The 60,948-nt window shown below is 35.8% G+C and overlaps 1 pseudogene; it reads right to left on the bottom strand.

Moving 5' to 3' along the window:
- Positions 1-287: 287 nt before the first annotated feature.
- Positions 288-28,856, bottom strand: LOC119522084 (annotated as a pseudogene).
- Positions 28,857-60,948: the final 32,092 nt, after the last annotated feature.

Genomic DNA, 60,948 nt, shown 5'->3' with positions numbered 1-60,948 from the left:
TTGTTAAAGAAAGACAGTCATCAGCAAAGACTGAGAGATCCTCAGACAGCAAAGAAAGACTGAAAGGGCCAAGTTATACTTGCATTAGTAAAAACAGCTGTAATAAAAGTACCTGGCATTTATTGATCACTAAATATTTGTCAGACACATATTTTAAATAAGAAATATATCTGTTATCTCCATTTTATAGATGATGGAGTTGAGGCTCAGTGAGAGTGTATAACATCTCTGTTTGCAACTGCAAAGTACAGAAAGAATGTTTGAATCTAACCAGTCTGACTGAGATTTTAAGAATTTAACCATCCTGTCACATCATCTCTCTCCAAACTCTGTATTGCTGCTTGTAAAGAGCTTTGGATTAATGCAAAGTGGTCCTCATGCATCTTTTCAGCCTAAAGGTTTATACACCAATGCAAAAATGACTTAAAAACACAGTGTAATCAGCAATTTCACTCTAGTTATATCCTCAATGGAAAGGCAAATATAGATGGATCAAAAAAGACATTTTGAGAATGTTCATAGCAGCACTGTTTATATTTGTCAAAAGCTAGAAATAATCCAAATTATCAACAATAGAATGGATAAATCAATTGTATATTTACACAATGGAATGCCATGCAATGATGAGTATGAATGAATGATAGCAATATTCAACAGTATGGATGAATCTCACACTCAAAATGCTGAGAAGAAGAAGACGCCATATAGGAAAGACTACCTCCTGTATGACTCAATCTTACATAGAGTTCAAAAACAGACAAAATAATCCATAGTAGAAATTAATACAGTGGTTACCTTTGTGATAAGTACTGATTGGAAAGGAGAACCCAGATGATTCTGGGTTTCTGGTAATCTTCAATTTCTTGATCTTGATGCTGGTTACAAGGCATATTCAATTGCAGAAAAGTCATCAACTGGATACATAGTTTATTTCAACAAAATGTTGAAAGAAAATAAAAAGCCACAGCACACTGTCAAAGAAAAAAGTATGGGTATACATAAATTGTTAGTAACATTAACAGATATTTTATTTGACATTGGTCCCCCCTCACAACTAACTAGTAACAAGCTATCTTTAATCACATTCCCAAATTCAAACTTAAAAATATATGTGTTTCAGCATCCATTCTTTCATCTTTTTTTAAAGAAAGAAGAAACCCTTCCTGGAGCTCTGCTTCTATAGCAAAAAAACTGGAAACAAGCTAAGTGTTCATTATTGTGGGAATGGGCAATAAAATAAAAAGCAGCCGTAATTAAAAATGATATATATGCATACTCACCTGGGAAGTTATCAATGATATGATTTTTAGTGTAAATTGAAAACAATTATGTAAATATAATGATTCATTTTGAAAATTTTTGTAAAAACAAAATGTACATATGTTATATGCAGTATGTGAGCATGTGTGCTATCAAACCATACAAAATAAATCAGTGAATATTGTTTTAGTTTCTCAGCTGTTAAAGCAAATATCATATAATGGGTTGGCTTAAACAGTGGGGATTTATTGGCTCATGATTTTGAGACTGGAATTCCAAAATCAAAGTGTCAGCGAGACAATACTTTCTCCCCAAAGAATATGGCATTCTGGGGCTGCCTTCTGGTTATCCTTGGTCCCCGTCTTTTCCAACATAAGGCAAGGCACATAGCAGTTTCTTCTCTTTTCTTTTCCAGGTTCCATTGACTTCCAGCTTTTATAGTTCCTTATAGATTCTTCTATGTGTCCACTTTCCTTTGCTTATACGGTCTTCAGCCTTTTGACATTAAGGCTCACCCTCATTCATTTTGGGCTCATTTTAACTAATAACATCTTCAAAGGCCCTGCTTACAAATGGGTTCATACCCACAGGACCAGGGGTTGGGACATGAACATGCCTTTTTTTGGGAGCATGATTCAGTCCCCAATATGTATATAACAAACTGTTTACAGTATGTGTGAGGGGATGGTAGGTTTGTGGGATTTGGTTTGGGTTTGGAGATTGAATCTGGAGAATTGAAGGTCTAGAAATGGGAACACACTATTTCAACTTTAAAGATTTTTAAATAATTTGGCTACTTGTAGTTTTTTGTGTTGTTCAGTAGTTTAAAAACTTTTTTAAAAAGAACTATATTTGACTTTTTAATGATCTCCTAATTTTTCAAGGGATTTCCTCTGTTACTGTTTTCTATCCTGCTACCCCCATATTTTTAACTTCTTGCCTCCTAATTTCTTTCTCACAGTTTAGAAACATATTCAAGATTTCTCACAAATGGAAAGAAGGAAAGAAAAAAAAAGACTCATCAATTTTGAATCACCTTCTAACAAACTATCTCTTATATCTTGTTCTTCCCTTTAAAGCCAGTTTAATGAGAAAGCTACAATCTTTTTCCTCTCTCTCTCTCTCTCTCTGTTTTGACCCTCTGAAATCAGGCATGTCCATTAAAGCATCTCTGACAAAGTGCCTCAATGACCTCTTAATTAATTAATCTAGTGAATCACTTCTGTCCTCACTTTACTTAAATTCTGTGGCCTTCATCAGTAACGCTCTTTTCTTCCTCTGGAAAACCTCCCTCAGCTTTTGAATTAACAGTTCACACCCATCATCCCCACACTTGTCCAATGATTCCTTCTAAGTCAACTTTGTGGACTCTCTTTCTTTGGCTCTTTCTTGAATGATGGTAGACCTAAAGATCCTCCTCTTTACCTATTTCACCCTCATTTTGCACAATCTTAGATGATGGCAACACTTTGAAGAGCAGAGCCTCTGTGGGAGAACTACTCCTAGGACATTGTCATCTGGATGTCCTCTAGGCAAGTCAGAAAGGACATGTCTCAAACTAGCCTGCTTCTCTTTTGGTGCCTAGTTCAGTGACTACCACAGACTCACCCATGTTTTTAAGCTGGAAACCCAGGCATCTATCCTGAATTTACCTTCTTACTCATTCTACTTCCACATGTCATTCACTGCCAAGTCCTATAGATTCTAACTTCATAACATGTTTTGTGAATGGATCCTCCCTCTTCATCTCAGCTATTAGTATGTTGGTTTAAGCTTAAATCTCTCTCTAAGACTATTGCTCTGGATTCCTAAATCACCTCTATTTCCTTATTCCCTACCCCTCTTCTGCTCACTGCTGCTGATATTCTTGATAATGCACATTTGATCTATTGACTCCTATGACTGAATATTAACAATAGTTCCCACTGTCTGAAGAACATCTCACCAAGAATTCTTGTTGCCATGATTTTCCTCTTCATATGTTCATAACTGGCAGCAAGCCTAGCTAATTACTATTACTTTAATGTACCATGCTTTTTCAGACCCCTGTGCATTTGTCCTCTGGTCCTAGAATGCCCACCCTTTCTACAACTTATTTCTCTGTCATCTCTTGCATATGGTTCCAAAGGATCTACTGGGAAAAATTATATAATTGCTTTGTGTATCACTGCTATCCTAAGACTTAACTCCAGAATTCTAAATTCCCAACCAAGCAAATATCAGCATCTAAGCACACCAGTTTGCATTTTACACAATCTGCTTCCAAGGCAGCTAAATGCTTAAGATGGCAAATCTAATTTCTGCTATGTGGTTGGCTATCTTTGCTCATTTATATGCTAATTCAAATGGAAAGCAATATGATGTAATGATGATGGTTATTCCAGAAGACTGTGAGCCTAATACCTTTTTAACACATAATTTAATATTGTAATTCAGAGACCAGCAGTGAAACTTGATGCCTTCTGTTGTTTTGCAAATCTGTTGATTATTTCCTTAAGGAAACAGTGTCAAACATTGACTTCTCAGTTGAAGGGGCAGTAAGGTCTTAAAATCTGTTCTGGCTTGTTGGGCTTCTTAGTTATGCATACAAATGTTGGAGAAAGTTAAATGATTGTGTAAAACAACAAGAAGAAAAAAGAATGATGGGATTTATTTTGGAACTCTGCCTACTCACCATAGAGCATAGTATTCATAAATGAAAGGCTCACTCTTTAATTATAAGACTCACTGGAAGAATGATTATTTTGACTATAAAGAATGTTTAATATAAATCTGTAATCAAAGCATTTAACTAGTAATTCTTTACAGCACTAATGGACCAATATTTTTGATTAAATTACTTTATAAACATTAAATTGATTTTAAAACCTGCTATGCAGATAGTGAATTTCATTATCTCCATTTTACTAAATAGAGACTAGATGCCAAAAATTTAAAGTTCCTAGAAGTATCTGTTACTTATTTGTGCATGAAGATTTCTTTCTTGTTTTTTGAGTCAAGCTGTGTTTCTCAGGGTAGAAATAATTTTTAAAAAGTGTCTTTGTGTTTTTTTCTCAGTTTCAGGATTGCCAAAATTCCAGATGGTTGGAAAGAGCAGCCGTCTACATTTAAATGATTCCCTGCTCTACACTACACACTAAATAGCAACATGGCTGGAGAAATGATCTTGGAAGTGGATGGAACATCATCCATATAGACAAGTTATCCCATTCATGTAGTACCTTGTACTTGTGCTGTACACTACCTTATTCTATAATTATTAACTGCAATTTGTCTTTGCCACTTAAGGGCAAAAACTATTTTCATATATCTTGTCTCCATGCAACTAGCATAAATTCCTTCACATAGTAGGCACAGACTAAATGTTTCTTGATTTACTGCCTGAGATACAAAAATAATTAGAGTAATACGGCTTTGTTCTGAAAGAGCTGAGCTTTAATCCAAGCATTTAAGGAGAGGAATATGTTTAAAATGAGGGGTTTTGGGTGGGAACAGAAAAGAAGCAAGAACTATGATCTAGAGTGCCGGGCATGCAATCAGATTGCTTTAAGTGAAAGAAACTTGAGTATGCATGTAAAAAAAAGACAAAGTCTGATATATATTTCAGTGCTAATTATAGTCACAGTGTGCTATCATCACCACACTCCATTACCAAAATCTAAATATGGTTAAAAGGGGAAATGTTAGGTTGTATATATGGTAACAATAAAAATTAAAAAAATAATCCATGGAACCACAGTACACAAAAAGTGAACACTAAGTTAAACCATGAATTATAAATAATAGTATAATTTTAGATATGTGCTTTCATCAATTGTAACCAATGTTCCATACCAATGCAAGTTGTTAACAATAGGGTGGTTGTTCTGGTTTGAATGTTATGTACCCCATGAAAGACTATGTTCTCTTAATCCACTCTTGTGGGTGGGATCTTTTGGTTAGGTTGTTTCCATGAAGATGTGGCTCCAGCCATTCAAGGTGGGTCTTAATTAGTTTACTGGAGTCCTTAAGAGAGCTCGGGGAGAGAGAGAGAGAGAGAGAGCCCAGAGCCTACACAGACACAGATGCTTGGAGATGAAGACAGAAAGACATTTGGAGATGCTAAGCTGAGAGATGAAGTCCAGAGTTTTCCCCAGAGAAGCTAAGTGAGAACCCACAGTTGCTTAAAGAGCAAGCCACTGGAATCAGAAGCTGAAAGCAATGCAACCCAGGAGCAAAGGACAAGCAGATGCCAGCCACGTGCCTTCCCGGTTGACAGAGTTGTTCCAGATGCCATTGGCCTTTCTTCGGTGAAGATATCCTCTTGTTGATGCCTTACTTTGGAACTTTTATAGCCTTAGAACTTTAAGTTTATAACCGAATAAACCCCCATTGTAAAAGCCAGTCCATTTCTAGTATATTGTATTTTAGCAGCTTTAGCAAACCAGAAGAGTGGTATATAGGAATCCTGTATTTTATACATGATTGTTCTGTAAACACAAAACTTTTCTAATAAAGAAAGGAAAAAAATACAAAGTTGAAAGATGCAAGAAACTCCTCAATGGAGGCTCCTAACTTACCTTTGAAAATTTATGTGTTGATTTAAAGAAGTCCTGTAAAGAAGAATCACCAGGAATAAATGATTGTTTGGATGTGGAGTGAAGGCAAAAGTACTCAAAAGCTGTATCCAGGTTTAAATCTGAAAAGCCTGAGGCTCTGGGCCAGTGAGATGTGGGACACCTGAGACCATCCTGACCTGGTATTCAGGGGTTGGTTGCTGCCCGGAAGATGGCTGAGCACAGGCATCTTAGTGAACTGGAGGACCAGGGCTTCTTCCATCTTTTGAGAATCCTGATCTATCAATCATCTATGTAAGTACCAGTCAGGGACACATACAAAAAAGGAGGCATTTATTGCTGATAGGTCTGTGGGGCAGCTAGGATGACTCTGCTTCATATTGCAGATTAGGATAGCAGCTCTGCTTCAGACTGCAGGCATGTGAGTCTGTGGACATATGAGTCTGTCCCTGTGTCTCATTAAGGAGCTCAGACTGCAGGGTCAGTGCCCACCCAGGATTTAATCGCCTTTTGGCAATGGTTGAAGAACAAGGGAAGTCCAATTGCACAAACATATTTCCAGTTTCTGCTCACCACCAGTAACACTGCATTGGTCAAAGAAAGTCACATGACCAAACCCAAAGACAAGGTGTGGGGAAATACCTGCTCACCAGGAAGCTATGTCAAGCATGCAGAAGTATAATATACAAGGGAGTGAGGAATCAGTACCAACAATTCAGTCTCCCATGCTTAGTATATTAGAAATGACAGAAATTCTGGAAGACTTTTACAACATTTTAACATATTATAATGTGTACATTCACTAAGTGAACACTTTTAATACATACACAAATATATTATTACCTTGCACCAATCATTTGAAGATAATATTACAATTTCAAATGTGGAAGCTTGCTTGATTATATGATTTGGATCAAATGAGCTTCCATCTACCACTTCCCACTTCTGAGCTTGCTTTCCAAATATAATAACTCTGAAATTTCAAAAACCTTAATGGCTAGCCTGGTATTGTTAAGAAAAAAATTAAGTTAATGGTATCAAATATGGCTATTTTCTTTGCACCAAGAATGCATCACTCTATCCATGATGTGGTAGATGTAGTTAATAGATTTGAATTTCTTAGAGTTTATGCACTAATCTTCCAGGTTTGATGGTGATGCAATTGATATGGAAGTCATAGAGACCATAAGAAAGGTAAGTAATGTAAGACCAAGGATTACTTGCAAGGAAGAACAGGCCTGTGAGAACAGTGCCTGTGAGGCTTCCCTTAACTTTACAGCAAATTATGTTTGCATGAAGAATGAATGAATAAACAGAGTTTTGTTTTTATAAAAGCAAATTGGACAAAGACATTATAAATAGGACAATTTTCCTATTGGGCCAGCTCTTTGTTACCAAGGGCAGAGATGACCTAGGTCAGTTGCCAATTTTTAATTCTAGCACCTTTAAAATGTTGTTGTAGGATACCTGGGTGGGGGTGCTGCTAATGAAATGTATGTTTTCTTATAATGAAATACAAATATTTCAAGTCTCATTAATTTGTTAATTTATTAAAAAATAATTATTAAGCATCTGGTTTGTTCCAGGCAGAGTTTAGCCACTTGGATACTGTGGGGAAGAGGTCAGAAGAGATCCTTCCTCTTAGGAAGCTCTCGTTCTCCAGGAGAAAAACAAGAAATTTTTTTTTAAAGGAAAACAATATAACAAATAGTAAACATTTTAAAGGCATGAATTCTATAATGAAAATTATGATAGGTTAATGTGATTGAATGTGGCTGTATAATTACTCTTGATTGCATGATTAGAGACATCTTCTTAGAAGCTAATATTTCATTTGAAACCCACTGATAAGAGGGAGAGAGTCAATGTAAAAATTAGAAGAAAAGCATTTCCTCTACAAGGCATTCTTAATGTGAAGGCCTGGAGATGGAGATGATCTTAGCATGTTTAAGGAATAAAGAGAAGGCCAGGTTGGGTAGAACATGTTGGGAGAGAGGAAGAGTGGAACAAGATATGATAGGAGATAAAGACGGAACACTTTCTCATGTAGCAATTAGAATACTTTGTCGTGTAGTACTTTATAAACAAGGATATAGAGTTTCAGTTTTATTGTAAATGTGATGAAATGATATTTTAACAGGGGAGTGACTTAATTTGACCTCTATTTATAAAAGATAATTAAGGCTGTTATTTATAGAATCTATTTTGAAAGTGCATGAGCAGTTAGAAGGTTATTACAGTAGTCCAGATGAGATTTGATCATGACTTTGACTAGAGTGGTTAGTGGCAAGTACAGAGAGAAGTGTATAGATTCAGCATATGCTGTTAGAACCAATATGGGAGATGAGTGAAAGAAAGAAATCAAGATTAACTCTTAGGTATTTGATTTTAGGAGCTGGGATCATGGTGGTGTGTTTACTAAGATCAAGAAAACTGGAGAATGAGAAGTTTTGACAAGGTTCTGTTTATTTATTTTGAGATGTCTATCAGAAAACCATGTGGAGAAATCACATGGTGAATGCTTTAATATATATTCAGGATCTGCATTTCAGGAAGAGGTTAGGGCTAGAGAGAGAATATCATTAACATACAGATGTTATTAAAAGTTACAAGTCTGGATGAGATCACCTAGGCAAACTTTTTACTAAGAGAAGACTTAGGGTCAAGAATGAACCATAATAAACTTCAAAATTTAAAGTTGAACAGAAGAGAAGGAGGACCCAATAGAGGTGACTAAGACAACATCAGTGAATTAGGAGGAAAACAAGGAAAGTCTGGAGTCACAATAGCCAGGAGAAAAAAAGGTTACAAGAGAGAATAATGATCAAATATTGTCAAGATGTCAAGGGAGAAAAGACTAGAGAAGTGACTGTATTAGTTAGGGTCCCAGCAGAAAACAGATGGCAAATGCAAATTAGAGTAAATCGAGAGGGTTTAATTAAAGGACTCTTTTTAAAGGTGTGTGCCAGGATACCACAAGCAATAGTAACAGCAAAAGTTTTCTTAACCATCGTTAGGCCAAAGCAACCAGAGGATAAATGATTCTATTAACCTGGGAGTAGTTTCATATAGAGAGGACTACTTTAAGAGAAGCAGTGAACAATGGTCAAAAAACACAGTTAGCTCACAGAACTCTGCAAAGGGGAAGCTTGAGAATTAAATATCCCCATCTAACTCTTATTCTGTCCTCTGATTTTCTGCTGGTGTTCCCAATTGCGTGAACCTAACTGGAGACCAGAAGGCAAGAAATCAGTTTATAATCCCCACAGGTTAGCCTCCCAGAACACAGAGCAGGCTGGAAACAGTGGGGACAGAATCTGGAGGGTGATCAAATGGAAGCTATTTGGCACGGTGACCACTAGATTTGGAAACATGCATATCGTGGCTAACTTACATTGGAGAAATTCTAGTTGATTGGTTGGGACAGAAACCTAACTGAAGTGAGTTTGAGGGAAGACTGAGAGGTTAGACTATGGAGAAAAAGGACTCAACTACCCTTGAACAATACATATGGCTGTAAATAAGATCTGAGATATGGCAGGGATGATGGATTACTAAAGTCATATGTTGGGTCTGCTGAGAGTTCTTTCTTTTTGTTGTTTTAGACAGGATATTTTAGAGAATGTTTGAATGCTGAGAGGAATGATCTAGCAGAAAAGGACAAATAATTGAGAGTGCAGGAATAGTTACAGAAGGGAAGACCTGAAGAAGACCAGCAGAAAGGGGACCAGGAGAAGAAACTGAGAAGAAGGAAGCGGTTTGGTGTTTGATAGGAACAAGGACAACTGATGCACAGTTTGAGAAGGAAAGACAGTGAGTTTGTGAATAGATATGGGTGGGCTGGTTCTTTGGTTCTTTGGAAAATGAGAAAATTATAGAAGTCTTATGTGTTTACATCCATTTTCTCAGTCTTTACCTGAGAGTGGGGGATGCAGTGGAAGAGTGAAGAGGAGAAAGGAGAAGATGGGGACTTCTTTTGGGCAATGGGGAAATGAATGTAATAGGAGAATGCGATCAGATTACCTGGAAGCTGTGAGTGACTATTTGAGGTATTTGGCCATTTAAATTCAAGTGAGACAGTCAACAGCTATGTATGTTTCTTGCTAGAAACATTCAGCTTCTTGGACTCAGGCATAAAGGAGGTAGGAAGTTATGTTTAGCAAAGGCTGAAATTTTGCCATTCATATTCAATAAATGGAGAATCAAAGGCATTGTAGGGAGAATAAAATAAGCCATATATTCTAAACTTATAAGGGGGAAAAGAGAACATAAAGCTGATTATTGAATATAGGAAAGTGATAACTCAATGTGTTTGAGGCCTCTATGAAGTCAAAGAAACATGATAGAGGTTATACCAAAGTATATGAGCTAGTAGGTTAGGAGGTACTGGTAAGAAAGGAGGAGAGTGGAAGCTTAGGGTTTTTTTTTTTTCCCTTTTTTTAATTAAGAAAATTATATTTACTTAGAAGCATTCAGAATGTTAACAAAACAGCTTCAACTTTTTTTTTTCTGCAATTACAGAGTGGTATTCAGTTAACAGAATGACAGTTATTTCAGATAAGCTGCATCAGAGACAACTGAAGATGAAAAAACTACCATCACCATATATAATTTATCTGTGCTGTGCACCAACAAAAACCTGCTTTAAATTTCCATGCCAACTTACAACACCCATACCATACCAGGCAATGTTACTGACAATTGAAGAGACCACCAGAATAGAGCTATCTAAAGACACATTCAGTAGTGTGTTAACAATGTAAAAAAAAGACACTGTACAATTTAAAAATAAATCTTATACAGCTTTACATTTCATTTTTTTCTTTAGAAGGAATGAGTTATATACAGAGGAGGGGCTAAATGCTTTATTGGCAAGGAAGAAAACTGTGTTAGAACCAACTTTTTCATCATTATCTTCTTCATCTTTATCTTCATCTTCCTCCTCCTCCTTTTTCTTGCTTTTTTCAGCTTTGACGACTCCCCCCCTGCCCACCTTTTTTTTCTTTTTTTTTTTTCTTTTCTTTTTTTTTTTGCCACATCAGGCTTTCTTTTAGCCTGGTATGCAGTGATATCCTTTTTGTATTTCTCCTTCTTTTCATAAGGCTCTTGTCATCTGCAGCAGTATTATTCCACTTCTCTCTCGGTATCTTTGAGACAGTACAAAAGCATAGGCCAAGATGTTCTCCTTTGATTTTGGGGCAATACTCAGAACAAGACACTTGAAAGGCTGAAGGAGATTTTCTGGGTGCATTGAGATCCTTGAGCTTCTTTTTGTTTCCCGTTTAAGAGGGATACAAGTTTTCATTTCTCTTTCATAACGGGCCTTGTCCGCCTTGGCCACGTATTCAAATTTTCCTTTCTCTTTAGCAGATATGGTCTTCCACCTCTCTGAGCACTTTTTAGAAACCTCTGAAAAGTTGACTGAAGCATCTGGGTGCTTCTTCTTGTGCTCCTCCCAGCAAGTTTGAGCGAAGAATGCATATGATGACATTTTGCTTCTCAGCTTCTTAGGTCTCCTCTGCCTGTGTCTAGTTATTTTTCATCTGTGAGGCACAGAGTCGCCCAGCACCTGCAGGGCTCCAGCTTACCCTGGTGCTGTCTCTATGGAGCCCAACGTACTGCAGTGGCTGTGAGAGCTGGAGACAGATGTGACCTTAGGCTTTATATTTGATGAAATTAGTGTAGATATCCGTAGGACGGTGACTAAAGTGATATGGAGGAGAAAAGATGGAGAAACCAAGAGACCAAGGTTCTAGAATAATCATCCATAAGTGGAAAAGTTACCAAGAATACTGATAATATATAGTGGTGGAAAGGCAGGAAATGAAAAAGGAGAGGCGGTAAATGGTCAAGTCGAAAGCAATGGCTGTTAAAGGCTCTAGAGCTTTGGAGAAGAAGCAGAGAAAAACTGAAAGAAACAATAGAGAGCAAAGAGGACCCATAGCCCAATGTCAGAGCCCATGATGTGTAGGATGTGAGAGGTCAAAAAGAAAACAGCTTTCATTTGAGAGGGCTTCAAAGGAAGTAGTGTCATCAGGTACTGAGTGGATTTCATGTTGAGCAGAAGGGAAAATGCTGAGATATATTTGAGGATATAGGGGTCTTTATTGTTGATAGAGATATCAGCAAGTAGAGGGAAAACTCAGGAGAGAAAGAAGGGGGTTGAAATTGGATCAGATAAAGGTATATACAGAATGTTAAGGTAGTATAGGAAGGTCTCTGGGCCAGGGTTTATCAAAACACTAAGAAAGGTAAATAGGCATGTGAGCTTTGAAAGGATTAATCCTGACAATCTCTTGGGGGAAAGTTGCATCACCAGATTAAGTTAAAAGTAAGGGATCATGGGAAATTTATATAATTCCCTTGACTATAAATGAGTTAACATTAACATATGTGGATTTAGAAACAAGTACAATACCTGGCATAAAGTGATGCTCAATAAATATCTGTTGAATGAATGGCATTTATTTATGATCTTCTGCTTTGGCCTCTTATTTGAAATCTGCTGCCTCTAAATGATTTGAAGGGGGCACTTTGCCCCAGCTCTGCTTCTGTCAAAGCATTGCCTGGTGCCACCCTGCCAGCCAGGGTGCCTTCAGTCTACTGTGGCTGACAGCCCCACACCTGCATGTGGGAATGGAGAAAATGACCTGTCTACACCTCTCCTTTCCAAAAGAGACCCCACCCCTCATCTTCTTGTGCATGCTCTCTCTAGTACTCTCCTTGCCTTTAATATCAAATCATGTAAATATATATCTGGAAATCAAAACAAGAGACTTGTTATTTGATCAGGATACCTAAAAAATAATCTGCCTCAATTGTCTAAAATTTTCTCCTATTTTATTGTACATGATGGGGAACAGAAATAAGTTATTCTTTATTTATTGAGGTAACTGCATAGCAAAGATTTTATTAGGGTTTGGAATATATTCATTCATTTTTCCTAAAGTTACCTTTTTTTTCTCTTCTTTTAATGATGACTACCAATAGGAGTTGAGGGGAAGAGAACAGTGATAAATGAGCCCAGTGGAAGCAAACATATTTGTTAACTAAAAACCACATGTAGGTAGATTGATTTGGTGGGAATTTTTAACTCATTAGTAATTTAACTTTTACATAATTCATAGAGAAATTTATACAATAAGCTACACAAATAAATATAATTTGTAAATTAAATAAAGCAGTATCTTATGAAAACTTATCCTCAGGTATCAACAAAATGTATTTTAAAAATTAAAATACTGATATAAGTAATTTAGGCTATGATTTGAGAAGAAAATTTTGCTCCTCATTTTTCCCAGACTGTAATCATTATTCAATTCACTAAAATCCATAATAATAAATAGGGTATATACAAGAAGGTAAGTCACATTATTTTAATCTAAAATTCAGTGAAGCTATGAGGAATATGAAATGCCATATATCTGGTAAAGTCATTTAATTTGCTATATCTAAGATATTTTTTCTGATTTCCATTTTGAGTTCATACTGTTGACAAAGTCACAAGGTTGTTGAAAGGTATGAGAGTAATATAAAAATTGTAAAGCACTTTAGAAATATAAAGTGCTACATAAATGCTTGAAGATGACTATCTTTCTGTAAAGAAAGCCTGAATTTCTATTTACTTCATAAACATAAAATGAAACACTCTTATATTGCTTGAATGTTATGAGACAGAAATAAAATCTAAATTTCTTCACATAATGAAGAAATACTTGACATAAAATAAATAGTGACACAAAATTTACATATTTCAGCTCTTACCTGACCTTTTCATATTATCTAAAATCTTTGCCTGCAGTAAATGGCTACTTAGTCATCTGGAAAATCAAATTTAGTTGGGTGAAATATTTTGTAATAGAACTGTCCTATAAATTAAACTTTTCTCTGAGGAAACTATTCATGAAAAGAAATATAAGTATCAGTTGAAATATTGTCCCTGGGGGAAAATTTAAACCTATCCAGAGAATTATTTTATCGATTTTTGCAAAAACTCTTCAGTCAGTTGACCCAGTGTGTGACCCTAGATGAGTCCTTTTAACTCTGAGCCTCAGCTTCTGTAACTATAAAAACAAGTAGGATAATAACACCTGTCTGTTTTATGACCTCACAATCGTAATGAGATGCGTGAGGTTTGTTAACTGTATTTCTTACACGTTCACATGTGAGGAATAAGGATGCCAAAAAACTGTGGTTCTCACCTTTTTTTTTTTGACTCTCACTCTCTTAAGGATAGCAAAATATCCATTAGATATTTTATAGTATTTTTTTTTAATTCAGTTTTATTGAAATATATTCACAAACCATACAGTCATCCATGGTATACAATCAACTGTTCACAGTATGATCATATAGTTATGCGTTCATCACCACAGTCTATTTCTGAACATTTTCCTTACATCAGAAAGAATCAGAATAAGAATAAAAAATAAAAGTGAAAAAAGAATACCCAAACCATCCCCCCATCCCACCCTATTTGTCATTTAGTTTTTACTTCCATTTTTCTACTGATTTTTTTTCAATTTTTTAACTTTGTTTATCAAAAAATTAAAAACAAACAGGCAAACAACCAAAAAAACCCCACAACATTTCAAACAAAGCAATGGATTAAGGAAAACAAATAACCTAAAATAACTACTTTGCTTCCAATATGTTCCTACCATACCCCAAGAAAATTAATAAACCATGTCCAAACAGAGGAGTAAGAAAAACAAATAATCTAAAATAACTACATTGCTTCCAACATGTTCCTTCCATACCCCAAGAAAATTAACAACCCCTAAGAAAACAAAGGAATAAGAGAAAAAAAAACCTAAAATAACTCTATTGCTTCCAACTTGATCTTACTATATCCAAGAAAGTTAACAAACCATAATCATTCCTGAGCATTCCCATAACATTGAGATTACCCTCCATAGTTTATCTGTTCTTATTAGATTATCATTCCCCCTCCACTAATTGGTATCTCTAGGTCCCCTACATTCTACAGTATAAAACATTGTACATTTTTCACAGAATTCACATTAGTGGTAACATACAATATCTCTCTTTTTGTGCCTGGCTTATTTTGCTCAGCATTATGTCTTTTTTTTTTTTTTTTTTTTTTTTTTTTTTTACTCTTCATTTTATTGAGATATATTCGTATACCAGGCAGTCATACAAAACAAATAGCACTTTCGATTGTTCACAGTACCATTACATAGTTGTACATTCATCACCCAAATCAATCCCTGACACCTTCATTAGCACACACACAAGAATAACAAGAATAATAATTAGAGTGAAAAAGAGCAATTGAAGTAAAAAAGAACACTGGGTACCTTTGTCTGTTTGTTTCCTTCCCCTATTTTTCTACTCATCCATCCATAAACTAGACAAAGTGGAGTGTGGTCCTTATGGCTTTCCCAATCCCCTTGTCACCCCTCATAAGCTACATTTTTATACAACTGTCTTCGAGATTCATGGGTTCTGGGTTGTAGTTTGATAGTTTCAGGTATCCACCACCAGCTACCCCAATTCTTTAGAACCTAAAAAGGGTTGTCTAAAGTGTGCGTAAGAGTGCCCACCAGAGTGACCTCTCGGCTCCTTTTGGATTCTCTCTGCCACTGAAGCTTATTTCATTTCCTTTCATATCCCCCTTTTGGTCAAGAAGATGTTCTCCGTCCCACGATGCCGGGTCTACATTCCTCCCCGGGAGTCATATTCCACATTGCCAGGGAGATTCACTCCCCTGGGTGTCTGATCCCACGTAGGGGGGAGGGCAGTGATTTCACCTTTCAAGTTGGCTTAGCTAGAGAGACAGGGCCACATCTGAGCAACAAAGAGGCATTCGGGAGGAGGCTCTTAGGCACAACCATAGGGAGGCCTAGCCTCTCCTTTGCAGCAACCGTCTTCCCAATGGTAAAACCTGTGGTAGAGGGCTGAACCCATCAAACCACCAGTCCCCTATGTCTGTGGTCATGTTAGCAACCATGGAGGTGGGGTAGGCGAATACCCCTGCATTCTCCACAGGCTCCTCAAGGGGGCACTACATCTTTTTTTTTTTTTTTTTTTAACTTTCCCTTCTTTTTTAAATCAACTGTATGAAAAAAAAGTTAAAAAGAAAACAAACATACAATAAAAGAACATTTCAAAGAGACCATAACAAGGGAGTAAGAAAAAGACAACTAACCTAAGATAACTGCTTAACTTCCAACATGTTCCTACTTTACCCCAAGAAAGTTACCTAATATAGCAACATTTCTGTGAACTTGCTCCTGCTATATTCATCAGAAATTCACAGACCATAGTCATTCCTTGGCATCCCCAGAACGTTAAATAGCTTATCTGTTCTTCTTGGATTATTGTTCCCCCTTCCTTAATTGCTCTCTATTGCTAGTTCCCCTACATTCTACATTATAAGCCATTTGTTTTACATTATTCAAAGTTCACATTAGTGGTAGCATATAATATTTCTCTTTTTGTGCCTGGCTTATTTCGCTTAGCATTATGTCTTCAAGGTTCATCCATGTTGTCATATGTTTCACGAGATCGTTCCTTCTTACTGCTGCGTAGTATTCCATCGTGTGTATATACCACATTTTATTTATCCACTCATCTGTTGAAGGACATTTGGGTTGTTTCCATCTTTTGGCAATTGTGAATAATGCTGCTATGAACATTGGTGTGCAGATATCTGTTCGTGTCACTGCTTTCCGATCTTCCGGGTATATACCGAGAAGTGCAATCGCTGGATCGAATGGTAACTCTATATCTAGTTTTCTAAGGAACTGCCAGACTGACTTCCAGAGTGGCTGAACCATTATACAGTCCCACCAACAGTGAATAAGAGTCCCAATTTCTCCACATCCCCTCCAGCATTTGTAGTTTCCTGTTTGTTTAATGGCAGCCATTCTAACCGGTGTTAGGTGGTATCTCATTGTGGTCTTAATTTGCATCTCTCTAATAGCTAGTGAAGCTGAACATTTTTTCATGTGTTTCTTGGCCATTTGTATTTCCTCTTCAGAGAACTGTCTTTTCATATCTTTTGCCCATTTTATAATTGGGCCGACTGTACTACTATCATTGAGTTGTAGGATTTCTTTATATATGCAAGATATCAGTCTTTTGTCAGATACATGGTTTCCAAAAATTTTTTCCCATTGAGTTGGCTGCCTCTTTACCTTTTTGAGAAATTCCTTTGAGGTGCAGAAACTTCTAAGCTTGAGGAGTTCCCATTTATCTATTTTCTCTTTTGTTGCTTGTGCTTTGGGTGTAAAGTCTAGGAAGTGGCCGCCTAATACAAGGTCTTGAAGATGTTTTCCTACATTATCTTCTAGGAGTTTTATGGTACTTTCTTTTATATTGAGATCTTTGGTCCATTTTGAGTTAATTTTTGTGTAGGGGGTGAGGTAGGGGTCCTCTTTCATTCTTTTGGATATGGATATCCAACTCTCCCAGCCACATTTGTTGAAAAGACCATTATGACTCAGTTCAGTGACTTTGGGGGCCTTATCAAAGATCAGTCGGCCATAGATCTGAGGGTCTATCTCCGAATTCTCAATTCGATTCCATTGATCTATATGTCTATCTTTGTGCCAGTACCATGCTGTTTTAGCAACTGTGGCTTTATAATAAGCTTCAAAGTCAGGGAGGGTAAGTCCTCCCACTTCGTTTTTCTTTTTTAGAGTGTCTTTAGCAATTCGAGGCATCTTCCCTTTCCAAATAAATTTGATAACTAGCTTTTCCAAGTCTGCAAAGTAGGTTGTTGGAATTTTGATTGGGATTGCATTGAATCTGTAGATGAGTTTGGGTAGAATTGACATCTTAATGACATTTAGTCTTCCTATCCATGAACATGGAATATTTTTCCATCTTTTAAGGTCCCCTTCTATTTCTTTTAGTAGAGTTATGTAGTTTTCTTTGTATAGGTCTTTTACATCTTTGGTTAAGTTTATTCCTAGGTACTTGATTTTTTTAGTTGCTATTGAAAATGGTATCTTTTTCCTGAGTGTCTCTTCAGTTTGTTCATTTCTAGCATATAGAAACATTACGGACTTATGTGCATTAACCTTGTATCCCGCTACTTTGCTAAATTTGTTTATTAGCTCTAGTAGCTGTATCGTCGATTTCTCAGGGTTTTCTAGATATAAGATCATATCATCTGCAAACAATGACAGTTTTACTTCTTCTTTTCCAATTTGGATGCCTTTTATTTCTTTGTCTTGCCGGATTGCCCTGGCTAGCACTTCCAGCACAATGTTGAATAACAGTGGTGACAGTGGTCATCCTTGTCTTGTTCCTGATCTTAGAGGGAAGGCTTTCAGTCTCTCACCATTGAGTACTATGCTGGCTGTGGGTTTTTCATATATGCTCTTTATCATGTTGAGGAAGTTTCCCTCAATTCCTACCTTTTGAAGTGTTTTTATCAAAAAGGGATGTTGGATTTTGTCAAATGCTTTCTCAGCATCTATTGAGATGATCAATTGATTTTTCCCTTTTGACTTGTTAATGTGTTGTAATACATTGATTGATTTTCTTATGTTGAACCATCCTTGCATGCCTGGAATAAACCCCACTTGGTCATGGTGTATGATTTTTTTAATGTGTCTTTGGATTCGATTTGCAAGTTTTTTGTTGAGGAGTTTTGCATCTATATTCATTAGGGAGATTGGCCGGTAGTTTTCCTTTTTTGTAGCATCTTTGCCTGGTTTTGGTATTAGATTGATGTTAGCTTCATAAAGTGAGTTAGGTAGAGTTCCATTTTCTTCAATGTTTTGAAAGAGTTTGAGTAAGATTGGTGTCAGTTCTTTCTGGAAAGTTTGGTAGAAATCCCCTGTGAAGCCATCTGGCCCTTGGCATTTATTTGTGGGAAGATTTTTGATGACTGATTGGATCTCTTTGCTTGTGATGGGTTGGTTGAGGTCTTCTATTTCTTCTCTGGTCAGTCTAGGTTGTTCATATGTTTCCAGGAAATTGTCCATTTCCTCTACATTATCCAGTTTGTTGCCATACAGTTGTTCATAGTATCCTCTTATAATTTTTTTAATTTCTTCAGGATCTGCAGTCATGTCACCTTTTTCATTGATTATTTTGTTTATATGGGTCTTCTCTCTTTTTGATTTTGTCAGTCTAGCTAGGGGCTTGTCAATCTTGTTGATCTTCTCAAAGAACCAACTTTTGGTGATATTTATCCTCTCTATTGTTTTTTTGTTCTCTATGTCATTTATTTCTACTTTAATCCTTGTTATTTCTTTTCTTCTACTTGCTTTAGGATTGGTTTGCTGTTCATTTTCTAGCTTCTTCAGTTGATCCATTAGTTCTTTGATTTTGGCTCTTTCTTCCTTTTTAATATATGCGTTTAGTGCTATAAATTTCCCCCTTAGCACTGCTTTTGCTGCATCCCATAGGTTTTGGTATGTTGTGTTCTCATTTTCATTCGTCTCTATATATTTAGCAATTTCTCTTGCTATTTCTTCTTTAACCCACTGATTGTTTAGGAGTGTGTTGTTTAACCTCCAGGTATTTGTGAATTTTCTAAGTCTCTGATGGTTATTGACTTCTAATTGTATTCCATTGTGGTCAGAGAATGTGCTTTGAATAATTTCAATCTTTTTAAATTTATTGAGGCTTGTTTTATGACCCAGCATATGATCTATTCTGGAGAAAGTTCCATGAGCACTAGAAAAGTATGTGTATCCTGGTGATTTGGGATGTAATGTCCTGTATATGTCTGTTAAATCTAATTCATTTATCAGATTGTTTAGGTTTTCAATTTCCTTATTGGTCTTCTGTCTGGTTGATCTATCTGTAGGAGAGAGTGATGTGTTGAAGTCTCCCACAATTATTGTGGAAACATCAATTGCTTCCTTTAGTTTTGCCAGTGTTTCTCTCATGTATTTTGTGGCACCTTGGTTGGGTGCATAGACATTTACGATTGTTATTTCTTCTTGCTGAATTGCCCCTTTTATTAGTACGTAGTGGCCTTCTTTGTCTCTCAAAACATCCTTGCATTTGAAGTCTATTTTATCTAAGATTAATATTGCTACACCTGCTTTCTTTTGGCTGTAGCTTGCATGAAATATTTTTTTCCATCCTTTCACTTTCAGTTTCTTTGTGTCCCTGTGTCTAAGATGAGTCTCTTGTATGCAACATATTGATGGTTCATTTTTTTTGATCCATTCTGCGAATCTATATCTTTTAATTGGGGAGTTTAATCCATTTACATTCAACGTTATAACCGTGAAGGCATTTCTTGAATCAGCCATCTTATCCTTTGGTTTATGTTTGTCATAATTTTTCCCCTCTGTCTATTAATATCCTTTATTGTACCCATACCGAATCTCTTTAGTACTGAACCTTTCTCCAAGTCTCTCTGTCCTTTCTTTGTTTCTCTGTCTGTAGGGCTCCCTTGTGTATCTCCAGTAGGGCAGGTCTCTTGTTAGCAAATTCTCTCAGCATTTGTTTGTCTGTGAAAAATTTAAGCTCTCCCTCAAATTTGAAGGAGAGCTTTGCTGGATAAAGTATTCTTGGCTGGAAATTTTTCTCACTCAGGATTTTAAATATATCGTGCCACTGCCTTCTTGCCTCCATGGTGGCTGCTGAGTAGTCACTACTTAGTCTTATGCTGTTTCCTTTGTATGTGGTGAATTGCTTTTCTCTTGCTGCTTTCAGAACTTGCTCCTTCTCTTCTGTGTTTGATAGTGTGATCAGTATATGTCTCGGAGTGTGTTTATTTGGATTTATTCTATTTGGAGTTCGCTGAGCATTTATGATTTGTGTATTTATGTTGTTTATAAGATTTGGGAAGTTTTCCCCAACAATTTCTTTGAATACTCTTCCTAGACCTTTACCCTTTTCTTCCCCTTCTGGGACACCAATGAGTCTTATATTTGGACGTTTCATATTATCTATCATATCCCTGAGGTCCATTTCGATTTTTTCAATTTTTTTCCCCATTCTTTCTTTTATGTTTTCATTTTCCATTCTGTCATCTTCGAGGTCACTGATTCGTTGTTCAACTTCCTCTAGTCTTGTACTATGAGTGTCCAGAATCTTTTTAATTTGGTCAACAGTTTCTTTAATTTCCATAAGATCATCCATTTTTTTATTTAGTCTTGCAATGTCTTCTTTATGTTCTTCTAGGGTCTTCTTGATTTCCTTTATCTCCCATACTATGGTCTCATTGTTCATCTTTAGTTCTTTGAGTAGCTGCTCTAGGTGCTGTGTCTCTTCTGGTCTTTTGGTTTGGGTGCTTGGGCTTGGGTTATCCATATCGTCTGTTTTTTTCATATGCTTTATAATTTTCTGTTGTTTTTGGCCTCGTGGCATTTGCTGAACTTGATAGGGTTCTTTTAGGATTTGTAGACCAATTGAAGTCCTTATCTCTAATTTATCAGATCTACAGCTTCGTGGAGTACACTTTCTCTAACTAACCAGCAGGTGGCATCCACGAGCCACTTGTTCTCCACAAGCCAGTTCTCCCCTGCTTAGCCTTTTTGGTGAGTGGGGGAGTGAGTCTTGTGGGGTCCAATTGGTGTACCAAGCTTGCCTGGTAGTTGGTGTTGCCTGCCCTGTATATGGGGCGTGTTTCTGGGCAGTCAGGGAGGGGGGGGTGGCTCTAACAATCAAATCTCCCTGGTGATCCTAGAGTTTTAAAGCTGCTGCAGTAGTCTAATCCTTCAGTTCAGTCCTGCCACAGTTTGTCTCTGCCACTGACCCACAAGTCCTTGGTATTGGCGTATGGCTCCTGAGACTTGCAAGTGGGCCCCTCTTCCAGGCCGTGCACCCCGGGTCCTCTGTTGAGGGATGACTGTGCTATGTCACAGGTGAGTGCCGTCCCCCCAGGGAAGTTCTGGGCTGCTGGGCTGTGTAGGGAGGCTCCCAGTCTGCTGAAATGATGGCTGAATGGGGCTTTGTTAATTCACACTGCTCTACCTTCCCAACTCTGGGACTATCAGCTGAGGTTGCAGGGAAGGCTAATGTCCACACCCAGTTTTGTGGTGTGTGCCTGTTATTTGAAGCACTTCCGTCACACTGGGTTGTCTGGGGCAGTTCTGGGCTATGGGGCTGGCGATGGGCAGGAGTGTTTCCTGTCCACCAGGATGATGGCTGTTGGCGGACACCCCCCTTTTCTTGGGAAGTTGTGGTGTTTAGTGAATTTTCTCAGCCACTGGATTATTGCGTTTTGTCTCAGAGCTCTCCTAGTTCTGCTCTTGACTTGACCTGCCCAAATAGTAAGTCTTTGAAGCTTTCTGTATTGGGCTTCTTAGAGTAATTGTTTTAGAAAAAGAAAAAAGGATTAAAAAAAAAAAAAAAAAAAAACAGGCCCTCCTCGGAGATCTAATGGGTTATTGAAATGCTAAGAGACAAGAAACCAGGGCCATTAAGGAAAGGTCCACAGGGCAGAGAGGTCAGCTTTTCTTCTTGATTTGCATATGCGCCTCAGGGCCCTTCCCCTTTCTATGTTCACCAGAACTCCAAAAATCCTCCGCTTTTATTTTGGAGTTTTTCGTGTTGTTTTTTTCTATACCTGTCTCCTTTCTGCTGGGCTGGCTGCTCTCAGATTCTCTGGTGTCTGGTCTCAGTCTATCTATGGTTGGAGTCTGTATCAGTAGAATGAGTTTCCGATAAGAGCAGCCACTGCAGTTCTCCCTTCTCCTTCCCGGAGCTGACAGCCCCTCCTCCCCCGGGACTGAGCCTGGCAGGGATGGGCGGGGGTCCCCTGGCCGCAAAAACTTACAGATTTCGCTGATCTCAGCAGTTCCACATTTTCATGAGTGTTGTATGAAGTATGCCCAAAGTCAGATTGCTCTGTGGTGTCCAGTCCACACAGTTCCTGGCTTTCTACCTACTTTCCTGGAGGAGTAACTAAAACATACAGCTCACCAGTCTGCCATCTTGCCCCGCCTCTCATTATCTTTAAAATCTTATAGTATTTTTAATAGATAGAACTACCCTATAAGCTCCCTCAGTCCAGGGGCAAAAACTGCAGTTAAAACAACATTTAGTAAAGGAACATAATTTAATTATTCCTTATTTACATTTTTTAATAAAAAAGAGTTAACTTGTAGACATAGATCTATATACAAAAAAGTATAACCCAGTAAGATTTTTAGTTCCATTGTTGCTTTGCTGCAATAGCATATGCAGATTTTACCTAATTCATTTCTTTAGTGGTTTACACACATACATTGGCATCCTAAAGCACTTCAAATCATGGCCTTTATACATATATTTAAGTGCCATACATAGACTTTTATTAACTTACCAAACTAAATGTTACTTTTTGATATGCATGTTAGTATCCAAATTAACACATATTTCCTGTGTGAGTCTTGTTTAAAGAGTTAATTAAATATATTCAAGCAATATGGGTTTAGATAAAATTATTTATATAATGATAAAGAATAATCCTGAGACTGTGGAAGCAGAAGTTACCACTATTTGTGAGTGTGTGTGTATGTGTGTGTACAATGTAATATAATATTTAGTTTTTATGAAAATGAGATCATTTTGTAGATATTACTCTATCATTTGTTTTTCTTGTAATTTAACCACATCTATCTATCTATCTATCTATCTCTATTCTATTCATCCATACATACATCTATCCGCATGATTATCTTTCACAATTACATTTCCCATTCAAAAATCTACAGTGCAGTGTAATAAGCAGCAGCCGAGCTGGGAATCTAGGAAGGCCAATTCTCAAAGCCTAGGTCAAGCAATAGTCATCAGAAAAGTTTGTCAGATAACAAGACCCTAACTAGCAAGCTCAGAGTCAGGGGAACAGTTTAGTCCATTGGAAAGAGTATGACAAGAATAAGACCACTCCGGTTCTAGAGCAACTGAATGTTTTATTAGAAAAATGCATAAAATAAGGTAGAAGATAATTTTCAAAACTCTAGCTAGGTTTTTATACAGGGCAGAATGAGGAAGCAGACATTTGGATTGTGGAACAAGGAAGAATTCTAACAAAGAAAATTTGCGTTTTTCATTTCCTCAAATGTGTCAAGCTCTTCCTCACTTCAGGACCTTCTCATATGCTTTTACCTCTGTCTGAATTTACTCCTCCTGATAGTTTTAGGGATGACTCTTTCACTCTCATATTCATCCTTTAGATGCTTTTCTCAGAGAAGCATTCAATGACTCCACAAGCTAAACTAAGTTCCTCGAACATTCTCTATGTCACATAGCATTTGTTGCATACAAAAATTCCCAAAACTTGGTAGTTTTACCACAGCCATCATTTAACTCACAATGCGATGAGCTGGTATTGAGGCTGTGTTCAGCTGAGTGGTTCTTCTGCTAGTCTCAGTGAGGCTCACCCATGTCTCAGCAGTCAGCTACTGTTCTGGGATCAGCTGGTGGTTGGCCTGGGAGCTGGCTGGTGCCAAATGACCTCATTCACTTATTTGGGAGTTGACTGGCTGTGGTCTATGATATCTCAGTTTTCCTCTATGGCAGTTTATTCTTTAGTAAGCAAAAGTGGGCATTCACATCATGGTCTCAAATTCAAGAGCAGCCAAAGAGCAAGCCTCAGTGTGCCTGGACTTCTCAAGCCTTTGCTTGCATCATATTTGCTAAAGTTCTATGGGTCAAAATAGGTTACCTGATATATTTAGATGGAAACTAGACTCCATTTCTTGATGGGAGAGTCTGCAAAGCCACATTACAAGAGCATAAATACAGGAAGAGAAAGTAGTTGTGGTCATTATTATACTCTACCATGCACTCTTTCATGGTATAATTTTTTTCATAGCACTAATATTTATACGTATATGTTTATTTACTTAATTTTATGTAGTCATCTGTCTCCATTACTAGACAGTAAGTCTATAAATATAATATGGATGGAGAGCATGTTTATTTTCTGCATCACTCTATTTTGAGTGCCAACAAAGGATCTGTCTGGAACATGTTCTTCATAATCAGTTATAGAATTGGTGCACAAATGAATCAGAACTAGGGCATAAAATTAGGGTTTGAATTTAGTAATGGTGACCAAGTAATGAACATGAACATTGAATTAGAGCTGCATAAGTTTACTTTCTTATGATGACTTAGATTACATGACAGAAAAATTAAAATATTTCTTATTTAAGCCAATTTGTTGGGGTTACAAGTGAATACAAATCCCAATTGATACAGTTAAGGAAATACTTAATGTTTATAAATCTACATGCATCAAGGGTTGAAGGAATTAGAACATAGGTATAGGCATCTTGAACAATGCCAACGATGTAAAATTGATGTAGGATCAACTAGTTAAAAGAAGTCTTTGTTATAAAACTTTGGAATATTCAGCACATCTTCTGTCTTTAGTTTTAGTTCCTAGCCTGGATAGCTATAGGAATTTTAGTTATCCTTTTAATATAATACCTACATCCCCCAGAATATATCTAATTGTTCACCTTATAAAATTAATTTAAGCAAACACATGCCATCCTCAAATCTGTATACTCAAACTTTTATTTTTAAAATTAAAATATTGTCCTCAATTTTTTCTTTGGTCATTGGTTTTGTTCCAATTTTGGCTTTGTGCTTCTAGTATAGAGATCATGTCCTCTTTGTGCATGCCAAATGATGTTCTAAAAAATTTAATATGAATTCTGAAGTGGATTCTCTTAAGAGACCTATTTCGGATACTCTTTTCCTGCTTTGCAATGTTTCATATGTCCCGAATCTTTTTTTTTTCTTTTATAAACTCTTTACACATTCTTGACTATGTTCCAAAGAGGCAGGCCCTTTCCATTGTTGAATGTTTCATTCCTGATACAAAGAACAGTTACTATTACCTGTTAGCTGTGATGTTGTAACTATATCTTTAAATCTATATTAATATCCATATCAATATATACAGAGAGAGCAGGTGGAGGTGAGATCAGACTGATTATAAAGAAGGAATGGAAATGAGATCCCTTTCAAGCTTTTATGCTTGAAAGGAGTGTGGTAGTTTGGAACTATATAACCCAGGAAAACATATTAAACTTGGTCCTTTTCTGTGGGTGGGAACTCTTGTAATTGGGACCTTGTGATGAGGTTTACATCAGTTAAGGTTTGGCCCGGCTGAATTCTGATGGGAAATCACAGAGCGAAGGCAAGAGGGAGCAGCCAGAAGCTGAACGGGAGAGGCTGCCACGTGCTCTGCCATGTGACAGAAAAGCCAAGGACCAAAAATTGCCTGTGGCCAGCCCAGAACACCACAGTCTTCTGGGGAGCAGGCATCGCCTTGATGATGCCTTTACTGTGGACTGCTCCAAGCCTCAAAACCGTCAGCCAATAAATCTCTGTTGTTTAAGCCAGCCTACTGCCTGGTATTTGCTTTAACAATGAGGGAACTGAAACAAGGAGTTAGACTTCTCTGTGAGCTGGGAAGCCATTGGAAAGTGCTTGGCAGAGGAGTGAGGGGAGACATACACATTTTTAAAAGGAAAACTCTAGCTGCTGGGTTAAGAATTTGTTGTATAAAAGATAAAATATGTGGAGTTGAGTCAAGAAAGAGAGCAAGATACAGATTAATACCAGATCAGCTCCCCTCCTTAAAATTTTAGTGTTTAGACCCAATTTTTTTATTAAATATAGCTAACAAATTCCCACTTATTCTTTAAAAAGGAAAAAAAACACAAGTCAGATGATATTTGCTTAGATTAGGTAATTTTGTCAAGTATACAAATCCTATGAGAGAGGACTATAAAACAGAAAGTAGAAATTTAGAAATAGTCCCCAACTTTTTAATACATGAATTTATATTGTTTGAAATATTGAAAGAAATAATCCATTCCAAATCTTATGATTGATTAATAGTGCAAAGGCATTTAAAATTGATTGGTGAATTAAGCTGCTTCATAGAGCAAGAATGGCTATAAAAAGAGGACAAATTAAAAGTTTTAAAGAAGCTGAAATATATTTCCTGTGACCAGGCAATATTTTTACTAGAAATTACTTCTCTGAAAAGAGAAAGCAGTAAATGGAAAACAAAGTAGATCATTTATGTCACATTCAGAGAAGCATCAATATCTTCAAAGAATTTTCTGGGAATAATGAAAAATCTATTTGCAACTGCTGTACAAATTCCAATTGCACTTTTAAATCAGAAGATGTAAGACATATGCACATATAATAAATTATGTAGCTCATGACAAAATGCCTTCAGCTGCCATATAAACACAGCACAAAACTTCATATGTACACTTTCATTCTTCAGCAGTGGAAAACCAAAACAGAAGAAAAAAAAAAAAACAATTGATATTTTGGCCATTAACTTTTCCTTCCAGGATTAGAAGTCAGCTTCTTTAAAAAATCACATGCTTTGGAATAAAAAAAAGTCAGGTCCAAATCCCAATTCTTTTATTTACCAGCTATATGACTTTGAGCAGATTATTTTAGCTCTCTAAGCCTCAGTGTTCCCATCTAAACAAAGGAGACAAAAATAATGATATCTACCTAATAGGTTTATTATGATGATTAACTGATATGATGCTTTTAAAGTTCTAGAACAATGAAAATATTAATTGGTAGACTTTCAAGTTGTTGCTTTTTATTATAAATATTAAAAGAAGAACTACAGAACAAAATAATGATTCAAAATGCAAACCACAGACATATGGTTTCTAAAACATTTCTTTAAGCTTCTGTAATGTCTAAGCATTTTATCTTATGTTCTCTAACTTAAAAATATTTTTCATCAGTAGTCTATGTCTTTGCCATAAAAATCCACATATTTTAAGGAGCTATGATTTAATGTTGTCATAAAACCCAAAGTTCACATTATATATTTAAATATTTAAAAAGTTAGGAATTTACTATCTTTTATATGTTTTTCAATTTAAAATACTGTGCTTTCTCTGTATGTAATTTGCTTAGAAATGTCATTGAAAATCTTTAAAACCACAAAACTTACAGGAAAATAGTAGCTCTTCAAGCCTATCATTTTAAATATATTAATTAAGAAAGCGCATTTGACAGGGCAGAAATCTGACATAACTTTGTCCATTCCTTGACTTTTTGTATTGTTTCCTTAGAGAAAAGACAATTAACCGTTTGGTCTCATGGAAGCCATCTTTGGACACTGTGACATTGGCACTTTTGAACATTGGCTGTGTTCTCAGTTATGTTCCTCTCTTTCTTCTAATTAATGTCTCCTCAAACAATGGCCTATGGATACCCAAGCCAGCCCATAAGCTAGTTGTTACCAGTTCACAACAAAATAAATACAGAAACTGAGAGGAAGTGTTTAGAAACATGTATGGCAATCTGACATTATAACACACCAGCACATCATCAGTGGGATCGTTTTTTTTGAACAGGACGTAGACCAGTTCATCAATGTTCAGTCAAGCTGCATTTTCATAATGGGCTGTAGAACTGAGTAACAAATTTGTGTTTTTAATACTTTCATTTTGAAACAAATTAAAACTTATATAAAATTACATATGTATATGAGTAATGTATATATAGTTTTATACACACACACACACACACACACACACACACACAAGCAGAATAATATAAAAATATAAAGAACTCTCTTAGACTCTTGGCCCAGAAACCCTATTCATGTTTCATCAACGGTTCCAATGATGCTCTTTATAGCATCCAGGTTCTCATGTTGTACCCTGGTGTTTTGCTGTAAGAATTCCAGTCTGTCCTCAAGTTTCTTGCCCTTGACACTTTTCCTTTTTTTAAGATTACAGAGCAATTATATTGTAGAATGTGTCTCAATTTGACTTAGTCTGATGGCCTCTCCTGATTAGATGCTGTTGATTCATTTGGGGATGTTGAGTACATATTTGGGGATGCATTATTCTTGTTGCATCTTATTGGGTAACACTTGACATTGTATCATCCCATTATTGGTGATGAAAATTTGATCATCTGATAAGGTAGTATCAGCAAGGTTTATTCATTTTAAGGTTATATATTTTTTTCTGTTTTAATTAGGAAGTATTTTGTATAGAGATATTTAGAGACTATGCTTCTCATTCCACTTGTTTCAACATTCTTACCTGCATTAATGAATATTATGACTGCCGAAAGATGATTCTCTAATTCCGTCATTGTACCCTACTGTAAGAAAGAGTTTTATCTTATCCCTTTTTATTTCTATATTTGTTTATCAGTTTGGAATTGTGAATTTACATTTCATTCAATAGGTTATGATCTGTTATCATTATTCTCTTAGATGCTAAAATTGTTTCAGGTTTTGCCAGTACAGAGCCCCTCAGATTGCCTCCTGCGTCTTTGCTACATGCCTCGTTCATTAAGTACTTTCTTACTGTTAGGCATAGCAAGATTGTTCAGGCTTATCCTATACTTTCCCTGCTCCAGCCCTGGAATCAACCATTTTTTCAAGGAGCCCTGATTTTGAGGGGAGTATATTCAGAAGAAAAGGAGGGAGGGAAAGATGATGAAAGGAAAGTATTAGATTATCAGAAAATGATACAAAAGTATGAGAATATTTAAGCATTATTTAATTTTATAACTTATTTACAAGAGTTTAAAATCATTTAAATTTTCTTTTAATTCACAGCTTAATATTAATAGCAAATTAGAGAATAAAATTGGTTTTGTTCTTTTTAAATCTAATCTACAGATGGTCAAAAACTATTCATTTAATTATTAGTCAACAAAAGATACACCTTTTATGAATGTATCAGCAATAGTGGTGGTGGTAGTAATGGTATAAGTTGACAATGGAAGTGATTTTAGAGAAATGAAGAACAAAAGGGTTAGTACGAATTTCACTCAGAAGTATGATTGCTCATATATTGAATTTGGTTTAGTAGCTGTAATTGATGATGATTTATTAAAACCAGAGTGTATTATTTCTGTAGATTCCAGAACAACGAAGGATTGAAACCACCAACACTTACACAACATGTAGAACTACTTGAAGGATAGCTTAACTGGATATAATACATGATTTTTTGTCTCTTGAAAATGCTGCTCCACTGTGACATTGCTTTGTATGTTGATTTTGAGAAGTCTTCTGTCAGTCTAATTTTCTTGCCTTTGTAAATTATTTCAACATTTTTGTCTGGAGACTCTGGAATTTTTTCTTCAATTTAAAGTCCAATAGTTTTACCAGGATATTTCTTGGAGTTGACCATTCTGTTCAGATTCCCAGGCCACTTGATGGGATGCCTTAATGTACACATTCAGAGATTCTTAAATTTATGAAAATTGTCTTGGAGTATAATTTTAAATATTAGTTTTGTTCCATTGATTAGTTATGGTTCTTCTGAGACTTCGGTGTAGGAATGTTAGATCTTTGTTGCCTTTCTCCAATTTTAACTATTTTTCTCTGTCTCTGAGTCTTCTTACTTCATTCTTGATCCCATTCTCATTCTCTTGGCAATTTTCTGGTTTTCCTCAAATCCCTTTATTAAATTTTAATTTGAATAATTTCTTCATTGGCAGTTTGCAAATTAGGCTTCATTTCTAATGTGATTGTTTTCTTTTTCTTCCAGTTCTTTCCTGATTTAAAAAACCATTCATTTTCTTATTTTTGTCCATTATGTTCTTCTTTTTGTATTTCTGATTCAAAATATTTTTTGATAGCTTCATATCCTTGTTTGAGGATATGCAATTTTGCTTGCAGCATTGTATTAAGTTTCCTCCACCTTGTTTGGTGAAGACAGAATTTTCATTAGCAAAAGCTACATTTTTTATGTTCCCACATACTTATTTCAGAATTTTAAATTCAGTTTGGCATATGTTAATAGTTCTCTTCAGTTTCATAAGTTTACAGCTCACCTACCTACTTTCTACAATTATTCATTTATTGATGAATTTCATGCCAGAAAGAAGCATCAACTTTCACATTAAAATATTATAGTCAAAACATATATCAATGATACTTAGGTGACTAAAAAAATTCATAAAAATACACACTACCTGGTTTGTGTATACATCTTTGAACTTATCATACTCCTTCCGTCAGTCACTATAATGATTTTTTTTTCATTCAACATATTCACATTCAAGCAAAACCTTCATACTCACAAAACAGTATTTATTACTTATGAAAGAGTATAATCACTATTCTTAATCATCTTAGTTTCCAACTTAAAATAACCAAATAATATCTAGTATCGTAAGTTTGGAAAAAGGATTGGAACAAAAGAAATCTAAAGAACAAGACCAGCTAAGAGCAGGTGGGTGAAAGAAACAAGTTTTCTCTTTGGTCATTTGTTGACACTTCCACTTTGCTGAGGTGCAGAAAGTAAGCCTGGAGGACAATGAACAATGAGGAAGAGACAAAATGCTAATAAAAAGCAAAAATACCCCAAACATAAGCAGTTGTAAATAAACCATTTTCCATGACCAAAATAAATAGATACTGGGCAAATTTAATTTCAGAATGGAAACCAAGTTCATTTTGTAGTAGCCCAACCCTTCTTATTCTGGAACTTTCCTCAAAAGTCAAGTTTGTTGTGGCTATGATCTCTTACCTGACTCAAAGGGCCTGAAATATCACTTGATTTTATAAACTTATTGGCTGATAGAATGATATACAAGTGTCTTTTGTTAATGTGGCTTTTTAAAAGTACTGAACCTGTTTTAATGGTGAGAATATCATCTAGGCAAAAGATAATTAAAGATTAACAATGCTCTTTATCCACATTTTCAGTTCAAGTCTTTTTGCCATGCTAGTTTCTACCCATTAGGAATTTTCTATTTGTCCCTCTTAAAACATGGCATGCAGAACCAAGCAGTAATACCTGCCTCCAAATTTTAGTGAGAATGGGTGAGTGTGAGTATTGAAAAGAAAGAAAAGAAGAAATGGAAGAAGGGTACAGGAAAGGAGGTAGAAGATAATTTAAAGAGAAATTTGAATATTGATAATACATTTTGGTGAAAATGTTATATATTATATATATATTCTGAAATGTATTTCATATTTATTTTATATATGTTAGAATGTATATAAAACTATATTTCTTATCCTGCTACTTAGAAACAAACAAAATTTTTTTTAAAAAGATGCCTGATTAATATATCTTAGATTAGCCAAATTATTTCCAGCTACCAGTGATTGGCTTATATGTATTCTGAAATGTGTATATATGTTTTTGAATCTGTTGATGAATACTTCAGTAAAAGACTTCAGAAATCCAGGTGTATGAGCCATTCAACTAAATCTGTAGTTCTGAAAGGGCTTTTGGGTTTTCTAATGTTTCCTTCTATTATTCCTTAAAATACTTGTAATTTTTCCATGGACTATTTCACCATTTATCTGTTTTGTAGCAGCGAAATGCTTTGCAGACTAAAAGCATTTAGTAAACAGTAGGGAAAATCTCACTGCAGCTTTGTACTCTTGAGGTAGACCTGAACAGGCTTACTCTCAAAGTTTCAGTTGGAAACCCACAATCGCGAATTCCATTCATTTTAGGCAATCAGTGTGTCCGTTCTTGCCACCACGCCTGGTCTGCTCAGTCGGAGCTTTGGCTGATAGCAGTAGGCAGCAAAGCTGTCCAGGCCTAGGTTGTTATCAAGAAAATGAAATTAAGTGTTTGTGGCAATAACCAGAACAACCCGGGATTAGAGAAAATACTGTCCAGATGAAAAGAAAAATATTGCCTTGATTTGAAATACCCAGGCAATTAAGGCTAAAAATGAATGTGGTTTTTTACTTATTTGACTCTTTGTTTTGTTTTTGCTATGAAATATTTAGAATATTTCTTTAATACTCAAGTCCACTATAATAGAGAAACTGTGTACCTGAATAGAGAATTGATAGGAATAAAATTTTGTGCTACATTTGAGTTTGTAGAAAGCTTAAAATGCAATATAAAAAGGCAGTGTTTAATAGTCCACTAAAACATGGAGTAGTAGAAGGTGTTCAAAAGTTGAAGGAAGAAGACTAGGATTCTCGTTCCAGGTCTGCCAATTACTAAACTTGCATGACCACTAACAGAAGATCCCTTTCAGCTTCAGTTTCTACATTTTTGAAAATAGGAATTAAAAATAATTATTGCCCTATCGACCTAACACAGTGCTGTGCAGATCAGATCATAAAATGTGGTTGAAAGAGATTAATAAGGTCAAAGTTTCATACATTATTGCAGTTTATCTATGGTAAATTCTAATGTGTTCAAAACTGGGATAGTCAAACTACCAGGCACACTTCCATTTTTATGCCATCTTTACTATCCTTAAATGAAATTCATTGAACAAATAACTTTATTACATACATAATTTTGAACAAAAATCATTGTAATTACTTATCTTATAAAGTTGAAATAAAAGTAAAACAATTTTTAATTAAATAATACATATTGCAATATGTAAATGCTAGGACATAACTTTCTAGAAGATATAACAAGTGAGCCATTTGGTGCAACGATATGTAGGATTACTGAAAAAATCATATCTACAAATGTAGATTGATATAGGGAGGCTGTGCAGGTAATTCAAACACCTCAGACAGTGCTGTGTTCATTGATATAACTTCCAGAAATTATAAACAATTACTGTAAATTTACAAACTAAGAAAATATACCCATCCTTCCATTTGCAAATTAGCAGCATTTCTGGAAAATTCTCTAAGCATTAAAATCATGCAAAAATATGTTAGATTTATTTGAAAAATAGCCTTTTTTTAACAGGCTTTTTAATTACATGAATGTCTGGTGGAGCGTGCAAAGTTTTTGCAGGATGTGAGATAATTCAGTATTGTACAAGACTATTGTAAATATTGCAGATTGTCTTATATCTCTGGCTACCACCTGTTCAAGGCCAAAGGCATGCTTAGAATCATTTTGATAACAAAAAACATATACATTTTTCAAAATATTTTCTCAGAATAACATTACCACCAATGAATCTTTAGACTAAAAGGTCCAAGTTATTTTTTCCACAACAGTGAGCTTAATGTACAGAAAACTACTATGTTTTGATAATGATGATTTGGTCCATATTTGATTGTAATGCCAGTCAAATACATGTGGAGGCTTTCTTCAATCTTATTTTTATTTGGGTCTGTCAATTTTCTTTAAGCCCCAATTTCAGTAAACTCATCCAACTTCTTAGTACTCTAAACTTTTAAGATTCAAACTGACCTATGTACAACTCATTATCTTTCACAAACTCAGCTTTTGTTATTACCATATGGTCTATACCAGTGATTAGGTCTCTGACTCTCGAGTGTGTTGAATCCCTGTATCTAATCAATACCTGCTAATTCAAGATCTTCACTACTGCTCATATTAGAAACATCCTACCCATGTCCATTTAGGCTGCTCATGTTCAGGTTCTCAGTGTTCCTCAAATTATTTTGCAAATAATTTCCTAAATGGTGTTATTTACTTGTCTAAACCTTTCAGATTACAAGATAAAGCCCATTTTCATTGCCTGTTCCATTCAAGCCCATAAAGAACACTCAGACTCTTTAAGATCAAATATTTTACCCATGATACCAGTCTTATCCCTTTCAGGTTTTCTTCAGGGTTTTTCTTGCATCCTTATTCTTTTGATATTAAAGTAATAATAATAATAAATATTTGTGGTTCTTGATACATCCTGGGCTGATTTATGTATCTGTGCCTTTGCTCATAATGCTCATTCTGCTTGAAAATATTTATTCCCAATCATTCCCACTGTACTCCTGTTTTGCCTCCATTTAAAATCAAATCTTTCATTGTTGGCTCAATAAGCATAGTCACTTTCTTTAGGAATTGTTTTCTGATCTTCTAATTTACTCAAGTAGATGCCTGTATTATAAGCATACTATTATCAAGCAATTTAATATCACAACACTTACGACAATTAATTGTAGTAGTTTTTAAAATTCTGCCTTCTCCTTCTTGATAATAAGTTGCTAATAGACATTTAATGATTATTTCTTATTCATCTGAACCAAGTATTGAGTCTAATATTATAGGCAATTAATAAATATTTCTTGAATGTATACTTGATTTAAAACTGGAATTGGGTAAATTGATAGGCCTTGGGACTAACGATCAATCTAACGAAAACAAAACAAAAACAATTAGATCTTTTCCCCTTTTTCTTTTTTCTAGAAATATCAAGTGAGCCAGAAATCAGACTGTTTTACAGAATACGTGTAACATCTTCACTGTTTAGAGTTTGGCTCGTATTATTTGAAAAATCTTAAGATTTTTTAAGAGTAATCTGAGAACACTAAAATCTCTATACGTGACAGTATGAAGTGTGCAAAATGGCACACTTTTTGCCTTTTAAGTAGCTGTCTCTCATTTTTGTTTTTGTTTTTGTTTTGTTTTGTTTTTGCTTAATTAAATTGAGTCATGCTTTGGTAGTTTTAATGAACATTTTTTTTTAGTGTTTTTAAAACTCCAGATTATTATTATTCTGCGTGTATACAGCCTAAAGAAAGATAGGCCAATGTATTTCTAAGAGGAAACATTAACTTAATATTATAGCTGCTTGGAGAAAAAGTGGACTGCCAGGATTTGCTGAGAGCACTGCCAAAGGGCAATGAGTCCAACAAGCCAAGATTTCTTTAATTCTCAGTGAATTAAAATCAGATTTCAACTTATTGTAAAATTCATGATGGCACTTTGTGGACATCAAAAAACTATTTTAGCTGCAGTACGTAACTGATGTCAGGCACGTTTCCATTAAAAGTAATTACATTTTTTATAAATTTTAAATTAATTCAGTATACTGTCATCACCTCACAGTGAGAGAATAATGTGATCAGTCTTTATAATAAGCTTAAGAATTTTAATTCAGACTGATTTTTAAATTCCCATTATGGAATTAGGTCTTTAGATGGGCAAGAGCACATCAAATTCTTATTTGCCCTGACATTAATGTTTAATTACAACCCAGATTTTGAATTTAATATATATTTAATCTTTTTATATCATTATATGTATTATATATGATAAAATACATTATACACAAATATTTGCAAAATATAGCTATAAAATTATATATATTTATGTGCTATCTATTTGCCTATCAATCTATCTATCCTTTTGGGGAATGCTTTGGAGCTGTCAAGTACTGTTTCTAGAAATGTTACCTATCATAATAAAAACATTTTAATCTTTGCATGTGCTCAAATTTAAAACCCTGTTTGGCTGGAGAACTTTTCTACCCTGTTCACCTCTGAATTCCCAGTACCTTTAACACAATATATGCCTAAAAAATATTTAGTGAATTAAAGATGAATCAACAATGGATATCTCTGTGACACATCAGAGGGAAGGGTATTATTTTAATATTTACTTTAGTCCAAACTCTGCTATTTGAATTCTTTTAAAAACTTGGTGCATGTACTAATTTAATAGAAATAATATTAATTATGAACAGGAGGACAAAAAAATAAGAAAAGAAGAAAGGACAGAAAAGATCAAGGGAAAGAAAAGGAGAAGGTGTGGGGATGGCATGAACCTTAAAGGAAAAGGAAATATAAAAGAGAAGGGAAAAAAGGAGCAAATTTGGAAAAGATGATATGTCAATAAATGGTCTTTTAATAATTAGCTAACAATATAAAAAATAAAAATAGACTGCTTTATCACACTAAGTATACAAAGAATAAATTCCAGATGGATTAAATTTCTAAATAATTTTAAAAGAAATGTTAAAATCTTTTTAAAATATAAAAGAATATTTAATGGCCTCAGGATAGGAAAAATTCTTAAAAAAACAAACAAACATATCCACTCATAAACAAAATGAAAGTCATGCCATCAAAGTCAAGTAAAAACTAAAAACCTTTGTGCGACAAAACATCATGAGAAAATTTAAAATACAAGTGACAGACTATGAAGGCATGTGTGCCACATATGTTATAGACCTAAAAATTAGATTCTTGATTAGCTCTAATATGTACACATCAATATGATAAAGACAAGCAATTAAAGAATATGGACAGAGGGCAACAGAAAAGTCACAGAAGAGAATAAAAGACTGGCAAATAAAGATATAAAAAAATTGCCCTACCAGTACTCAGAAAAAAAATGTAAATTTAAAGCACAGTGAGGTACTATCTCACAGCCCTCAAGTTTGAAAAAAAAATAGAAGACTGACAATACCCAGTATAATACAGAGTAACTGGGACTCTTATTCACTGCTGCTTAAAGTATTGATTGGAGGGCAATCTTTTAATGTGTAGTAAAGCTTAAAATGCATGCACCTTGCCACATAATTTTGCTTCATTGAAATTCTTCTGTATATGTGTTTGTGCACAAGTACACATATACAAGATATTTAATAAAGCCTTGTTCTTAAATAAAAACTGACCTAAATACTTATTAATAAATCCATGGATAAGTGAAATGTGATAGAGCCCTTTGTCAGTTAAAATATATGAAACAGATATGTGTAACACATGGAGAAATCTCAGAAATAGCAGCCCTCAGAGGCTTGAAAGGAATGAATATGAATTTCAGTTTTATTTCTACTTTAATATTTTCAAGAGGGTTGATAAGATCAAATTTAAATAGAACAAGACTGTTGTTCTTAGTGGTAGGTGTATGGGTGTTTAATGTGTAGGACTATGTATTTTTTTTAACAAAAAATTAATGCTCTCTTTAAGGAAAAAAAAAAAAAAAAAACTTGCCACAAGACTACTCTCGTACTAATGATTGAACTAGATTCCAAAACAATTTCTTTTTAATTCTAAAACTCATGGTCATAATACTATGCAATTTGGTTTCCCACTAGATTTTTTTGCTACTTTGCAACCAAAAAAACTTAAAATCTCCAAAGAAAGTGTCTCCTGTCCCTATGTCTTTGTTAAGAGTGAAAGCTGACATTTTCCAAGTGCCTTCATTTAGGCATGTGTTTTAGTAGATAGAAATAAACACCTGGCTGTATTTTTTGAAAACTTCAATAAAGAAACCCTAGTTCAAGAGCTTCTATTTATATAAGAAAGAGTTAAATAATTATTTTATTGATGAAAATGCCTGGCATTTACTGAGCCATTTCTCTGTGCCTTGTACCCAATCTGTGTTTGGACATTGCTTTCTGTAATCCTCTCAGTGAGTGCATATTATGATGGCAGAGTCTGTTCGTTGTTCCCCAATATACTTTCTCTACCTTTATTCTTTTGGAAAGATATCCCTCCAAGTTTTAGCTGGGTACGTTACCTCCAAGCTGGAGACTATCTCAGGCTCCAATGCTGCCATGTCCACCTGCATCCAAGCCCCAGCCAATGTGAAGAAAGCTGGAGTGTTGACTGTATGTTCCGTGAGACATCCTTCACAGGGAAACTACTTGGGCTCTTTTCTTCCTTTCTTCTTCCACTGGCTGAGAAACAATGAAACCAGCCTTGATCCCAGAGAGAATAGCCATGTGTTGAGGATTTACAAAGCCACCTTGTCAGCCCGGGACAGCTTAACCCTGTGCTGTGTTCATGAGAGAGAAATACAGATGTATTTTTGCATCTGTTTGTGATAACAGGCTAAATTTAGCTAGTTCTCTGCCAAAAATATGTAGTTTTAACACTTGTGTGTAACAGAAAAGCAAACTGATACTCAGAGAAATTAAGGAGCTTGCCCACGATCCCATATATAGGAAATGACAAAGCGGATGTGTGGTGTGGTGTTTCCGACTCCAAAACCCAAGCTCTTTAAACCTCACTCCCAGACAGGGAAGTCTGACCCACATGCTTACATTCTCAAATGTAACTGTAAAGGCCATCCTCAAAGTGACTGCTAACTAAAGCCTGGGCACGTGGAAACACTAATTAGGAAATATTTGGCTTTTTAGTATTCTTTAAAAGGTTTCAAACATTGTGATAATAACGACTCTAGAAGCGCGATGGGGGATTTAATCTGGCTCTTACGTGAAAAGATTACAAAATAGGCTTCTCAGTCATTCACCCCATCCACCCTGACAGAAAGCATAATTTTGTTTCCCTAATGGGACACAGTTAAATTTCCTCATTCTTATCCTATAGCACATAAAGTATCACCAGTGTATTAGGAAAGAGACTGATAGAATCAGTTTAATTTTCTCAGTGGCTTAATGAGGAAAGTGTCAAACAGTGAAAGAGTTCACCAGATAATGCCCCAAAACAACAATGACTGCAAAATTTCCCCACATGGAAGTACAAATAGAATAAATCTAGGCCAAGAAGAGCTATTTGGTTACCAAGCAGTGACTTGGAACTGCGGCAGCAATTTTCAATCTAAAGAGGGAAAGTATTTTGTTCTTACAGCCGATTCAATTCAAACACAAGAAAACATAAAACTCCCTTTTCCTTGGTGCCAGAGTTCCAGGAAGACTAAAGAGGTACTTCACACGGGCAATATTTCAGTCATAAAAAACAAATTTGTTAGTGATGTGTTCGAGGGAAAATTCAAACCCATCCAGTACATTAGAGGCCCAAATGCACAAATCCACGGCAGATTCAAGAAGCACAGTGGGAACAGGAGCTTTCATTAGAAACAAATATCCTTACTGTCAGATAAAATCTTTGAGGGGAAACTGGAGAGGCAAGAAGGAAAAGTGAACATTTCTGTTTAACAAGAAATACATTCACAAGCAAAGGTCCTTCAGCAAAATGAAAACTAAATGAAAATTAGAATTAAAACTGTAATTCGTTTTTGAAAATTAGACCTGAATAGTAGAATACACGCCTACACACATGATCACATTTAAGGACACTGGAAGTTAAAGGAAACCAGGTTTTTCTTCTTTAATTGTTATGTTGAGGAGTTGTTATGGTCACCTGCAGAGGCAGACAGACTCCCACCCTAAATGTGGTTTGGGTGTTGAGACTGATGACATAAATCAAAAGGGTATAAGAAGTTTTCTTACTTAAATAGTTGAGGTCTTACCCAGGGGAGTGAATCTCCCTGGCAACGTGGAATATGACTCCTGGGGAGGAATGTAGACCTGGTATCGTGGGACGGAGAACATCTTCTTGACCAAAAGGGCAATGTGAAAGGAAATGAAATAAGCTTCAGTGGCAGAGAGATTCCAAAAGGAGCCGAGAGGTCACTCTGGTGGGCACTCTTACGCACACTTTAGACAACCCTTTTTAGGTTCTAAAGAATTGGGGTAGCTGGTGATGGATACCTGAAACTATCAAACTACAACCCAGAACCCATGAATCTCGAAGACAATTGTATAAAAATGTAGCTTATGAGGGGTGACAATGGGATTGGGAAAGCCATAAGGACCACACTCCACTTTGTCTAGTTTATGGATGATGAGTAGAAAAATAGGGGAGGGAAACAAACAAACAAACAGACAAAGGTACCCAGTGTTCTTTTTTACTTCAATTGCTCTTTTTCACTTTAATTATTATTCTTGTTATTTTTGTGTGTGTGCTAATGAAGGTGTCAGGGATTGATTTAGGTGATGAATGTACAACTATGTAATGGTACTGTGAACAATCGAATGTATGATTTGTTTTGTATGACTGTGTGGTATATGAATATATCTCAATAAAATGAGTAAAAAAAACAAAAACAAACAAACAAACAAACAAACAAAAAATAGTTGAGGTCTTTGGAGAGAGCAGGGTAGGTCTCTCAAGCAGGTTCCAAATGGCTTGAAAGATCCAGGAATGAGACTGGCCTTGGAGTTTCCTTGTGGTTACAGGGTGGGGCAGGGGTGAACTGTCCAATGTGCTGGCAGGAGCATGCATGGTTTGAATCACTTGCTGGCAACAAAGGAAGGTGCACTCAGGCTTTCTTATCAGCTGTCCGGATGTGGGCCACAAGGGAAAGGGGGGCAGGTGAGGCTTAAAAGCTGACAGCAGCTAAACCTCCAAAACAAAACAATACAAAACAAAAATGGAGTCAGACTCCTTATCTCAGAGATATTTCCCAGATTCTTATATCAGATAGAACAATAAACTCTTGCTCTGATATTTTTCCATATTAAGTCTTTGAATCCCAGTAGACCATAGAACAACCTGAATATAGCTAATATAGGAACTCTATATTAGAGAACAAATTCATAAAATGGGATTTAGTAGAACTCTAAATATTTCTATAAGATATAGTTTTTTGGTTGAGGTTCCAAAGAACTAATGGAAATAAAGACAACTATTTTAACAGCTATATTGAGGAATAATTAACATATAACAAACTGCATATATTTAAAATCCACAATTTTATAAAATATGATGTATGTATGGAACTGTGAAACCTCAACACAATCTAGCTATTGAACATATCCATAAATCCCAAAGTCTTCTTGTGCCACTTTGGAATCTCTCCTTCCTGCCTAGTCTTTAGATAAGCACTCATCTGCTTTCTGTCAATATAAATTAATTTACATTTTTAGAATTTTATATAAACAGAATTATAGTTTTTTGGATCAGGCTTGTTTTACTTAGCTTAATTATTTTTGAGATAAATCCATAACACTGTATGTATAAAAAGTTTATTATTTCTCTTTTTTTCCTACTTACTTTGAATTTTATTTGCTGTGTTTTTTCTTAAGATGGAAGCTGAAGTAATAGAGATTTTCTTCTTGTCTAATACAGGCATTTAGTGTTATAAATTTCCCTTAAATACTGCATTATGTGCATTCCACAAATCTTCTTATACTTTATTTTTATGCCAATTCAATTCAATGCACTTTATAATATTCCTGTAGATGTATGCTATTTAGTTTACAAATATTTGGAGATTTTTCAGATATTACTGATTTCTTTCTGTTGTTGATTTCTAGTTTAATCCAATTTTATTGGAGAAAATACACTATAAATCTTGAATCCTTCTAAATTTATTGTACTGCTTCTGTTGCCAAGAATATGGTTTACATTGGTAAATGTTCCCTGTGTACTTAAAAAGAATGTCTATTGTTTATTCTGCCATTCTTGTATGAAGTGTTCAAGTCTTCTACATCCATAGTAACATTTTGTCTGCTGTTTCTATCAATTTATGATAGAGAAGTTTGAAAATCTCCAATCAAATTTGTAGTTTTGTCTATTTTTCCTTGTAGTTCTTTCAGTTGTTACTTCATATGTTTTGAAGCTGTTTTATTAGGTGTACAAATGTTTAACATTATTTTTCCTGTTTGCTGAACTGACCACTTTATCCTTAGGAAATGATCCTCTTTATTCCTTGTAAGATTTTCTTGCGCTGAAATCTATTTTTACTAATATTAATATAGCCAGTACAACTTTTTTGATTGGTGTCCTATCCTTTTATAATTAACCTATTTTTTTTAAATTCAAAGCATGTTTCTGTGGACACCATATAGTTAGATCTTGCTCTTTATCCAGTCTGACATCTTGGACTTTTAATTGATATGTTTAGACCATCAATTTGATTACTGATATGCTGAGCTCAAATATATCATCTTGCTATTTATTTTTTATTTGTCTCAATTCTTCTTTGGTTCTTTTGTTTTATTATTTTTTGTCATCTCTTCAATTAATTGAGTATATTTTATGATTTTAATTTATCTCCTTGTTGGTTCATTAACTGTAAATCTTTGTTGTGTTTTTTAGTGGTTGTGTTTTAGTTTCCTCATTGCTAAAGAAAATACCATGCAATTCTTAAAAAATGGGGACATATTGTCTCACGATTTTGAGGCTAGAAAAAGCCTAAATCAACTCATCATCAAGGCAATGCCTTGTTCCCAAAGATTTGCATTCTGGGTTGGCTGCCAGTGATCCTTGGTCCTGGGTTCCTCTGTCACATGCCAATGCACATGGTGGCCTCTCCTGGCCTCTCCATCTCTTCCAGTTTCCACTGACTTTCAACCTTTTGCTTACCGTGGCTTTCTATCTGTCTTAATTTCATTCATCTTATAAAGGACTCCAGTAATAGGATTAAGACACATCCTGATTGAGGTGGACCACACCTTAACTGAAGTAACCTCATCAAAAGGTCCTACCTACAATGGGTTCACACCCACAGGAATGGATTAAGAACATGTGTTTTCCTGAAGTACATAGCTCCAAACCACCTCAGGATTTTTAGGGTTTATAGTAGACATATTTATACATAATCTAAGAACATTCCAATAATACACTACTATTTTCTCCTTCTGAACTTTGCTATTGGTGTCATACATTTTACTTCTACATATATTATAAACCCCATGATACACTGTAATTATTTTTCTTTTAGACAATTATCTTTTAAGGAGATTTAGATAATAAGGAATCATTTCTTTCATCTTTACTCACAAGCATACAATTTCTGGTGCTCTTCTTTCCTTTTCATTGTATATTATTTGCTTTCTTTCTGAAGAATTTCTTTCACATTTCTTATACATCTGCTAGTAATGAATCTTCTGCTTCTTGTGTATAAATAGCTTTTATTTTGTCTTTGTTTTTTAAGTGATGATTTTGCTGAGTATAAAATTTGGGATTGATATATTATTTCTTTCAGTACTTTAAAGATATTCCTTCACTACCTTCTCATTTACAGTGAAGTTAGTCATTCTCATTTTTGTTCCTCTGTGCTCAATTTGTCTTTTATCCCTCAGGCTGTTTTTAAGATGCTCTCTTTATCACTGGTTTTAAGAATTTGATAATACTATACCTTAATGTAGTTTTCTTTATTTTTCTTGTGCCTTGGGTTTATTGATGTTTTTGGATCTATGGATTTATAGTTTTCATCAAATTGGAACAACTTTTAATGTTTTTTAAAATATATATATGTACGTATGTATGTATGTATATACCATCACCCACCTTCAGAGTCTCCAATTACATTTATGGGCTGCTTAAAGTTTCCTACAGTTAACATGTGCACATTTCATTTCCTTGTCATTCTTTTTTCCAGTCTGTGTTTCATTTTGAACAGTTCCTGTTGCTATGTCTTCGAGTTTGATAATCTTTTCTTCTACAAAGTCTAATCTTCCACTAATCTGATTCGGTATATTTTCATTTTAGACATTGTAAATTTCATTTCTAGTTTACACTGAATTTTTTAATAACTTCCATTTCTTATCTTTTGAACTTATGTAGTATATTTATATATACATATACAATTTAATGTCCTTGTCTGCTAATTCTAACAACTGTGTGAGTTCTTATTCAGTTTCAATTACCTCTTTCTGAATTCTGTTTTCTGCTTCTTTGCATGCCATGGAATGCTTAATTAGGTGTCAGGCATTATGAATTTTACCTTGTTGGGTGGTAGACATTCTTTTGTACTTTAAATATTCTTTAACTTTGTTTTGGCCTCTGGTTAAGTTACTTGGATACAGTTTTATACTTTGGAATCTGGTTTTTGTTTGGCCAGTTAGTAAAAGTGTTCAGTCTAGAGCTAATTACTCCCCACAACTGAGGCCACGCATTCCTGAGTACTCTGCTTAAACCTCTGTGAAATATTAGATTTTTCAGTCTGTCTGGTTGGAACAAGCATTGCTCTTGGCACTGTGTGTGCACTGGGAGCTAGATGGTCATTTTCCTATCCTTAGGTAGTTTTCTATTATATATGCACTGATCAGTACTCTGCTGAATGCTTTAGGGAGAACCTCTATAGATTGCCTCGGTTTTCTTTCTTTGCAGCTCTCTCCTTTTTGGTACTTTCCCCTGCAAAATCTAAATACTTTGTTTTTCTTGAACTTTCAGCTCTGTCTCCTCAACTCATGGAGTCCACTGGGATCTGTAAGGGCTTTTCTTCCCTGCACAGCAGCCTGGAAATTCTCTCAAGCCATTAAGCTAGGGCTATCATGACACTTGTCTCATTTGTTTCCTATAGCTCAGTTATCTATATCCTTCTTGCCCAATGTCCAGTGTCATGAAAACCTTTATTTCATATATCTGTCCAATTTTTAAGTTATTTCAGATGGGCAAGTAAATTCATTTCTTCTTATTCTATTTTGGTCAGAAGGCCGTGTATGTTTCAACATTTAAACACAGTTGTTAGAGTATTGGAAGAATATGGCCAAGAAAGATCTCACTTCAACTTAAGTACTTAAAGTTCAGAGAAATAATTTAATTGTTTTTATGGTCCTCAGTGTCTAAAAGTTCACTGAGGATCAAAAAATGTGTGTTAAATGAATGAGCAAGATGAAAATGGAGAATGTTGGGAAAGGAGCACTTCTGTTGGAATATCTACTTCAGGATGAGAGAGAAACAGATGTCACTAGGTATAATAAGTAAGTCAAGAACTGAAATGAGTTGGAAGACCTCCGTTCTAGTCCAAGGTCTGCATTTTACCTACTGTATGAGTTCACAAAATCACTTTTCCTTTCTGGTGCCTCACTTTCATCATCTGATAATGAGCTCTCTAGGTCAATTATCCTATTACATTCCTCAATTTCCCACAATGTTAAGAAAGGTTAAAAAAAACAACTATTCTAATCACTCATCTGATACCAGCACTGAAAACAAAAACCAAAAAACTGGCATTCTGGTAGAACTGGCAAAAATAAGATACATGGGTGCTCAGTAACTTTTCTTCAGGCTTTCACTACTTCTTGGTTGGTCTCCTATTTCTCTGTCTTCAGAGAAACTCATTCTTGTGACTCATTCCTAAAACCTCTTCCCAAATTGTGGACTTTTAGTATTAATGTACAGAACTTTAGTCAGTAGCTTAGGCCTCATTACTGTCGATATGAGAGCCAAAAAAGCAAAATACTTAGCCCAGGACTTGACCTTCATTGACAGAATGTTTAATCCTTCTTCCAGAAGACAACACTTGGAATATCTGAAGGTAGGTGACAAGTTCCTAAAGATTTCATTTATTAAATCTTTGTATTCCCAGTTTTCTCAAATGCAACTCATAAGAGAGTTTCCAAATAATTTAGCATTCTTGTCCCTCTTTTCTAGTTTACTAAAGTTTGGCAAAGTTTTTGTTGATGTTGATGTTTGTTATTGTTGGTTTTTTAATTGTTGTTTGTTTAACATAAATCTGATAATTTAATGCAATGCATCCTATTGGTAAAGTGATCTAAGTAAAAATACCAAAGCAAAATAAATAGATTTAGTCATGAATCACTCTATATTTGTTAAGAATGTCAACATCAGTCATGGATTAGCTGATTTTTCCAATTATATAAACTCATATATAATATATTATAGGAATAATTTTCCTCTTCTGTAACATTTTATCATTTCTGCTCTCCAAAAATAGATACTCCTTGATATGTGAAAGAAAAAGTGTGATACTTTTTTTTTATTAATTGCCACAGTACATGCTAAATTTTTTCCATAGATTTCTGCAGAACTGCAATTAGAGCTTCTGTGGGTAGACAGAAACAGGTCTATACATTGAGTCTTACTTTGTTGTCTAAAAAGAAGTATCTCAATCCAGGAGGTTTTCAAATTATTTTCAATCTTGCTAATGGCATATTGGTGAAAGATCGATCTGTAGTAGTTCTGGTTAAGAATAAAGAAATGTAATATTGAACCCATTTGAAGTGACTTAGCATGACTTCAGTAAAAGTTATTCAGTAAAATAACCTCATAAAGTGTGAGGAGAATATGTACAGGGGATATGTTCAGATGTCTCTACATCACACATTTACCCTCCCTAGCAAAAGCAGGGACAGAAAACACCACCACCACCACAAGAAAATCTGATCATAAAAGTGATGTTTTGCACTATCTAACTTACCCTGTCTGGTCAGTTTATGTAAACAACCTAATTATGTGGAACTTAGAATAGGGAATGAGATCTTGTTATTCTGTATAGGTTAATGTAATACCCTGATACATTCCAGAGCAATTTAGGCAGAAAATAAAAAAGTATTTGCAAAACCCCTTGAGAGACGAAATGTGGTACTATTAAACCTCCCCACTTGGGGAATTTCTGATATTCTCTCAGGTGAAGATAGGCCTGCATGTAATTATGCCTAAGAGTCACCCGCAGAGAGCCTCTTTTGTTACTCGGATTGGCCTCTCTCTCTAAGCCAACTCTGCAAATAAACTAACTACACTCCATACCTGGGATATGACTCCCAGGGTGAGCCTGGCCCTGGCATCGTGGGATTGAAATGCCAGTGGCTAAGAGATTTCAAATAGAGTCAAGAGATCATTTTGAAGATTACTCTTATGCAAGCTTTAGCCAGTGTTGCAAACTACCAAAGAATGCCAAACCCCAACCAACAATATTCCTGAAAACCCTAGGGAATGCACTGAGCTCTATCTAAGTCTCTATAAAAGTTATTCTTAGTCAGTTTATTTTCTCAGAAATTTAATGCCCACCAATTGATCCTGTGCCAGATAAACCCTGAAGCCCAGAGGTACTGGTCTCTCTAAGAATAGCAATCATTTCAAGTCTCTACCCCATAAGGTCAGCACCCCTTTCCAGCACAAAGAAGTTAAATGCTCATTGCCCAGATATCCCTGAAGACTGAGAAGAAAGATCAAATGAGAGGGAGGAGGTATAATTGAGAAGTCAGGATTTAACAACTGACTGTGACTACTGACTCAACTTATATATATTTCTTTTTAGTGTCTAGTGTTTTATAATAGCCCTAAGGAAATACCTGAAGTTGTTAAACTGCAATCCAGCAGCCTTGATTTTTGATAATGATTGTATAACTATATAGCAAAAAAAAAAAAATCAGTTGTCTGTGTTTGTATGGATCTACTTCTGGATGTTTTGTGCTGATCCACTGATCTTTATAACTATCTCTGACAATACTAGACTGTCTTAGTTAACCTACCTCTATTAAAAGTCATAAAATTGGGTAGAGTGCAATACTAGTGTTTCATTAAGAGGGAGGGGTAAGGCGTATGGGATGTTTGAGGTTTTCCTTTTTCTTTCTATTTCTTTTTCTGGAGTAATGCAAATGTTCTAAAAATGATCATGGTGATGAATACATAAAATGTGATGATAGTGTGAACTACCGATTGTATACTTTGGATGGATTTTATGGTGTGTGAATATATATTAGGATTTAAACATGTCTTTGCCATAAATGAGTGCTAGCTTTCACATTACAGGTCTCCAAACCAGTGCTAACTCTTCATGTGGAGATTTTCAGACCAGGAAATCTTTTATTTATATCACAATAAAATTACATTAATAAAGTGTTTTGTTTTGGGTAAAACAAAGCAAGGTAAATAGGGAACATATAGAAGATATACAGCAAAAGTCAAATCTTAAAGAGATGAAAGACAATATGAAAATGATAAAATATACATATATTATATACCAACTATGGAATTTTAACAAACATTTTATAAGTTTTGATATCAATGTTAAGAAGAATAATTTCAATGGAAAGCTTCAAATAAAATGAATAAAAATGGAATCTTTTTCCTTGACTGGTAAGTAGAACATTACATAACTTATCATGAGAGCCACTTTTACAATCCACATAAATGAGCTTTATGATGATAGCAAATCAAAGGTATGTGAGAAATACTACAATCTGAGTCAAAATAATTTTACCACTAAAGTCTGGTTTAGTTTATGGATAACTTAAATTTATTATATTGTAGGCTCATATAGATGTGGAACATATGCCAGTCAATAAACATTATGAAGATAAAAGAAAACTAAGCTGAAAGTCATTGGAGAATAGTTTTTTGTCTGTTTGCTTAGAATAGGTGTAAAACCCAATGTAATGAATCTTATAAGTGCAGAGAGAAAACATAAAAGAAATGCATCGTATTTTACCAGATCGTATCTGGATAAGATCCAACATGAGATTTTTGGGGCAATAATAATTGCAGTTTAGGAAAGGCCAGATAATACTGAGTGATGAGAAGAAAACTGATGAGAAATAGCTAAGGAAACCAGAATAGTGACAACAGCAATTGGATTGCTTTCATTGGCTATAAAATTAGAAGACACTTTGAAAGGGTAATAAACATATGAATTATGCTTTGAGAGATTCAGGCTGGAAGTTATAACATAAACAGTGTCAGAAAAAAGACCTTGGGGTTGAAATTAATCAAAATTGATCAAAGTTCCCTGGCATGGTTTTCCTTTTCTGTTATCAGAGAACTTTCTTTTATACCTTAATATTAAAGTTAATTCCAGAGTTTTAATCAAGTCAAATTACATCAATCCTTAGTTCTAGTGCTTCCTATTAGTGTCTTGACTGAGAAGAAACAGAAAACACAGGAGATCAACCAAAGACCCTGCTTTGTATATTAAACATTCTAATATTGGTAATTATTTTGTGAAACCTATCGCAATGGAATCATTAATCACACAGGTTTAAGCCAGATTTCATATTTATTAGTTTTTTAAATAGAGCGAGACAGTAATGTCTTTGATCCTCACTTTCTCCAATTCTGAAAATGGGTTCAATTGATACCTACTAATACTTTCTTTTTTCTTTTTCTGAGTCGGTTATTCCAAATAAAACTTTCTGCCTGCTCTTGACGCCATTCTTCTGTTCCTTATCCATGCCTTCCTTCCTCCTTTGCCCTCAGAAAGTCATAAATGTATCATGTGCCACACTGTATTGGGTCAGGATCACAAAGGAATGCAATCATTTGCTTAGATGCTGGTCTGGAAGTTTCCACGTGAAGAGTAGCACTGGTTTGGAGATCTGTAATGTGAAAGCTAGCACTTATTATGACAAAGACCTGTTTAAATCCCAAGTCTGAGGTGGTTGCACTCATAAATCCCAAACGCTTATATGCCTTCTTCCTACAAACTTCTCATCCAGGTTAATCTTCATGATGGAAGATAGTAAAACGTCACATGGCAAGCAAGTCCAAACAAGGGTATTTAACATGTCTCTCTCTATTTGGGCCCAGAGCAATGGACCAGATAACCACTTCATAACTTACTCATCGTAAATGGCCCTTACGGTATCTGAGTAAACCTGAATATCTGATTCACCCAATTTGAACTTTCCATGGTTTATATTTTATGCATGGCATAGGCAACATCCTCAGCTACTGGGGGATTCTTCAGGACTGATTCAGTATTGCCTCATGCCTAAGCTGCCAAAATAACCTGGGGAGATCTCCTCACAGCTTTAGGAAGGCCTCAAGCATAGACACTCATTTCCACAATAAATGATCATCTTGAGAATAACCTCCATTTTATTAATCTTTATTTCCCTAGACTTTAACATAATGCCTCAGAATCTGTAGTAACTAAAAACACAGTCATAGAAAGAAAGGAAAGAGAGTGAGTGAAGGAGGAGAGAGAGACAGACAGCCATCAGTGACATTTAAAAAAATATTAACTAGAGAGGAGAGGAATTAGGTTGGTTTGGTGAGCTGTGGCATTGTGAAAATTGAATCACATATTCAACATCCCTTCTTAAATTGAAAGCAACTACTGTCACCTAAGAATGACATAGGTCTCTTATTGGCAACAGACGGTAATTATTTTTCTTGAGTTAATCAACTGATTCTTTTGAAGGAGTAGCTATCTCAACCATTTTCCTAGAGGAAAAATGTCAAAAACAAAGCAAAACTAAAACTTTCTGAGAGAGGCATGCATCACCATCCTTATAGATAGCTAACTAGTTCCTAACTTGAAGGTAGGAGGCAAGTCCTTCATTAAATTATTAACAAATAAGCATTCTTTTATGTGATAGGAATTTAATTATAAAAACATACAAAATCCCTGTACTCTTTAGGGTTATATTATACTTTTGCAGACAGATATTAAACAAAATTAATTTAAAAAATACATAATGATTTAGATAATGGTAAGTGCTGAGGAGAAAAACAAAGTCAAGAAGGGAAGAGGGATAGAGTTGTTTTTGAGGTGGGAATGTAAGTTCAAATTTAAATAAGGTGGGCAAGGAAGGTCTCACTGAAAATATGATATTTATAAAAAGAAGTAAAATTAGTGAGGGAATAAGCCATGCAAATATCAGGGAAAGCAGTCCAGAAGGAGAGAATAAAAAATGTAAAGGCTCAGGGGCATGGTGTATTTTTGGAACAGTACTGAGGTCACTGTGGCTGAAATGGAATAAGCAAGGGAGAGAGTAACAGAAGATGAAATTGGTTAGATGTAAAGGGATCAACTATATAGAGTTTTACAGATTATTGTGGTCTGTGAATGATACAAAAAGCCATTGGAGGGGTTTTGGCAGACATGGGACATGAATTGAAATAGTTTCAACATGGTTACTCTGACAGCTGAATTGAAAATAGACTGTGGGGACATGGTAGAAGCAGGGATATTGATTAGCAGCCTATTGCCAAAACCCGGGGAAGAGATAATGATAGCTTGGACTCGGTAGCAAAGGGAAAGCAATGTAAAATTGGGATATATTTTGAAGGTAGAAGCTACAGGATTTGCTGATGGATTGGGCATGCAGTGAGAACAAAACAAAGGAGTCAAGAACAGCTTCAAATTCAGACCTACAAACACACCAGGAAGGATGGAATTGTCTTAAACTGAGATGGGAAGGACTGAACAAGAAGCAGATTGGGGATGCAGAGATCAGACAATCTTTACAAGAGTAGTTTTTAAATATTGGGCCAAGTTACAGAAGGGAGAAAAACTGGAGACAGTGAAATAGACTTCTCCCTGAAGTTTTTTTTTTTTTTAGTAAAAATTTATTTCTCACTATGCTTTCCAAAAATTTTTGATGATGCTGTTGTTTTTTACTAATGGTGTTCTAGTTTTATGTGTAAGTACTATATCTGGTGTAGAGAATAGACAAAATGAATTCCTTTAAGTTAAGATAATTTCAACCATCATTATGAAACTCATTACAAATACCATAAGTACTCAAATAACCTTCCTTTCTTAATAATTTTCATTGAAAGAGTTGAGGAAAATTGTATGAACTTCCTAGGATGTTAATTATTTCTATCCTTATTAATTTTGGGGAGTCTCATTTCTTTTTATAGCAATCTAGCGAACTTTATTAGCAATAAGTAGAATATTTCATTGGAATTGATGTCTCTCAACACTGTATTCCAAAAGGTGTTCCTTAGAGGAGAAGACTTTGAGCAAGTTAGTGTAGGAGGGTGAGAATGTGTGAAAGGTTCAGAGTTTATTTAGAGCATGTTTTCTAGAGCGAAAGGACTGTGTAAGGTAACCATTATAAAATTAATTGGTGGGTGATGGCAATGCTTATCCTCTTGTTTACTTTTTTTTAATATATTCATTTTATTGAGATATAGTCACATACCATGCAGTCATACAAAACAAATCATACATTTGATTGTTCACAGTACAATCATAGTTGTGCATTCATCACCAAAATCAGTTGCTGACACCTTCATTACCACACACACAAAAATAACAAGAATAATAATTAAAGTGAAAAAGAGCTATTAAAGTAAAAAAGAACACTGGGTACTTTGTTTGTTTGTTTGTTGTCTTCCCCCATTTTTCTACTCATCCATCCATAAACTAGACAAAGGGGAGTGTGGTCCTTATGGCTTTCCCAATCCCATTGTCACCCCTCATAAGCTACATTTTTATACAACTGTCTTCGAGATTCATGGGTTCTGGGTTGTAGTTTGATAGTTTCAGGTATCCACCACCAGCTACCCCAATTCTTTAGAACCTAAAAAGGGTTGTCTAAAGTGTGCATAAGAGTGCCCACCAGAGTGACCTCTCGGCTCCTTTTGGAATCTCTCTGCCACTGAAGCTTATTTCATTTCCTTTCATTTCCCTCTTTTGGTCAAGAAAATATTCTCCATCCCACGAAGCCGGGTCTACATTCCTCCCCGGGAGTCATATTCCACGTTGTCAGGGATATTTACACCCCTGGGTATCAGATCCCACATAGGGTGGAGGGCAGTGATTTCACCTGCCAAGTTGGCTTAGCTAGAAAGAGAGGGCCACATCTGAGCAACAAAGAGGCATTCGGGAGGAGGCTCTTAGGCACAATTATAGGGAGGCCTAGCCTCTCCTTTGCAACAGTCTTCCCAAGGGCAAGTCCTGTGGTAGAGGGCTCAACCCATCAAACCAACAGTCCCCTATGTCTGTGAGCACATTAGCAACCATCGAGGTAGGGCAGCCCAATACCCCTGCATTCTCCACCAGCTCTTCAGTGTGGTGCTGCATATTTTTCCTGGTTTTTTTTTTTTTTAATTAACTCTTTTTTTTTAAATCAACTGTATAAAAAATGAAAAATTTAAAAAATTTAAAAAATTTTAAAAAACATACAATTAAAGAACATTTCAAACAGACCATAAGAAAAAGACAACTAACCGAAAATAACTACTTTACTTCCAACATGTTCTACTCTACCACAAGAGAGTAACCTAATATAGCAACATTTCTGTGAACTTGTTCGTACTATACCCATCAGAAATTAACAGACCATAGTCATTCCTGGGCATTCCCAGAATGTTAAATTTACCCATGATAGCTTATCTGTTCTTATTGGATTATTGTTCCCCCTTCCTTAATTGCTCTCTATTGCTAGTTACCCTACATTCTACATTATAAACCATTTGTTTTACGTTTTTCAAAGTTCACATTAGTGGTAGCATATAATATTTCTCTTTTTATGCCTGGCTTATTTCGCTCAGCATTATGTCTTCAAGGTTCATCCATGTTGTCATATGTTTCACCAGATCGTTCCTTCTTACTGCCGCGTAGTATTCCATCGTGTGTATATACCACATTTTATTTATCCACGCATCTGTTGAAGGACATTTGGGTTGTTTCCATCTCTTGGCAATTGTGAATAATGCTGCTGTGAACATTGGCGTGCAGATATCTGTTCGTGTCACTGCTTTCCGATCTTCCGGGTATATACCGAGAAGTACAATCGCTGGGTCGAATGGTAACTCTATATCTAGTTTTCTAAGGAACTGCCAGACTGACTTCCAGAGTGGCTGAACCATTATACAGTCCCACCAACAGTGAATAAGAGTTCCAATTTCTCCACATCCCCTCCAGCATTTGCAGTTTCCTGTTTGTTTAATGGCAGCCATTGTAATTGGTGTGAGATGGTATCTCATTGTGGTCTTAATTTGCATCTCTCTAATAGCTAGTGAAGCTGAACATTTTTTCATGTGTTTCTTGGGCATCTGTATTTCCTCTTCAGAGAACTGTCTTTTCATATATTTTGCCCATTTTATAACTGGGCTGTCTGTACTATCGTCATTGACTTGTCGGATTTCTTTATATATGCAAGATATCAGTCTTTTGCCAGATACATGGTTTCCAAAATTTTTTTCCTATTGAGTTGGCTGCATCTTTATCTTTTTGACAAATTCCTTTGAGGTACAGAAACTTCTAAGCTTGAGGAGTTCCCATTTATCTATTTTTTCTTTTGTTGCTTGTGCTTTGGGTGTAAAGTCTGGGAAGTGGCTGCCTAATACAAGGTCTTGAAGGTGTTTCCCTACATTATCTTCTAGGAGTTTTATAGTACTTTCTTTTATATTGAGATCTTTGATCCACTTTGAGTTAATTTTTGTGAAGGGTGTGAGGTAGGGGTCCTCTTTCATTCTTTTACATATGGATATCCAACTCTCCCAGCCCCATTTGTTGAAAAGACTGTTATGACCCAGTTCAGTGACTTTGGGGGCCTTATCAAAGATCAGTCGGCCACAGATCTGGGGGTCTATCTCTGAATTCTCAATTCAATTCCATTAATCAATATGTCTATCTTTGTGCCAGTACCATGCTGTTTTGACAACTGTGGCTTTATAATAAGCTTCAGAGTCAGGGAGTGTAAGTCCTCCCACTTTGTTTTTCTTTTTTACAGTGTCTTTAGCAATTCAAGGCATCTTCCCTTTCCAAATAAATTTTAGTACTAGCTTTTCCAAGTCTGCAAAGTAGGTTGTTGGAATTTTGATTGGGATTGCATTAAAACTGTAGATGAGTTTGGGTAGAATTGACATCTTAATGACATTTAGCCTTCCTATCCATGAACATGGAATATTTGTCCATCTTTTTAGGTCCCCTTCTATTTCTTTTAATAGAGTTCTGTAGTTTTCTTTGTATAGGTCTTTTATATCTTTGGTTAAGTTTATTGCTAGGTACTTGATTTTTTTAGTTGCTATTGAAAATGGTATCTTTTTCTTGAGTGTCTCTTCAGTTTCTTCATTTCTAGCATAGATACGTTACTGACTTATGTGCATTAATTTTGTATCCTGCTACTTTGCTAAATTTGTTTATTAGCTCTAGTCACTGTATCGTCAATGTCTCAGGGTTTTCCAGATATAAGGTCATATCATCTGCTAACAATGACAGTTTAACTTCTTCCTTTCCAATTTGGATGCCTTTTACTTCTTTGTCTTGCTGGATTGCCCTGGCTAGCAATTCCAGCACAATGTTGAATAACAGTGGTGATAGTGGGCATCCTTGTCTTGTTCCTGATCTTAGAGGGAAGGCTTTCAGTCTCTCAACATTGAGTACTATGCTGGCTGTGGGTTTTTCATATATGCTTTTTATCATATTGAGGAAGTTTCCTTCAATTCCTACCTTCTGAAGTGTTTTTATCAAAAAGGGATGTTGGATTTTGTCAAATGCTTTTTCAGCATCTATTGAGATGATCATTTGATTTTTCCCTTTTGATTTGTTAATGTGTTGTAATATATTGATTGATTTTCTTATGTTGAACCATCCTGGCATGCCTGGCATGAATCCCACTTGGTCATGGTGTATGATTTTTTTTAATGTGTCTTTGGATTCGATTTGCAAGTATTTTGTTGAGGATTTTTGCATCTATATTCATTAGGGAGACTGGCCGGTCGTTTTCCTTTTTTGCAGCATTTTTGCCTGGTTTTGGTATTAGATTGATGTTAGCTTCATAAAATGAGTTAGGTAGTACTCCATTGCCTTCAATGTTTTGAAAGAGTTTAAGTAAGATTGGTGTCAGTTCTTTTTGGAAAGTTTGTTAGAATTCCCCTGTGAAGCCATCTGGCCCTGGGCATTTATTTTTGGGAAGATTTTGATGACTGATGGGATCTCTTTGCTTGTGATGGGTTGGTTGAGTTCTTCTGTTTCTTCTCTGATCAGTCTAGGTTGTTCATATGTTTCCAGGAAATTGTCCATTTCCTCTACATTATTCAGTTTGTTGGCATACAGTTGTTCATAGTATCCTTTTATAATTTTTTTAATTTCTTCGGGATCTGCAATAATGTCAACTTTCTCATTCATTATTTTGTTTATATGGGTCTTCTCTCTTTTTGATTTTGTCAGTCTAGCTAGGAGCTTGTCAATCTTGTTGAGCTTCTCAAAGAACCAACTTTTGGTGTTATTTATCCTCTCTTATTTATTTTTTTTGTTTGTTTCCTATGTCATTTATTTCTGCTTTAATCCTTGTTATTTCTTTTCTTCTACTTGGTTTAGGAATGGTTTGCTGTTCATTTTCTAGCTTCTTCAGTTGATCCATTAGTTCTCTGACTTTGGCTCTTTCTTCCTTTTTAATACATGCATTTAGTGCTATAAATTTCCCCCTCAGTACTGCTTTTGCTGCATCCCATAGGTTTTGGTATATTGTGTTCTCTTTTCATTCATCTCTATATATTTAGCAATTTCTCTTGCTATTTCTTCTTTAACCCACTGATTATTTAGGAGCGTGTTGTTTAACCTGCAGGCTTTTGTGAATTTTCTAAGTCTCTGATGGCTATTGACTTCTAATTTTATTCCATTGTGGTCAGCGAATGTGCTTTGAATAATTTCATTTTTTTTAAATTTACTGAGGCTTGTTTTATGTTGCAGCATATGAGGTATTCTGGAGAAAGTTCAGTGAGCACTAGAGAAGAATGTGTATCCTGGTGATTTGGTATGTAATGTTCTATATATGTCTGTTAAACCCAATTCATTTATCAGATTGTTTAGGTTTTCAATTTTCTTATTGGTCTTCTGTCTGGTTGATCTATCCATAGGAGAGACTGATGTGCTGAAGTCTCCCACAATTATTGTGGTAACATCAATTGCTTCCTTTAGTTTTGCCAGTGTTTCTCTCATGTATTTTGTGGCACCATGATTGGGTACATAAACATTTATGACTGTTATTTCTTCTTGTTGAATTGCCCCTTTTGTTAGTATTTAGTGGCCTTCTTTGTCTTTCATAACATCCTTGCATTTAAAGTCTATTTTATCTGAGATTGATATTGCTACTCCTGCTTTCTTTTGGCTGTAGCTTGCATGAAATATTTTTTCCCATCCTTTCACTTTCAATTTCTTTGTGTCCCTGTGTCTAAGATGAGTCTCTTGTATGCAACATATTGATGGTTCATTTTTTTATCCATTCTGTGAATCTATACCTTTTAATTGGGGAGTTTAATCCATTTACATTCAACGTTATAACTGTGAAGGCATTTCTTGAATCAGCCATCTTATACTTTGGTTTATGTTTGTCCTATATATTCTTTCCCTCTCTCTATTGATATCCTTTAATATACTCATACTGAATCTCTTTAGTACTCAACCTTTCTCCATGTCTCTCTCTCCTTTCTTTGTTTCTCTGTCTGTAGGACTCCCTTTAGTATCTCAAGTAGGGCAGGTCTCTTGCTAGCAAATTCTCCCAGCATTTGTTTGTCTGTGAAAAATTTAAGCTCTCCCTCAAATTTGAAGGAGAGCTTTGCTGGATAAATTATTCTTGGTTGGAAATTTTTCTCTCTCAGAGTTTTAAATATGTCATACCACTGCCTTCTCGCCTCCATGGTTGCTGCTGTGTAGTCACTACTTAATCTTATGTTGTTTCCTTTGTGTGTGGTGAATTGCTTTTCTCTTGCTGCTTTCAGAACTTGCTCCTTCTCTTCTGTATTTGATAGTGTGATTAGAATATGTCTCAGAGTTGGTTTATTTGGATTTATTCTATTTGGAGTTCACTGGGCATTTATGATTGTATATTTATGGTGTTTAGAAGATTTGGGAAGCTTTCCCCAAGAATTTCTTTGAATACTCTTCCTAGACCTTTACCCTTTTCTTCCCCTTCTGGAACACCAATGAGTCTTATATTTGGATGTTTTATATTATCTATCATATCCCTGAAGTCCATTTTGATTTTTTCAACTTTTTTACCCATTCTTTCTTTTGTTCTTTCATTTTCTGTTCTGTCGTCTTCCAGATCACTGATTCATTGCTCAGCTTCCTCCAGTCTTGTATTATGTATCCAGAATCTTTTTAATTTGGTCAACAGTTTCTTTAATTTCCATAAGATCATCTATTTTTTTATTTAGTCTTGCAATGTCTTCTTTATGCTCTTCTTGGTTCTTTTTGATGTCCTTTATATCCTGTGCCATGCTCTTCTTCATGTCCTTTATATCCTGTGCCATGGTATCATTGTTCATCTTTAGTTCTTTGATTAATTGCTCTGGGTACTGTGTCATCTCTGATCTTTCCATTTGGGTGCTTGGGCTTGGGTTATCCAGATTGTCTGGTTTTTTCATATGGTTTAAAATTTTCTGTTGTTTTTGGCCTCTTGGCATTTGCTTAACTTGATAGGGTTCTTTTAGGATTTGTAGACTGATTGAAATCATTATCTCTAATTTGTCAGATCTATAGCTTCCTGGAGTACACTTTCTCTAACTAACCAGCAGGTGGCATCCACTAGCCACCTGTTCCCCTCAAGCCAGTTCTCCCCTGCTTTGTCTTTGTGGTGAGTGGTGGAGTGAGTCTGGTGGGGTCCAATTGGTGTACCAAGCTTGCGTGTGTAGTTGGTGTTGCCCGCCCTGTATATGGGGCATGTGTCTGGATGGTCAGGGAGTGGGGGGCGGCTCTAACAATCAAATCTCCCTGGTGTTCCTGGAGTTTTAAAGCTGCTGCAATAGTCTAATCCTTCAGTTAAGTCCTGCCAGAGTTTCTCTCTGTCACTGACCCACAAGTCCTTGGTATTGGCGTATGGCCCCTGAGACTTGTGAGCGGGTCCCTCTTCCAGGCCATGCACTCCAGGTCCTCTGTTGAGGGATGACTGTGCTATGTCACAGGTGAGTGCTGTCCCCCCAGGGCGGTTCTGGGCTGCAGGGCTGTGTAGGGAGGCTCCCAGTCTGCTGAAACAATGGCTGAATGGGGCGTGTTAATTCACACTGCTCTGCCTTCCCAACTCTGGGACAACAAGCTGAGGGTGCAGGGAAGGCTAATGTCCACGCCCAATTTTGTGGTGTGTGCGTGTGTTCTTGGAAGCACTTCCATCACACTGAGTTGTCTGGTGCAGCTCTGGGCTATGGGGTGGGTGACAGGCAGGAGTGTTGCCTGTCCACCAGGATGATGGCTGTGAGAGGATGCCCCCATTTTCTTGGGAAGTTGTGGTATTTAGTGAATTTTCTCAGCCACTGGATTATTGCCTTTTGTCTCAGAGCTCTCTCAGTTCTGCTCTTATCTTGACCTGCCGAAATTGCAAGTCTTTGAAGCTTTCTGTATTGGGCTTCTTAGAGTAATTGTTTTAGAAAAAGAGAAAAAGATTAAAAAAAAAAAAGGCCCTCCTTGCCAATCTAATGGGTTATTGAAATGCTAAGAGACAAAGCAATTAGGGGCATTAAGGAAAGTTCCAGGGGGCAGAGAAACCGGTTTTTCTTCTGGATTTGTGTATGAGCCTGACTTTGCCTGAGCTCTGCCCTTCCCCTTTCTATGTTCAACAGAACACCAAAAAGCCTCTGCTTTTATTTTTGGGTTTTTCTTGTTGTTTTCACTGTCCCTATCTCCTCTCCGCCAGGCTGGCTGCTCTCGGATTCTCTGGTGTCTGGTCTCGGTCTATCTATGCTTGGAGTTTGGATCAGTAGAATGAGTAGAACTGCAGTTCTCCCTCCTCATTCCCAGCACTGATGGCCCTTCCTCTCATGGACTGAGCCCTGCAGGGAGGGGCACGGGTCCCCTGGCTGCAAAAACTTACAAATTTTGCTGATCTCAGCAGTTCCACGTGTTCATGAGTGTTGTATGAAGTATGTCCAAAGTCGAATTCCTCTGCAGTGCCCAGTCCACGCAGTTCTTGGCTTTCTACCTACTTCCCTGGAGGAGTAACTAAAATGTACACCTCATCACTCTGCCATCTTGCAGCTCTTGTTTCTCAAGTTTTGCTTAAAAATGAAGAAAGATGATGCTGCAGCTGGAGGTGAGGATGTGGTACAGGTTGTGTTTTATTGTATTTTAAAGTGGGAGAAATAACTAGATATGTGAATTCAAAGGGAATGTCTAGCAGAGAGGTAAAAATGATGATAGAATACAAGAAGGGGAAAATTGCTAGAGTACGAGACTGGATTCAATCTTTGAGATAGTCCCCAAAGTAAAGCTGCAAATAGTTATATTTGTTCCTCTTAATATATTAAATTATAATCTAATTTCCAGAAAAATTTATACTCATAAATTTGTCTAATATTTAAATAAATTTTATCAGTGTAATCAGAGAAGCTAGAAATTTTTTACATACTGCTCATTCTCCTATCAGCTTCTAGAAAGCAACTTAAGACAAGATAATTTTGAATGGCCATTTATCTACCCAAAGTCTTTTCTATGTTCTGAGTGAAAAAAGCATAACAAAAACAAAAAATAAGTCTGCAGAACAAACTTGTCACCAGACTTTGGACTCAGAACCATTTTAACCCAGACCATGGACCTGTCAGTTTAAGCCTCATTATACTGCAGTAACACCACAAAATCTGAGTACTTTGTCACAGTGTTGGTTGATGTTTTGTTCTCACAATACACCCATTGTGAATTGACAATGGCTGTTACTCAGAAACCAAAGTTGTTAGAGGCTCCATCTCAAACAAGTTTCCACCATCACTAGCAGGTTGAAGAAAACACACTCTGCTACACAGTGCAATTAAGTAACTTCTTCCAGGAAGCAGCATCCATTTCATTAGCAAAAATGAAAGTACAGTGCTTTAGTTTCCTACCATGAAAGGGTTTGGCTTAAGCAATGGGAACTTACTTGCTTGGATTAGAGTCTGGGAAAATGTCCAAATCAAGGCATCATCAAAGCAATGCCATCTTCCCAGAGACTGGTTGCCAGCAATCCTTGGCTCCTCCAACACATGCCAAGGCACATGGCATCTGCTGATCTCTCCCTTCTCTGCTGGTTTTCATTGATTTCAGCTTCTTGCTTCCATGGCTTTCTCTCTTTATCTCGCTGTATGCATTCCATTTATAAAGGGGTCCAGTAATAGGAAGACCCATTCTGAATGAGGTGGGTCATGCGTTAACTGAAGTAGCGTCTTCCAGAAGTCCTAACTTACATTAGGTTTATACCCATAGGAATGGATTAGATTTAAGAGACTGTTCTTCTGGGGTACAGGCAGCTTCAAACCACCATACTCTACCCTCTGGACCCCCAAAAGACATGTATTTCCACATATAAGATACATTTATTGCATCACAGCATCCCAAAAGCATTAAGTCATTTCAGTAACAATACTAAGTACAAAGTCTCATCAAAATTGGTCATAGGTGTGGTCTGTCCTGGGGCACGATTCCCCTCAGTCTGTGGACCTGTG

This window comes from Choloepus didactylus, chromosome 1 (assembly GCF_015220235.1).
Source record: "Choloepus didactylus isolate mChoDid1 chromosome 1, mChoDid1.pri, whole genome shotgun sequence".
Classification (NCBI taxonomy): Eukaryota; Metazoa; Chordata; class Mammalia; order Pilosa; family Megalonychidae; genus Choloepus; species Choloepus didactylus.
The sequence above is the reverse complement of the archived record's forward strand: the minus strand, read 5'-3'. Positions and strand labels throughout refer to the sequence as shown.